Source organism: Periophthalmus magnuspinnatus, chromosome 15, assembly GCF_009829125.3.
Source record: "Periophthalmus magnuspinnatus isolate fPerMag1 chromosome 15, fPerMag1.2.pri, whole genome shotgun sequence".
Taxonomy (NCBI): Eukaryota; Metazoa; Chordata; class Actinopteri; order Gobiiformes; family Gobiidae; genus Periophthalmus; species Periophthalmus magnuspinnatus.
Window position 1 is genome coordinate 9,714,158 of NC_047140.1, and position 72,089 is coordinate 9,786,246.

General features: G+C 41.7%; 2 protein-coding genes across 2 annotated transcripts; one reads left to right on the forward strand and one right to left on the reverse strand.

The window, feature by feature from the left end:
* Nucleotides 1-2,093: 2,093 nt before the first annotated feature.
* LOC117382519 (5-hydroxytryptamine receptor 7-like) lies at nucleotides 2,094-9,797 on the reverse strand. Its single transcript, XM_033979721.2, has 2 exons — nucleotides 9,232-9,797; nucleotides 2,094-2,997 (listed from the first exon to the last, which is right to left on the reverse strand). Exons 1-2 carry the CDS (start codon nucleotides 9,795-9,797, stop codon nucleotides 2,094-2,096), a joined length of 1,470 nt encoding a protein of 489 aa, XP_033835612.1.
* A 1,624-nt stretch (nucleotides 9,798-11,421) lies between these two features.
* arfgef3 (ARFGEF family member 3) lies at nucleotides 11,422-59,687 on the forward strand. The gene is made up of 42 exons (XM_055227471.1): nucleotides 11,422-11,674; nucleotides 17,203-17,254; nucleotides 18,938-19,019; nucleotides 20,517-20,657; nucleotides 20,738-20,806; nucleotides 22,493-22,609; nucleotides 24,172-24,217; nucleotides 25,199-25,283; nucleotides 25,400-25,504; nucleotides 26,419-26,531; nucleotides 27,241-27,485; nucleotides 28,414-28,526; nucleotides 28,601-28,733; nucleotides 28,937-29,185; nucleotides 29,778-30,052; nucleotides 31,212-31,561; nucleotides 33,777-33,943; nucleotides 34,435-34,600; nucleotides 34,678-34,785; nucleotides 35,588-35,803; nucleotides 37,099-37,209; nucleotides 37,302-37,449; nucleotides 37,752-38,057; nucleotides 39,461-39,594; nucleotides 40,125-40,264; nucleotides 40,339-40,518; nucleotides 41,160-41,301; nucleotides 42,666-42,788; nucleotides 42,865-42,968; nucleotides 44,159-44,303; nucleotides 44,834-44,962; nucleotides 45,335-45,511; nucleotides 46,354-46,468; nucleotides 46,809-46,911; nucleotides 50,014-50,145; nucleotides 51,723-51,853; nucleotides 54,905-55,123; nucleotides 56,675-56,846; nucleotides 57,712-57,813; nucleotides 57,924-58,294; nucleotides 58,538-58,988; nucleotides 59,472-59,687. Exons 1-42 carry the CDS (start codon nucleotides 11,590-11,592, stop codon nucleotides 59,685-59,687), a joined length of 6,768 nt encoding a protein of 2,255 aa, XP_055083446.1. The 5' UTR covers nucleotides 11,422-11,589.
* Nucleotides 59,688-72,089: the final 12,402 nt, after the last annotated feature.

The following is a 72,089-nucleotide window of genomic DNA, read 5'->3' on the forward strand; positions in this document are numbered from 1 at the left end:
TACTGCTAGAAAAGTACAACTTCTTTAAAAGGTTACTCAAGTAAATATAAGTATGCGAGTACTACCCACCTCTGATCATTGTACCTCTTGTATCAAATTACTGTGGAAGAGTACGGGAGTATTTCGCCCACAAATCAGAAGTTCAGTGTTTCAAAACATCATCCAAACAACATAATTTTGAGCAGAGCAGAGGTGTCTTGCCTAAGGACACGTCAACAGTTATTATTTCAAGCAAGGTTTCCAGCATTTGGTTTGATGGACGAGCGCTGTGTTTCAAGGTCCTCTTTCCAATCCACTGTTTGTACCGTGTTTGATCGTTATAATTGAATGACTCAGCCTAACCTCAACCTCAAACCCACCGTTACTCTCCTGTGGAAACGTGAAATGAAAAACCCAAAACCGGACCAACACGGACTTCTGCGCATTATCGATTTCCCATTTTATCTCCTAATAACTCTGTCAGCCTCTGATTACAAAACCATTCCATCTTGTTTTTAGTGAGCTGCCTCGTATCCCAAAATCATTAGATGAATAAAAGTTTATGCAGGAGGTGAAAGGGGGAACTCTAATCTTGGCACATTCCACACAAAGTGATAAACCACAAAAAGTTATCTCCAAAAGTTAGAAAGCGGTGTCGTACACAGAAAACCCAGCTATAAATATTACACAGTATTTTACACATTTACAATGAGTCCAGTTTTTACACACTGCAAAGTACCTTGTCAACGACTTTGCAGGAAGTACATCGTTATTAGGAGTCCTTAAAAGTTGAGATCCGACAACTTTGGATTTCGACAAGGAGTTTTCCATGTTTTAAGGAATGTTCCAGAATGTTCTTTAAATTCAACAGTTTCAGAGGATTTTCATGTGCAAATCAAAATGTCACCTGTCCGTTTTGGTGGTAACAGTTCGAGTTCATGAAGCAGCTTTTGAAATTCTTGCATCAAATGTCATTCTTGGTTTCAGTCCATTAGGTCTACAGACTTCACTAACCCACAGTCGGTATTTCCTGTTTTGCGACGGACTCATACCAAAATACAATATTAATACAATTTACTTCAAGCCCAAAGATTATGTAAAGCCCCACTGCGTAATATGGCAGTTGATGAATCTACTAAAATATTTTAAGATAGTTTTGAATTGCTCTGATTTACCTTGAACAGGCATTTCTACTGTGAGCTGGCTTGCCTCTCCACAGACCTGACCTCTCTCATGACATAATACTCAAAAATGTTATTACGTTGACTGGATTTTGTTCATTATTTCTTCAGTTCTTCACACTTCTATACACATCTGCAGGTGATAAACAAAATGTGACTGTGTTGCCAGATACGACGTCAGCTTTCAGCGCTGGAAAGTAGCTACTTACAAATACTCACGTTACTGTAATTTGGTAGATCTTTGGGGTAACTGTACTTTTTTGAGTAGATTTATGGACATGAACCTGTACTTGTAATCGAGCATAATTCTAAACATGCAGGCCTAATTATAAGTAAAGTAAAAATCCAAATCCACAGCTGCCTCACCTCTTCATCTGCTCATTTCTAATCCAACAAACTCACGTAAGAGCACTGTATTGCCAGCTGAGAACATTATTAACCAGGCTATTTTCAATGCTCGTTCCACTCCAGTGAGCTTTTGAGTTGATGTAAGTTCAAACCCCATGGTGGAAGAAGGCAGAAAAAGTTACACAGTGGGACTTTATGGACTCTTCATTAGATGTTTGGCTTGAGTTTTCTGATCATGAGCAGACCTGGATCTACAGAGGTGCAAAAGGGTGCGTCGCAACCTCATCTAAAAGTGTTTACAGCCTCATTTTAGGCACATAAACTAATGGAAGTGTTTTGTTTTTGCTCCTCTTTGAAACCCTGATACTCCCTCAGTCATTTTGGTCTGCACCCAAATGGATCACGAGTGCCTTGAGTTTTAGCTTTTTGAAGGGTGAAGCTGACTTGCACCAAAAGGTAAGAAAAGCTGTTTGGGTTATTTTGGTATGGATCCTTCCTACACAATACTAGATCAAGCTTCTTTTTGAAATTTTAACCTACATTCTTCCTGTATCCCCCCCTCCACTTTTCCAGAACCCTTGGCCACTACACCTCAGACTCTGGCTTCTCCACCAGCTTGAGCGCCTCGTGCATGCCGGCTGCCGACAGCTTGCGGTTGATGTTCCGGTACCGGCACCTTAGGAGGTTACTGTAGGTGGTCCTCAGGTCACGGTTGAAGAAGGCATAGATAAAGGGGTTGATGAGTGAGTTGGCGTAGCCTAACCAGAGCAGGGTCCTCTCCAGCCACAAGGGCACGCAGCTGCACTCAACACCGCACACGAAGGGCCGCGCGGTGGATACGATGAAGAAGGGTAGCCAGCAGAACGTAAAAGCCCCCACTACGATGCCCAACGTGGCGGCCGCTTTTTGCTCGCGTTTGAAAATGGACTGGTTCTTCCTTTTGCGACGCTGGTGGTGCTCTCCGCTCTTCAGCAGACGTGACACGCGGTTGGTGCACTCTTCCTCCACTTCGCGCTGGAGTTTCAAAGCTGCCGACACACAGTCCAAGCTCTCCTCCTCTTCATTGTCTAAATCTCCTTCGTTTTCGCGACCCACCTCGGTCCCCTCCACGCTCGCGGTCTCTCCCGACTCCGCGTGCTGTGAGTCGCTGCCCGTTTTGGCACCGCGGGAGGTCGCAGAGTCGCCGTCCCTGGGGAAGCCGGTGATGGTGTGTTTGGCGGCGCTTAGCTTGGCAGCGCGGTAGATGCGGTAGTACATGATTAGCATTACGGACATGGGGATGTAGAAGGCGACCGCGGTGGAGTAGACGGTGTAGCCAAAGTCCTGACTGATGAGGCAGACGTGGCCATCGTTGACGTTCTGCGCCCAACCGAAAAGGGGCGGCAGGGTGATGGAGGCCGACAGGAGCCACACCGACAGGATCATCTTGGCCATGCAGCAGCCATTCTGACGCACTGGGTAGGTCAGGGGTTTGGTGATGCCCAGGTACCTGAGAAGAACACAGAGGAATCAGCAAGTGAGGATATTTACAATGGACTACATGTTTTTGTAAAATAGTTTTGTCTAGAGTTGATAAAGTGGGACAAAACATCAAAACTTTACCTACAACCATAGTCGAAATGAGCTTTTAAACTGGGCAATGTCGGACTAAAAGGGAAGATTGAAGGAGGAGAAGGAGTGAGGGTGGAGGAGGTGCAGGGTCTAGAAGATTAAAGGGCAGAATAAGGGTTGAGGAGGGAACTGTAGGACTAAAGGGGGATGTGGGGAGGGGAGATGGAGGACGAAAGGGAAGAATGAGGGTGGAGGAGGTGCCGGGTCTAGAGGACTAAAGAATATATTCTCAAAAATAGATCAAAATAAATTTGCCAACCAACAATGTCAACCATGTCACAAAAAAACTGGAGAAGTCTGGAGTTTTGGGTTTAATATTTATTTTATTTACTTTTCTGTTACACTTAACTGTAACTAAGACAATTTACCACATCATACCAACTTTATTTTATAAGCTCTAAAAACGATGACAGTTGGCCAACAAAATAAAAGTCACTGATAAACCTACAAGTCAGCATAGTACAGTGTAGACTACAGCAACATGAAGCTCTAGAATACAATCTCACAATGTTTAAAGTAGTGATGTGGCGTTTGTGAACAAGGCGGCTCTTTTGAACGGTTCCTTAGCATGAACGGCTGGAGCCGAATCTCAATTTTTAAAAGAATCAAATTTTTTGTCCTAATTTTGTCTATTTTTATACTGATAACACTGAACCAACGCAAGAATCAGCACAAAAGCAGATCAAGCGACATGAGTGAGAGCTTTGGGCACGAAAAATATATTTGGCATCATAATAACAGCTAGTCTTTTAATTATTATTATTGTAGTCCTACATTTTTTAGATTATGCATAATTTCAAAGAGTAAACACACTCCCACTCTCATTTTGAACCATCCATCCATGTATCCATTTTCTTCTTCTTACCCCAGGTTGGGTTACGGGGGCAGCAGTCTAAGCAGGGACTCCCAGACTTCTCCCACCCCAGACACTTCCTCCAGCTCCTCCGGTGGGACCCCAAGACATTTGCAGTTTGAACCATTTAAACAAATCTTAGCCTTGGTCGCTCTGTGATTAGTTTGTTGTTCAAATAGAGTTCTCACATTGGCTCCTGTCAGATAAATGAGTATAGTATTTTGAACAGCTCTTTGAAATGAACAGATCTGAAAGATTCAGATCCCATGAAAGACCCGAAAGCCCCATCACTAGTTAAAAGCCAGCAATAAAAGGTACGTTTTAGACAGGATTTAAAAACAGCCAGAGACTGAGCATGGCTAATCTTTAAAGGAAACTGGTTCCACAGCCGTGAGGCAGCTACAGGAAAAGGCACAGACCAGTGAAGCTTGTGGTTGTTTTTCGAGACAACAAACTGAAGCTGATCTGCTGACCTGAGGCAGATGAGGGGGGCATAATCAGGTTGGAGAGGAAGATCATGTTTCCCAGCTCCCGTTAAAAGCCGAGCAGCAGCGTTTTCGACTACCTGCAGTCTGGAAAAGACGGTCTGATTCATGCTGGAGTACAGTTCATTGTGGTTGTCCAAATGGGTGCTCACAAAGGAAAAAGATAGTATTTTCAAAGAGGTGCCTTGATAATAATAATAATACATACTTCACTCTAGACAGTTGTTACAGCTGGAAGAAACTGGATTTGACCACAGCACTTTATTAGTTTTTAAGTTTAAGGTCGGGGCATATTTTGATGCCCAGATTAGAAAGTACCAGCTTCACAAATTGAGATAATGGTCCATGAGAGGAGCCTGTGACGCAACAAAAAACAAAAAAACATCTATTCAGTTTTCTGACGACGACTGAAGGGGAGGAGGGGAGATGGAGGACTAAAGGGGAGAGTGAGGGGGCAGGAGGGAAGATGGAGGACTAAAGGTGAGAATTAGGGAGAGGAGGGGCAGAGTATGGAGGACTGAAGGGGAGAGTGAGGGGAAGGAGGGGCGGGATCTGGAGGACTAAAGGGAAGGAGAATGAAGTTTAATGACATCCAGGCTTTAATGTCATTGAGGCAGTCCAATTCTGGCACATGTCAAAGTGTTTACTGTCCATCTACGTGCACTTATGAAAACAAAAATAATAAAATGCAATAAATAATTTCAAGAGTGTGATCTGATTAACAGGATAATCTATAAAATGAGAATGTTTTGTCAATGGTTGGATCAGATGAGTAGTAAAGAGGAGCACATGTTCTCCTCTTATGGGACTGGCTTAGGTCTTTTTGTGATGCCAGATGGTTTCTACATAATTTGGTTTAAAGATGTGAGCATGTTCTTAGTGAGGGGGGGTGTCAAGGGCACAGTGGAAAATGTGAAAGGAAGACAATACAGTACAAATATAGACACACTACCTTTATTCTATTACAGGGGTGTTATGACATGGGTGTGTGGGCCTGTGATTTAAGCAGATTAATATAGATTCATTTCTAAAGTGGAAAAGCATCATAGAACAGCACTAAGCTCCACTGTGGCACCAGACACACCAAACAGGCAAATAAGGCAAAATATCAAGTGTTGTTTTCTGTATTATTTTAGTCATTTTAATAATGAAATTTACACAAAGATGTCTAACAAATATTTCAAACCATTGTTGATATTTTGTTGCAGCCCAGTCCAGAATGATGTTTCTTTTGTGTGTTTTTTATTTAAATACAGAGGGATATCAGATTGGTCACCTCTCCCTCTGTTGATTTTTGAGAGAGGCAATTGATTTACTTTACTTTTTCTTCGTAAGTGGTCATATTTGTTTTGCTATGGAAAGACCATGTGTATCCCTGATTGATTAACCCACCTGCCAATCATTTGAAAACGGGAGATTCACCGCTAACCAGACTCACATCTTTATAAAGTACTGGAGAACTGTGTATTCTGGACCCAGGCAACAGATTTTGATCTTGGGAAAAATATATTATTTTGAGATTTTTTTTTTTCCATATGAATACCACTTTTAAATATGAAAACATCAAATCTTATATTAATTATTATTATCAGGTCAAAACACATTGGGATAGACTCCTTTTACAGCAGTACCCATTTATGTGTTTTTTAAACTTTCTTTTAAATCAACAGTTTTGCAGAGACGTGCTCTTGGGATTTTAGACCATACTTTTTATATAGAAATGAATAAAAACACTTCTTTAATGGTGCACAATGTATCTTTCTGGTGGGGTACCAATAGCTTCATGTAGAATCTTGCCTTTTGATAATTCAGGTGTTTTTATTGGCTAGAAATACCTCAAAAAACATGCATTCTTACTGTGAACAGGGTCTCCTCTCCACAGATCTGACCGGTAATTTAGCCTAAGGTTGTCACCTCCTTGTCTCACGTAGATATACAAGTTTAATGCCATACTGTGGAACATTTCAGGAAAAGCAATAACATCTGTGGGTGACAGTGACTCGGCTGGCAAAGTGTTTTTCCATCCTGAATCCTGCTCTCGACAAAAAATTAATCGGTAGAGCCATCAGACCCACTGACCCACAGGTTGGCGGTGTGATTCCAGCTCCCACAGATGAATACTGTCCTTGGGCAAGACACTTCACACACCTCACCTGTGTACACTGGTGTATGAATGTGTGTGGGAATGGGGGAGTGGTTCCTTCATGTAAAGTGCTTTGAATGACTTGAAGGTAGAAAAGCGCTATATAAAAATGTGACTATTTGCTAAGCACATGCTCCTTCACTAGAAATATTACACAGTGCACCTTTAAAAAATCTTTCCACTTCTATGGGGTCAATTTATCAAGTCAGCTGTAACTGCCCTGCGTTCTTCTAGTCCTTCACAAATCTGAAGGTTTTGGTTTTAAAGAGGGAATATTATGCAAAATAGGTTTTGATAGCTTTCTACCATCTTTTAACATTGTTCCCTCATCAAAAACAACCCAGAAGAGGTTTTAGATGTATGTTTGAGTAATCTAGCAATCTCTCCCGGGCCCTATTTGAACCCCCTTTATAGTTAACTGCAAGATTCAAGGCTTAGTCATCCATGCTCCCACACAACAATTCTCCATATATATACAAAAACATGATACAAAACTGTACACAGCAACTTGACAAACCTGATGTGTTGTGCAGTAGCTTCATTAGCAGGATACACGGTGATTGTGTTGTGATAGCGCTCTGACAAGGGAGTGACTTGTGTGTGCCCGGGACCAGCCTTACATAGTGTGAATATTGTGATTCACGCTGTAAATCTCATCTCCCAGCTGGGACAATAATACACAGGCTAAACAGGCAAAATGAACCTCCCTGTGCTATGGTATAATATTGATGTGGCGAAGGTGCCCTTGAGCAAAGCGCTTCAGATTGAGGCCATATGCAGTCCCAGGTGGAGTGGGATTATGGCCAAAAGAGCACGAATGGCTTTTAAATTATGTCTTAAATACACAGCACTTCACTCCATAAATAACGTGATAGATTTTTAGGGCTTAAAAAGCTTTTAAAACAACTATGAGGGGAAAAAAGTCTGTTTTTCTTTCTACACTTACACTACACCTCTGTTTAAAAGTGAGGATTTAGGCGTAAGAGCTCCCTCTGTTGTATTTTTAAATGAACAGCATGACTCGATTTCAATTCTGTTATAATGTTGTCCCCTCATAATCCATTTACTGAAAATTGTATTTCGATTGATCCATGCATGATTACGTAATCCTGTATTGTCCTGCATTTGAGGCTTGAGTGGCCAGAAAATGCCTAATTTCACCTACCCCTTATCTCCGCCCCCCCCTGCTCTGTATTTACTTACTCAAATAAATCATACTTTGGGTCAGACATGTAGGGTAAAAAAATGTCACATAACCATTTTTTCAACAAAAATGAGAATCTACTGTTTTCTACAGTGAAGTGGCACTATGAAGAGGCGGCTAATCAATTTTAATGAGCTGTTTTAAATCAATATTATGGTTTACAATGCACAAAATGTAAATCTATGAGTGTTTTTTGTTGTTTTATTTTTTGAGCCAGGAGAGAAGCCTCTACAGCATTGGGACAGGAGCCAGACTGAAGGAGAAACGGCAATGTCATCATTCAAAACACTCATCCACATTTTCTCAAAGGAGCTGTTTGTATAATGCCTCTTGCGATGTTAAAAAAGTATTACAATCACAACTGAGCCTGTGTGTCCAGAGCCTTGATCTCCAGACAGAGACACACATAAGAGTGTCTCATTCTCAGTTTATGGACAGGCCTCGAAAGCTCAGAACCTTTAGAATTCACTCACTGAGCTGCAAAGGCTGCACTAGCACTGATTCATGACTGGCTGCAAGTGGGTTTAGGTAGTAACCATTCAGATCAGAGAGAATGCTTTTGAGTTTAAACCAAGTAGATTTCAGCATCGAAACTGGCAACCCAAATGACATGTGAGGCTCATTCTGCTTTGTGACTGCATCTTGAGAATTCAAAATCCAGATTTTCACATGGCACAATTGTAACACTTTCTGGAACATTAACATTCAAGAGAAGACTGAAATCTCAACTAAAGCAAGGGTGCCATTCACAACAGCAGAGAATGTTATAGCATCTAAAATGGCAACCTCACAATGCCCCAATCCAACTGCTTTTCAATTGAAAATGAACTATTGATGTCAGGGTATTAGTGTCAGTCTGAGGAAGTGTCAATAGAAAGTCCACACAGCTGATAGAACAGGGCTTTGAACCAAGTTTATCTGTGGTTCTTATCATCACAACTACGTCCCACTGAAATGTCCTGTTGTTTGTTAAAAAGACCGCGTATAATTCTGACGCAGCTCTTCATGGAATTAAACTTGCTTCATTAATCAGTTGAATTTATGGGGTTGACAGTTAGATACAGGCGTCACGTGTTTATGTCTTCTCCGGCCGCAGCAGAGTGCCCTCTGTCCGGCCCCTCTCCGGCCGCTGGGCAGGAGCACCGCGGGTGTCCGCGTAAAGGTCAGGAGTTGTCCAAGAACATTTGCGCTCTGAGCGCATGCCATCTCCCATGTCCACGACGCGCACATGTAACCATGAGCTAGAAAATATGCGTGTACAACAATTTAGTGTAGAACACACAGGGAATGTGTTGCACATTTCAATACACCCGCGCGTAATGACTTGTGGCACCACAAGCCGTGCGTAAAGGCGCACTGAGTGTCCTGAATAAGAGTGTACTAAATAAAAAACAGTGCGTTTGGATAAAAGGATAAAGTTGTCTGACCTGTCAATGCTGATTACGCACAGCGTCATGATGGACGCGGTGCAGCACATCACGTCCATGGCGATGAAGACATTACAGAAGAACTGTCCAAACACCCACTGTCCTCCGATCAGGTCCGTGATGGACACGAAGGGCATGACCGCGAGCGCCACGGAGAGGTCAGCCAGAGCCAGAGACACGATCAGATAGTTGGAGGGCTGGCGCAGCTTCTTGACGAAACACACGGAGATGACCACCAGCAGGTTCCCGCAGATGGTGGACAGCGTGAGCATCGTGAGGACTCCCCCAATCAGCACCTTCTCCACGCGGCCGTAGCTCAGGATCTGCTCTCCACAGCGCGTGCCGTTGCTCTCCATGACAAGCGGCGGACTGTACGTGGCCGGAGCGGTGACCGCAGCAGCCGCTTCCGCCGCGTCCTGCGCGATCTTCAGCAGCCGCGGAGCGAGCACCTCCGAGATGATCCTGTTGGAGCCCGCGTGGTCCCCGCCGCCCGCGCGCTCCTCGATCATAAACGACCTCATGTTTCCGCCACCGAACGTTCCGTTACTCGCTCCCAGGACGACCATTGTGGCGCGCGCGGAGCCTTTTTATCCATGGGCGCAGTGCGCGCTGCACAGATGCACAGATGTGCCGCTGGAGGTGTGAATGTGACTCAGTACCACCGTGACCCGCTGACACGCGCACCGTGGATCAGAGGCTCGCGCGCTCCATCCTGCTATTTACAGGCACCCCGTCATGACGCACGTGAGGCGCCGCGGGCACGCTCCCAAAATACGCGACCTATATAATACTTTTGACTCTGTTTGGCACGGGCCGTCTGTCAGCTCCACGTGCACAGACAGAGAGAGTCTGTAGCGCGCGCATTTATACCCCAAAAGTTACGCATGACGTAAAAGTCCAGTTTAGAAGAAGCCAATGGGACGCACCAGCGGAGGGCGCGGGAGCCCGTGTAGCACTGAGCTGTGGGACAGTTCCTCAGATTGTGCAGGGCGCGCCTTCCAGTAGGACTATGACATTTTCTGTGAATGCTTCACTCACACCGTTCATCCTTGTGATCTGTGCGCACTCCCTGGTTCCGTTGGAACCATACGCTTTAATGTGACACGCGCCTCTAGAGTTTTCGATCTCACTTTTCTTATGTCCTGCTTGGGAGTTTAGAGCAGCACCTCCACCCAGCGGCCGCTTACTGTCAGTGCAGCTGCTTTGTTTTGTCTTTAGATACATTTTCTCGATTTCTAAGAGGGCCTAAGAAGCACAATCTTTATAGCCTGTCATAAGTCTGCAGTACACCGTGTGCTTTATAGTAGAATGCGAAAAAGAAAAAAAAAGAAAAATAAAAAAATTACATAGGTCTGCTATAATGCGAGGCTACAAAAATATAAAGACATTTCAAATAAAACATGGAGGGGATCCAGGCCACTCACTGCCCATGACATGTTCCAGTCCTCATGTCCTCAGAGGCATGTGTCTGGTCACCATGTGGCTCATTTATCAAGGATACATAAGTGTCTCGTTCACTGGTGTATTACCCATAATGCAACAAGATGATTATAGAAAAAATAGGGACATGGATCTGGATTGCTTAAGTTTGTACTGTGATGAGGAAATAATGATCATAATAATTATAAATGAAACAATCAACCAATAAAATGAGACGTATATTTTATAAAAATCGAATGTGGTGTGAGTTCAGTGAATATTTTGTGCTTGTCTTGCTGCTGCTCGCTGCCTCATGAGCCGTGTGTTTGGGCTGAGGCAGGACACTTGCCTTGGAAGGACCTGACTTTGCAGGAACTGACTTAGGAAGCAAGGCAAGGCAGTGCAGCCCCTGTCCGTTCAGCTGTCATCTTTCACACAGAGGAAATCCTGCTGCTACTTATCCGCTCCACGGCCTGCCCCCTCTCTCCTCCCCTCCCCGTGGACACGCTGTGTAAATACTGAGTTGCCATGTTGGCGTAAATCCTCCTTTTCAACATGTCCTTTCTTTTACTGCTCCTCCTGCTCCTTGTTTCCGGTTTCCACACAACCGGATCTGGCAACCCTGAGACGCGCAGGTGTGGACTGCCCTGAGATTCAAAGGATGACAAAATACGTTTGACATCGTGATTTTTATAGCATTTTACAGTTTTACGCATTTATTTTTCGTTAATGGCACGCTTTGTCGCAAGTGTCTTCGCTTTTGGTGCGTTCGAGGCCGGTCCGACATCACATCACGGGGAATGAATCATCGCATTCTTCGTTCCACGGTGTAGGGATGATGCTGCTGTCAACGCCGCTGCTCCTTTAAGGCATCACGGATAGACCACCGCGTACCCAAAGATCCAAACGTCGCTTATATTCGTTACCGGGGCCCGAGCCATGGAGGAGATCCTACGGAAGCTGCAGAAAGAGGCGTCCGGGCACAAGCACAAAGCCCTCCGGGATGCGTGCCAGTGCGCCTGCGGTGAGTGGACAGCAGCCCCCCGGTGCTGTGGGTGGTGGGTGGGCGACGCAGGGCCAAAGACAAGGGCAGGAGCAGGGGCAGAGGGGGTAGGCTCGCTGGGGAAGGAACCAATGACATTAGTCTAATAAGTATAATTTCTAATAACGCACTGAAGTCCACATAGTCTGTGTTCACACATTTTAGCTCTGATGTGAACTTGGATTTATCCTATTTTAGGCTTTTTATAGTCCTGACCTAGTCCTTGTTTAGTGTTTAGTCCTGGTCTAGTCCTAGTCCAGTCCTAGTCTAGTCCTGGTCTAGTCCTTGTTTAGTGTTTAGACCTGCTCTAGTCCTGGTCTAGTCCATGTTAAAGTCTGGTTTAGTCCCATTTCACATGTGTTGAATGCACCCACAGTGATAACCATTTAGTCCTGATTCAGTTTTCTGTTTAAAATAAACTTTAACCCTGGTTTAGACTTGGATCATTCCTGATTCAGTACTTTCTGTCCCAGACTAGCCCACATTTAGTCTGGTTTATTGTTCTTGTTTAGTCCTGATGTTGTCCTGGTTTGAACCTAGTTTTCTATAATTCACTGGGTATTGATTTGGTCTCGGTTTAGTTCCATAGCCTCGGTTTAGTCCTGGCACAGAACCTTGTTTTGTCTTGTTTTAGTCATAGTTTAGAACTGGTTTATTACTGATGTATGGTCCCGATTTAACTTCAGATTTGGTTTAGATCTGGTTTGCTCCCATTGTAGTTTTGGTGACATCTGTGAAGGAAGTGTGTATTTTGTATGCTTTTAGTCCTGGTTTTAGTCCTGCCTTGGATCTGTGTTTAGGTCTGGTGTAGTCCTAGTCTGATTTGGCTCATGCATGATTTTAGTCCTATCTTAGATATAATTTAGTCTTGGTCTAGTCCTGGTTCAGTCTTCGATTAGGCTTGGTTTAGACCCTGTGTAATCCTGGTTTAGTCCTGATTTTTGTCCTGTTCTAGTCCTGGTTTAATCCTGTCCTGGTGCAGTCCCGGTGTAGTCCCAGTGTAGTCCTGACCTAATCCTGTCCTGGTCTAGTACTGGTTCAGTCCTGGTTCAATCCTGGTCTAGTCCTGGTCTAGTCCTGGTTTAATCCTAGTTTAAACCTGGTCTAGTCCTGGTCTGGTCCTGGTCTAGTCCTGGTCTAGTCCTGGCCTAGTCCTGGCCTAGTCCTGGCCTAGTCCTGGTCTAGTCTTGGTTTAATCCTGGTTTAATCCTGGTCTGCTCCTAGTCTAGTCCTGGTCTAGTCCTGGTTTAATCCTGGTTTAATCCTGGTTTAAACCTGGTCTAATCCTGGTCTGGTCCTGGTCTGGTCCTAGTCTAGTCCTGGTTTAATACTGGTTTAATCCTGGTGTAGTCCAAGTCTAGTCCTGGTTTAATCCTGGTCTAGTCCTGGTCTGGTCCTGGTCTAGTCCTGGTTTAATCCTGGTTTAATCCTGGTCTAGTCCTGGTCTAGTTCTGGTCTGGTTCTGGTCTAGCCCTGGTCTAGTCCTGGTCTAGTCCTGGTCTAGTCCTGGTCTAGTCCTGGTCTAGTCCTGGTCTAGTCCTGGTCTGGTCCTGGTCTAGTCCTGGTTTAATCCTGGTTTAATCCTGGTCTAGTCCTGGTCTAGTTTTGGTCTGGTTCTGGTCTAGCCCTGGTCTAGTCCTGGTCTAGTCCTGGTCTAGTCCTGGTCTAGTCCTGGTCTAGTCCTGGTCTAGTCCTGGTCTGGTCCTGGTCTAGTCCTGGTTTGATCCTGATTTGATCCTGATTTGATCCTGGTTCAGTCGTGGTGACCTTTTGAAGCTGTTGCTGTCAGTAGTCTTTTGCATGTTGAACAGATATGACCTTCTACAGAGGCTCAGTGCACCTGCCACAGCACTGTCCCAGCTGCTGTCGCCACACAAGCCCGACACATACACTCATATTGTTTCATTACACAGGAAGTAATGTATATGTCAATCAAATCAACCAAATTATAACATAAAGATCCACAGCTGTCATATGAATGGATATAGCTAATGCCTTCCTAATAGGAAGTGATCATGGGCGCGCTTCCGGCTCCATCGACTCTGGCTCCAATTTACATAACATTGGAAAATTGTCACCCATCTCCCTGTAACTGGTGCTGTCAGGCATGTCATTTTGGTCTTAAAATGTTTGTATTAACCCGCTGATCCTGGTTATTTTCCAATTATGTCAGTAAATCAAGATCTGAGCATTAATAACAGAGAAATCGGGCACCTTCTTTCCCAGAGGTCGCTCCCTATAGCGTTAGCAACAGGTTTGATTGACAGCGTTCCTAAGCACCCGCTCCCTGCTAAACCAGTGGTGTGGGCGGAAAGGGACGTTACCTTCAACAGCCTCGCTCTGGATTGACTCTTTGGTTGCTATGATACTCGTGGTCAGAACTCGGTTCCAAATTTGTATATAACAGCTCTAGCCTCGATGAGCTTCATTTGACTGGAGCCAAACGTTATGGGTGACGTCACACTCACTTAGTTCACTTCTTTATAAAGTCTATGGGTGTCATAGATTATAACTACAGAGCAGACTCAAACAGCATATGTCTGATTTAATAACTACACTTTAATAGCCTTAATAAAGTACAAAGACTTAATTCTTAATGAACAAATCATTTATTAATGAGTTTTTACCCCAAACCCTTCATGCTTCATTAAAGCTAATTAAAGTGTAGTTATTATAAAGTGATTTATTTTACAAAATCGATTTATAATAGAGTTGCAGACAAATTAAAGTGCCCATATTACACTGTTCTCTGATCTATGTTATAATGTTGTTTCATGATCACAACCAGATCTGGAGTTGTGTTTTGTTTCCTTCACACATGTTTAACACACAGACCCTGCATATTTAGGCTGTTTCACCTTGTGATGTCATATGGTAACACAGGGAGTGCTCCATTGTGTTTTTAACCCCCATACACCTTCACTAGAATCATTTGGATGAGTTTAGCCCTGGAATTTCAAATCTGGAATTTCTACTGAACAAAAGGTAAAACTTGTAAACTACCACTTCATGACATCACAAGGTGGAACAGAGCATTGTCACTTTTAAAGGTTCACCTAGTTGTCCAGCTTCTGGGTTCAGTCTTGGTCTAGTCCTTGCCATGTCTTAGTATATTGAAATGATTGCTGGATTCACACAAAATCTATATCAAAAGATGTACTGTCTTTTTTCATACACTGTTTCTTCTGAACGATTAGTTGCGGTCAGAGAGTCCCGTGGTGCAGATTGGCTGCCCCTCTTTCATCAGTCTTTGCCAGGGCAGCTGTGGCTTTAAAAGCAACGTGCCACCTTCAAGTCAGTGAATGAATAATGCTTAAAATGATATCACTTTAAGAAGCATGGTATGTAAGTTATACAAAGGCTAGATGTAACTAATTATAATCATCAGAGAACACAAGTCAGGTATTAATTACACCTCAGTTTTACCTGTGTGTTCACACTGTACAGTATATAATTATCAATTATGTGTAATTAGAATGTTCTCTGCAAAGAACAAAGTATCTGACTTTTTGTCTTGCCCCAGCACACATATATGTAAAGCGATTCATGATTTTAAGACTGCTGTATAAACATAAATCTGAGCTCAATACTTATCACAAAAATCTCTACGTTTCTCCAGTTTGAGTGTTGTTTTTGTTCTGAGCAGTCTGTGGGCGGTGAGTCAGACAGTGCCACGTCTTCTGCCCCTCTTCCTCCTCCTTTTCCCCCCTTTTCCCTGGTGGTGGCGCTCTCCTCTGAGGTCATCACGCAGTGCTAATAGGTTTAGAGTGATTCACAGACAGGAGAGTCCACACTGGCATCTGAGGTTGAAACAGAGATAATGGGGTGATAAAGACGTACACCGAGGAATAAATGAGGAGGAAGGAGTGGAAAAAGATGGAGGAGGGATGTAGAAGAGATGGAGGGATGGAAGAGGAGGAGGAGGAGGATGGACGACAGAGGAAGGAGGGATGAAGGATCAAAGGAGGGATGAAAGAAAGAAAAGGGAGGGATCCAGGAGAAGAATGAAGGAGAGATAAAGGATGAAGGAGAGAGGCAGGTGGCTGTGTTATATTGTTATGAACATTATATGAACTGTATATGTGCATAGATCCATCTCAATTTTTATTTTTATTTTTATTTTTTATGAACATCAACAATACACACTTTTAACCAGTGTTTTTTAACAAAGACTGTTCACTATTATTTTCTCATAAAAAAGCAGAAGGAACTACACAACGTTGAACACATAGTGGAACAAAAACAACCTCCTGAACATGTGGAAAAACATCTGCAAACCCATCTCTATTGACCTTTTTACCACGTTGTATTGTTGTGCCCTCATCGAAACACACCTGGAGTTGTATTTTGTTTCACAAGCTTGTTTCATTAATCCAGAGTAATCTTCTCTGAGCCTCAAAATTGCTCAATTCACATTTTGCCAGTTTTATTGCATCATAGGTAAAACTCTGGACTTCTCCTGAGCAGGTTTTAAGTCCATAATCCATCACCGAACTCATTCTGTGGTCAAAGTGTGTTCACAATGAATGCATGGCTCTTTTAGTATAGCATTCATGCGGATAAGGACTTTCTAACTGTTCATTCCTGTTGCTGACAGCAGAGGGAGATCCAACGCCTAAATACCTCATTAGAAATGGAGTTGATCTTTATCAAGTGTATTTTCCAAATTCAGACATTGTTTTAAGTTAGAAATCTCCCAAGGTGTAAGGAAGTTTAAAAGGGAATTAAAGCCACACAAATGCAATATATATGTTCTAATGTCTGTTCTTAAACACATTTTCTCCTCTTCATCTTGTGAAATCTGGCAATTATGAGACAGAATACAAACTGTACACAGTGTACAACGACTCAAAAGAACACTATAAAAGAACCAGTCAAATGCAGAGTTTGGTGCTGCTCCATGACCTGCCCCTGAAATGTGACACAGCCTGACCCTGCCTTAAGCACACACTGCTCTGTGGAGATCTGCTGATAGGACTGTGCAAAGGCAGGTACCTGAATGCACCACGGCCAGTGAATGTACCACACACAGTCATTGAATGCACCACACACAGTGCCTGAATGTACCGTGGTCAGTGATTGTAGCTTATAGCCTGAACATACCTGACCATCTGCCAACTGACAATGACCTGAAAGGCAATTTAAATAATGTGAAAGCAAAAATGTAATTGAAAAAAAAGTCCCTGTTAGTAACTGTCTTAGGGCCTGTGCTCGTATTTCATGTATTTGAGCAAAAACTCTCTTGGCCCATAAGCAGCTCTTGAGGTCAAAATAAATCCACTGTGCGCTGGCTGTGTCTAATTATAAAGCATTTTATTGTCCAAGAATCAAAAACTGACCTGTTAGCATGCTAGTTACTGTTAGCATTAGCGTCACGGCTAAACACCGCGCCGGTTTCTGAAAGTTGTGAAAAGCACTTATAAACTCATCATGGTTTTTCACCTTTTTAAGGCAGTAAAAATCAGGTACAGCGTTTTTAATATAATATGTTGTTTTTGTTTTGTCCACAGAAACCCTGGAGCTTCAGAATGGAACAGGCAAAGTTCCACCTTCCAAGCTACGGTAAGCCAGGAGAGACACTTTATACCACAGAAATGATATTACCGGTATTACAAAATGTTATACTGTATGGCTTACTGATAAAAAAAAACAAGCTTTGAACTCATTTTGTGGATTATGAAAAACTCCAGTGCTGAGTTTGCCAAAGTAGGACCCGCTGACTTTACAAGTGACTGCTACTGTGCATATTAGTCAAGGCCTCATAATGCTAAAAATGCTTCTAGCTAAAGTTGCTATTTATGCTACAACTGCTGCTCTTGAAGGCATTGGAAAGTCAAATGAATCGAGCGTAGAGAAATCTGATTTATCGAGCTGATATGTCAGTGATAATGGTGGAGGTAATGTCTTTATAAAGCAATGGGCAGGACTTGGACTGGACTTGGGCAGGACGGTCTCAGGGTCATTTTCAGTCTGATGCTAAACTGGCACCAAGCCACGTCCTCTGGAGCACAAGCCACAGCGGAGAGCAAGGTGATAATGAAGGAACTTTAAGGTCCTGTTCTGGGCTTTATGGCGGCTTAAAATATATATTTAAACATACTTATTCAGTCCAATGGTTTAAACTCAGAAGGACTCTCGGATCTGAGGCGTCACTAACTAAACTCCAGCACCTGCAGCCAATCAGCACAGAGACTTACAGTATGTATTTCTCTATCTGCAGGTTAAGACTCTGGACACACAGGTATAGATGTGATTGTTAGTCCTTTTTAACCTTGCTCAGATGACATTCCTTTCCTTTAACAGTACCAAACACGTGTGGAGGAAACAGCCTAACATCATGTAAATCTTTATTTCTGAAAAAGTGTCTGTTATAACCATTGTAAAAGCTAGATCCAGTGCAGAGGCGAAGCAGAGACAGGCCTGTAGTTATTAGCAACACAACACAGACTCCCTCATCTGCACTTAATGAGACACGACAAGGAAGAGGCTAAAGAGGTCTGACTCTGCACACTTTTACAACACAAAACACCATTTAGAGCATTTGACAAAAACAATGGATGAGAAATAGGCGGCTATTAAAATGGCAAAATACAATAACTCGTATCAACTTTATTAAAGAGCTGCTATTTTACTTCTATTTACTGCTATTTTTATGGGGTACTAACTGCTAACACATAACAAATTTGTGCTCTGAGTATCCCCTCCCTGTCCTCTATGTGCTAAATCACTCCCCCTTCATAGCTCCATCACAACACAATCAGGTTTGTCAAGTTGCTGTGTACAGTTTTCTATCATGTTTTTGTATATTTATGGAGAATTGTCGTGTGGGAGCATGGGTGACGTAGGCTTGCGGGCGGATAATTAGACAAAATCTTACTGCTACAGCTGTAAGGAGAGTTCAAATAGGGCCAGGAGACATCACTAAATTACTTAAACATGCATGGCTGACATATAAAACCTCTTCAGGTGTGTTTTTGATGAGAGGACAACGTTATAACATGGTAGAAAGCTCAAAAAAGTCGATTTAGCATAATACCCCTATTTAATCCTAAATCCTCTTGACTGACAACACTTGCGTCTTTGGACTGTGCCTTTAAATGTCAGACCTCATTTAAACTGTTGATAGGTTTGCTCTGAATATTAATAAAAATGTCACTGCAAAAATAAAATGAACACGTGATTTGTTGGCATCAGTTTGAATAGACATGAAAACCTAATCCTTTGCTGTGCTGATTTGTCCTGTAGGGAGCGCTGTCTGCTGCCTCTGCAGATGGCTCTAGAGTCCAAGAGCACCAAACTGGGACAGACCGCTCTCAACGGGATGCAGGTGATAGACACATACACACACTGTCAACACATACAAAAACTACTGTAGTACTGTCACATATTATTCCACATTTGCACCACAGGACAGGTTTGGTTGCCATGGCGTCGTGAGTTTGAGTTCCTTGCTCCAAACAACAAAATCACTGCTAATGCTCATATATGCAATGTACTTGAATGTACTTGAATGTACTTGAATGTCACAGTATCAAATTGTGAGAAAAAGTTATTTTAATCCTGGATGACCCACAGCATGAGCATAGAACCATTCACTGCTGCCAGCACTGCCCCCTGGTGGTCAGTCCCAATCTATGCAACCAGCTTCATGAAGTAATCCGTGATGGATGAAGTACTCAATTTTGTTAGCTAAGTAAAAATGCAGCTTCACGGGTAAAAAGCTACTCACATAAAAGTAAAAGTATCACATGAAAAAATCTACTCAGGTAAAAATATTTAAGTACCCGTTTAAAAATGTACTAAAGAAAAAAAAGTGAAAGTATTTCACACAAATGTTGTTAATTAAAGTGTAAATGTAGTGATATTGATTAAAAAGTACACATATTTTGGTCAACAGCAACAATACAAATTCTATTAACTTTTTTGTGTATTTATTTTTGTTTGATCAAAGCCGAAGCTTGAATGCAAAAACTTTAGTCAGGGTGTTACCACAAACATGGTAAAAATAAAATAAAAGATGAGCCCTGAATCCACATTACCAGAGATTAGATAGGCCTGTGATGATAACACATTCTGAAGAACGATATATCGCTACAGAGAAGCGATGATATTTAAACTGCTTTTTGCCAGTGATTAAGATTAAAAACATACCTGGACTTGTGTTTTGTTTCATTCACACATTTTTGAGTAATACTGCATTTTTAGTCTGTCTACATCTACAAAGCTCAAAATTCTCTGTTCCACCTTGTGATGTCATGAAGTGGTAGTTTTCAAGTTAACAGCTCCTTTTACCTTTAGTTCAGTAGAAATTGGCAATTCCAGGGCTGAAATTATCCAAATGATTCTAGTGAAAGTGTATGGAATTTAAAAACACACTGGAGCACAGACAACATTCTTTTCCTTTAACAGTACCTGTATAACCACATGACATCATAAGGTGGAACAGACTGTTAATAATTTGTGCGTTAAACTTGTGTGAATGAAACAAAACACAACTGTACCAAATATGTTTGTGATGAGGAAACAACATCATAACAGAGATCAGAAAACTGCGTAATTTGGGCCCTTTAAAATAAAGCAAGATAAACCAAGCAAACCCTTTTAAATAGACAGTCCCCATAAAAGTTGTGTATTACAACTAAAATAACAAAAATCTCCCCATTTTTGCAAAGAAACTGTACATGCGATAAATATTGAGCCCCAAAATATATTGTCCCATCTTTCTTATTTTGAACGATAAGTGGATATAGTGATTATGGTGACAGGCCTAATCAGCTCCTCTCTCGTTCCTGTTCACTTCCATGCTGTTGTGGTTGTGTTTCAGAAGCTGCTCTGTGATGATCGGCTGGTGGCAGGTCTGGGGCTGGAGGTGGAGATGTTGGAGAAGCAGCTCCTGTCTCAGATGCTGGAGGCTCTGAGGGTCACGCCCAACCTGCATGAGGACCTGCAGGTGGAGGTCATGAAGGTCAGCTCCCCCCTCACTCCACCGGTGCTCCAGCAGGTCCCTGAGAGCCTGTGTGTAACTGTGGCTGTGTCTCTGAATAGGTCCTTCTGTGCATCACCTACTCACCGAACTTTGACCTCAACGGCGACTCCATCCTCCGCATCGCTCAGGTAAGAACTCCACATAATAGCTGTTACAGTGTTCTACTGGTTTAAAACATTCCCTGGGGGTGTGATGCTAACTGTAGGCACTGCTCTGTCTGAATGGTTATTACTCAAGTTAGACTTTAATCTGAGCACAATCTGACCAGAAAGCACTGATTTAGTTGGAACTTCAACAGGTGAGCTGATTTGTGCTGTTAAACAAGTCTCTCACACATAAAATCACAGTCACAAGCTAGCTAGCATTAGCCAATAGTTTTTCTTTGAGTCACTTTCACCTTTTTGTTGAAAATCAAACTCCTCCACAGGACTTCTATTGACAGGCTCCTGAAAATGTGAGAAAAATTAGTTTTCGGACAATCTTAAAACTTTTTTGACAGTGTTTGCAAATGTCTGCACTGTGTCACCATGGTAACTGCTATACCCCGTAATAGATGTAACACTAGGTGTTTGTGTGTCCTTTACACTTTAAATGTCTCCTTAGTCATTTCTATACAAAGCGCCCACATAAGCAGCTGTGTAGTGTCCCACAGAGACACACAGACATATGGGCCGTTACCCTGACCGCCCCCGCCATGTGAGCTACAGCAGGTAAAGTGTGCTCAGGGGGGCAGAAAAGCATCTTACATGTTTTGTCCCTCCAGGCCACCGTCTGCTAAGAAGGTTATAACTCAGCTCTTTTATGATGGCACCTCATAAATAAAACCAAGGACATTGGTCCCATGTGAGAATGAGCAGGCTCACCCCTCATTGGTCCTTTAGCTCATTGGATTACATGAGAGGAGAGGTGACGGGGGCTGGATGTACTTTTATTATTGAAATACCTGTTCTATATAACATGGTTTACAATACCTCCATAAGTTTGGACAGCTTGTTAATGGAGTTGAAGAGGTGGAGGTGTGTCCTTGGGCGCTGCACTGTGGTGCTCCCATTGTAGGCTCCATTAGGCATGGTTGGGTCAAATGCAGAGGTTCAACTGACCTTATGTTTGAGCCCAGACTCCAGGGCCCTCTACATCAGTGTTTTTTAACCTTTTTAAGTGACAACACACCATCCACTGAAACATTAAAGAGGAGGTATCCCCTCATCAAAAAACACGCCTGAAGAGGCTTCAGATGTCATCCATGCATCTTTGGGCATTTTAGCGACCTCTCGCCGCTATATTCAAACCCTCCTTATGGTTAGTGTAAGATACTGTGCAATGCTCAGTGCACATGTAAAAGGGTGTAAATAGCATAGACATATTAGATGTAGTTTGTCCATGTGTGTTGCCGTAGGCCCTGTGTCTGCTTAAAATTAGGCACAACTCTGTTCTGGTTAAGGTTTGGAAAATACTTTGGACTTGCTTTTAGTGTAAAACAATGTTAATTTATTGTAATGCTACACTGAAAAAAAGCAGTCAGGAAACCGTGGTCTTTGGCGGCCTTTTGGCACGGCCACTGTTCATTTACTTTTAGGGAACTATGGATGATGTAGGTCATGTGAGGGTCCTCTGGGTGGAGGTCTGCAGCCAGATCCCTCAACATTTCTGGCATACAGGAACCTCCACCCCAGACCCCTCTCTACAGCAGACACTTCTGTAGTAGAAACATGTGTACGACTTTGGATTGGCCCTTGATCATTTTTACTTGTAATAAATAAATTGCCCATCAGAGGTAAAGTTACATGGATCGACTGACGTTCTTCTGCGTGTAGGTGTGCATGGAGACGTACGAGGCGAGCGGTCACCAGAGGAGCATTAACACAGCGGTCAGAGCCACACTCAGCCAGATCCTGGGAGACCTGGCTCTACAGCTGCGCCACAGACAAGAGGTACTGTTTCCCATTAATTTTTACCATAGACCTTTCAAAAAAATCAAATATTGAATCAGAGCTTTTAATCATGTTTTAGTTATTTCCTTCTCATTGACCCTCTGAAGTTGTATTTAGACTGTTCCAATTGTGTTTTCTTAATCGCTAACAAAAAACTGTGGTAGGTAATGTTTGTTTTCAGTCCAAAAACACTTCTAATGAATGTTTTAATATCTTGGACTGATGGCATTTATTTACTACATGACCAATTAGCCCCGAGCAAGCTTCAAACTTTTAATTAACTTTTAAGTCTATGAGAAAAATGAATGGGACATTGACTAAAGGGGGCGGTCTCTTACACACTGCTGTCTGTCCTGTTTATAGACGAAGTGAGCGATGATGAGGGACTGTTTAGGTAATAGCAGAGTATTGATCGGGAGCAGGAGTAGTTATTAAACGCTGCTCTGAGAAGACGACATGATCGATACATTCAGATGGAGAGGGAGGAAAGCCTGAAGGATTATGAAAGACTTGATTAAAAAACACAAAGGCCATTTATCAGACCGCCACAACAGCTCTGGGCAGTCTATCAGCCCAGCCTATTGTGAAGTTTAGATTTATCCCAATGTTTTTTCGCCCAGAAGATCACGTTCACGTTCTATAATGTGATGTCATTATTTCAGAGGAGATTAGGGGCCTGTGTAACTCTATGGAAGGGTCACAGTTTAGAAGGAAATATCCAAACTTCTTCTTATTTTTATTTTAATAGATTGGCTTACCTTAGCTATTGACTAAAACAAATCATCTTTTGTTTATTAAAGCCATGAAACGCATGCATCTTTGCTGTGAGTTGTTTATTTGGCTGTAATATTCCACGGTATGGCATAAAATATCTCGATCACCAATTGGAGGTTGTTCTGAAGAAGTTTTTGCTTTAACTTTCTGGGAATCATGCAGTTGATGTGCAACCTCCAGAAAGTTACACTGTGTTGCTTTAACTATCCACAGATCCCCAATATCAACCAATGCAGAGTAATAGGGTTTATTTCCTTCATATAAAACATAGTTAATTGATCAAAGTATGTTAAATCAGTCCTATTCTGCAAAATTCACTTTTCAGAGCTTTTAACCATGTTCTGGTTGTTTCTTCTCATTGAGCCCCTGAAGTTGTATTTGGAGTGATCTTTAATCTGTAATCTCTTATTTTCAAGACACTATTTTACTGATCAACTCCTGTTTTCACCTCCACCAGTACATGCCCAGTGAGATGTACTTACTTGTTTCTCAACAAAAAGATTCTTAATCGGTACTCGTAGAATTTTGCAGCATTGTGTAGTCATTTTAGTACAAAAGAAAAATACAAAAATCTGCAGCTTGCGCATGTGATTTGAAGCTATCCATAGGCGGGGGCCAACGGCATGCAACACTTTGTTGTGATGACGTTTACGATATCGTCAGCTCCCATAACACAGAATGTGGTATTAACAGAACCAGTTTAAAATTCACTCCTTTCAAACCTTGTACACACACACACGCACACACACGCACTGTTGTGAATAGGCCTGTGTTTGTCTGGTCCTCAGGGAGCAGACGGAGATGAGGTGACAGCCCCGCCACTGCAGAGGAAAGGTACGCACACATGACACTTGATGGAATTTTGGTCAACTTGAACCAAAGTTTTCAGATACATATTTTTTGACAATAAACTGAAATTTCTAGGGATGCATGAAGCCAGCTTCATTTCTGATACCAATTCCAACTTTAAGTGATTTACAGCTTAAAGTGTCTGCCAATACTTGATATCAACTGATACAGCGCAGAGACTGAACACAGAATTTATTTCCTTAAAGGCTCCATAATACTCTATTTTATCTTTATTATAATGTTGTTTCCTCATTACAAACATATCTGGAGTTGTGTTTTGTTTTATTCATACATTTAACACACAAATCCTGCATATTTAGTTCTTCTCTCAGACAGAAAACACTGATGTTGTTTGGTAATACAGGAAGTGCTCCACTCTGTTTTTAACCTCCATACACCTTCACTAGAATCATTTGGATGATTTTAGCTCTGGAGTTAATAATATCTACTCAACTAAAAGTAAAAGGTAGCTGTTAACTTGAAAACTACATCTATGCATTTTGAGTTTTGGAGTTGTAGACAGACTATTAAAAAAGTGTTACTCAAACATGTGTGAATGAAACAAAACACAACTCCTTATAAACTGGATTAAAACGCACAAGAATCTATATTGAGTAATATAGAACCTTTAATACAAACATAAAATAAGACAAAAGTGTTCTTTTCATTATGGAGCAGATATTCTGAATTATTGACACCAACAGTTTTGACGTCTCTAGAAATCCTTCACCAGAGTAATGAATAAAGTGGTTTTAATAAAAGGTGTTCATGCTTAAAGATAATATTGGCTTCAGAGATGATTAGAATTTTGTAAACAGTGGCTCACTCAAACTCTGGCTGCGTAGTACTACACAAATATGATGGAGTTTGTAAAGTACCTACAGTATCAAAGTGATAGCACTACTTACACTGATGAAACTCTTCTGTATTTAAAGTGGACCTAACACATGTGTTATTGTGTTGCAGATATTTCTCCCACGAGCCAGGCCCTGTGTGAGGACGTGGTCACTGTTCTCACTGTGTTTTGTGAGAAGCTGGAGTCAGTGGACAGGTACTGTGCACAGGGCTATGAGGCTCTCCTGTGTGTTACATGTGTGCACCTGTTTTCTACACAGTGAAATCTGAAAAAAAACAACAACAAAAAACGTGTGTTTGTTTTATCCGCAGTGATAACCCTCTGCTGCAGCTGCTCTACCTGGAGTGTATTCTGTCCATGCTCAGCAGCTGTCCTCCCACAATGCACCTGTCCAGAGGATTCACTGACCTCGTGTGGTAAGGCTGGCACCAGAACTCTGTGGTTTCATTCATCCTTTAACTTGTTACATGAGCAGGTAAACATGAGCATTTCAGGTTGGAGCTTGATTATGGAAAAAATTAGGGGTTGGACGAGATAGAACTTTCATGAAAACGAGACAAGACGAGATTTTAAAATAATTTGCAATAATTGTATCAACTCACAATTTTGAATTAGTTGAATGTTTTATATATTGTGTTGCGAAAGGGTTTTATGTGTTGACAGTTATAAAAATGACTATATTAAATCATTGTCATTTTCACGGCCATTAAACTACCTTTATGCTTTAAACACAATTCTACTGAGTAAATCTCCATATCATCACTCCTGATTATTACAATGTAGTCAATATATAATATGTTTTTTTACACTTCATTTTTATTATTGAAATTATTAGACTAAACCTGGGTCTGTTCCTCTGTTCTGTCTGTCGCTCTGGTTCCTCCCCTTTCTCCGCTCACTGCTGCTGGATGAACAAGGCTTAAATATCTCTCTGTGGATCTTTTTCTAACAATGTTTAAGTTGGTAAAACACTGCATGTTCCACGTTGTCCAACTTTAGCACTGATTATCAGTGTGGATATTGGTTCTATCACTAAACTCTGCCCCAGTTTTTATTTCGTAAAGTGTTCTCTGTCTGAATATGTGAACTGCAAGTGTCTAAATGGAGGAGTCTTTTAACTACAGCTGCTCAAAGATACGCAACTCTCCAGAGCCTGAGCGAGGCATAAATCTTTCATGCCCGTGCCAACTGTAAAGAGTCTTGAGGCAATTTAATCACTCTTTCCATCCCTAAAAAGATTATCCCAATTTGAATGTCAGTGTTTCACGCACAGCATGCAGTGCATCAGGGTGCTTAAGATTAAGAGAGTCTTTGTTTCATTTCCCTCCAGGAAGCAGCTGTGCCCATCCCTGGTGGCCATCATGGGGAATCCCGTCAATGACAAAACCATCACTTCTCACCACAGCCACACTGGGACGCTAGAGAGAGACAGACTCACTCTAGGTACCGATGAGCTATTTAAACTATTTTCCAATCACTTATTTCATTTTAAATGGTCAGGTTTGTTGTAATAGTGTCTAACAGCCTCTCCTTTTCACGATAAGGCCTGACCAGCTCCATGGGGAAGTTAGTATTTGAACAGGCGCAGTGAACAGAAAGCTCCCGATGGATCATCACTGAGAGGATGTTATAGACTTTACATACAGTGTAAATAGTTTACCAGAAGAATCATGTTTGTAAAACAAACAGATGATAAGTCTAAAAATATAATATTGATGATGATGATGATGATGATGATAATAATAAAACAATAATAACAATAATAATAATAATACATATTTTAAAATAACTATTGACTTTCCAGTAAATGTATTTAAGTCAAGCCTAAAAGTCTTGTATATGTTAACCTTTGGGACAAAAACCTATTTTTATCGGACATATCCTCCAGTACTTGGCTCTAGTGGAAACGGTTGTTGTGTCCTTGGGCAAGACGCTTCAACCATCTAGCCTGGTATTGATGTGGTGTGTCGATGGGTGTTGGTCTATGGCAAACATCTGCACTCTTGAGACAACCAGAGCTAGTCTGGTGGTGTCGTGAAAATGGCTTATAGTTGTAATTGAATACATTGTTATAGTTGTTTATTAGCATTAGCAGCATGATTAGCAGCTAAGTCAAACTGCTAACCCTGCCCCCCCTCCCTTTTTTGACCAGTGGGCCTGGAGCTGGACTCTTCTTCTGGGGGAGTGTCAGACCAGGGCAGAGGGTCAGGCTGCTCCTCTAGCGCCCCCTCCATCACGGCCCCGGTAGTGCGCACCGTGTGTTACATCGCCGCAGAGCTGGTGCGGCTGGTGAGCTGCGTGGAGTCCATGAAGCCCGTTCTCCAGTCGCTGTACCACAGGATCCTGCTGTACCCCCCTCCTCAGCACCGCACCGAGGCCATCCGTATCATGAAGGAGGTCAGGACTATTTACATAAATACACTGCAGTCTCAGAAACCTTTAAATGAATCATCAGGGTAGTAAAAAATTGCTCTTGTTATTTATAAAAAACAAACTGCTGTGCTGTTGTCAGTGCCTTTGAAGTGACCATCTATTCACACTATAACCATTCATTTATTAAGGCAAAATGCTGCGGTCAGTCCGGCGTCCAGCAAAAATAGACTCCCAATGGAATTAATTTGGAGAGCTGCAGTACCTCTGTCTCATTTATAAAGCGTGGAGCTGTATAAAAATGTTACTTTACGAGACTTTCCTTGTTAAGTTTCTGATCTATAAAAAGACATGAAACATTAAAATGATTATTCCCCAAACTATTGTAAATGTACAGTTTTATAAAAAAAAACAAATAAAAAAAAAACATGAGGTACTTTAATTAAACAGCAGAATGAAACACGTAAGTACTTACTTTGTATCAATAATGGGTCATAGAACTTATTTATTCAATTTATTCCCTCTGCAACTCAAATCTTATTATACTATAGAAAAAATAACAACAATTCCTACACTAATACCACAATAAATACTGACTCCCAAAAATATTGTTCTATCTGTCATATATTGAGTGATAACAGTAGCTGAGTTGGCAGAGTGTCTGTCCACTGATCCGAAGGTTGGTGGTTCAAATCCTGCTCTCAACATAAATATCAATGAGTGGTCACATCTCAGGTTGACAGTGTGAGTCCAGCTAAATTCTGTGGGAACCCATCTCGCCCCCAGTATCTGTGTACACTTGTGTGTGAATGGGTGAGTGGTTCCTTGATGTAAAGTTCTTTGAGTGCCTTGAAGGTGGAAAAGTGCTATAATATATTTCTAAGTCGCTTTAGTAATTATCTTGTCAGGCCTTTTGACCCTACAGCCTAGTACGTTTTTTTTCTTATCGGTGCAGATCTTGGGCAGTCCTCAGCGTCTCCTGGATCTGGCCGGTCCCTGTGTGGCCGAGCCCGAGCCCAGAAAGAGGTCATTCTCCAAGAGGAAGTCCCACCTGGACCTTCTGAAGCTGTGAGCCACTGGTACATGGTGCAGGTGTTTGCTTGTGATGCTGCGTGCCTCATGGGTTCCTCTGTGCTCCTCAGGGTGATGGACGGCATGAGCGAGGCCTGTGTGAAAGGAGGTGTGGAGGCCTGCTTCTCCTCCGTGTCCTGTGTGTGCGCCCTGCTGGGGGCGCTAGAGGAGCTGTCACAGGGACGCGGCATTCAGCCTGAGCAGGTTAGTACATTACTGAAAGTTCATGTGTACAGTAAGATAAATGAGTTTTATATTTTATAAATCAAAGATGCTTCACATATTTGAACCATGTATATATACAGTCTATGATTTGAACATAAAACAAGGACAAGACAAACAGAAAACCACGTCTCTAATCGACCAAGAGTTTCTTTAGTTGATGCCAGCCCTACTGTCATGTGTAGGCACGTGTGCTGCTGCGGCGCCTGGATGAGCTGAAGGAGGGCACAGAGTCCACGCGAGAGTCCATGGAGATCAACGAGGCGGACTTCAGGTGGCAGAGGCACGTGCTGTCTGCCCAGCCTCCACCCTGGCACCCCAGCTCTGAGCCCAGCCCCGACATCAGCATCAGCATCACCACGGAGACCGGGCACACCACACTCGACCTGGAGGAGGCGATGGAGCGCACCACACCCGAGGAGTGCGGGGAGGAGGTACACATTAGGGAGGGGAGGTGAAAGAATGCTATTCTAACAGAGCCATGCGTTCATTGAAAACACAGTTTGAGCGTAGAGTCCTGTCATGGTTTATGGACTTAAAAACTCTGCAGGAGAAGTCAGGAGCTTTACCTATGACATAATAAAACTGACAAAATGTAAACTGAGCATTTTTGAGAGCACAGACAACTTTGGACTAATAAAGCAAGTGTGAATGAAACAAAATACAACTCCATGTGTGTTTATTACTGAGAGGACAGCGGTATATATGGTGTGTGTATGTGTATATATATACACACACATATATATATATATACACACACACACACACACACACATATATATATATATATATATATATATATATATATATATATATACACATACACATACACATACACATACACATATACATATACATATACATATACATACACATACACATACACACACCATATATACCGCTTTTACTATGGATCATACCTGGGTGACTGAGGGATTACACTGATATAAACATCATTGGTTGAGTGGTTAGATCTGTTTCTTATGAGTCAAATACCTAAATTTGAAAAAACTGTTTCTCCTGTAGGTGCGCATCCCGTCTCCATCGTCCTGCATGAGTCAGGACGAGGAGCTCAGAAGGCAGCTGACCTCAAGACTGGACCAGAGTCGGGGGGGAGAGGAGGACAGGGCAGAGGGGGACAGAGACAGGCCTGCTGCTGTAGGAGGGGTGGTGCCTCCGGACGTCCTGCAGAGGAGTCACGGCCTGGTCTACCCCGACATCACCAACTTCCTTTCTGTGGAGTCGAGAGGGCGGGGCTATCACGGGACAGGATCAGCACGCTACAGCGAGAGCAACTTCAGGTACAGATGAGAAATTATATCAAATTATAGAATAAAATAACAGAACTTAACTCGTTATGAGGATTATATTGTTCATGCTAATTACCATATTGGTTATTTTTTGGGCGACAGTAGCTCTCTTGGTACAGTGTTTCTCCACTGATTCGAAAGTTAGTAGCTCGAATCCCGCTCTCAACCTAAACATTACTGATTGAGCGATCAGGTCCACTGACCCACAGGTTGGCATTGTGATTCCACCTGCCACAGATGAATGCTGTTGTTGTGTCCTTGGGCAGGACACTTTACCTCATCCCCAGTATCTGTGTACACTGGTGTATGAATGTGTGTGTGAATGGGTGAGTGGTTCCTTGATATAAAGTGCTTTAAGTGTCTTGAAGGTGGAAAAGCGCCATATAAAAATGTGACCATTGTTTTTTTATTGATAGGATCCCCATTAGCGCAGACAAGCTCCCACTATTCTTCCTGTTGTCCAGTTAAGATAATTTGTACACAAAAATATTTGCATTTCAGAAATATAAAAGTTAATTCACTAGCAAGGAGCACACCACAAGAATGGTATACAATAAAGATATTTATAAATTATATGGATAGATGTGGAGTCTGTGTCGAGACCCGGGAATGGGTCTCAGCCGATCTATGGGAGGGAGAGGTCGAGAGAGAGGGCTTCTGGGTGATTAGAGGTGTGGTTGAAGTGAGCCGTGGTTTGCTGGAGAGGAACAGGAGCTTGAGGCGTGGTCGTGCTCCTGGATCTCAGTTAAACATATTAACTCCACACAATTAACAGAACATTAGTAAATTGTGTGAACAAATCTAAAACATCTATAAATTCTCTAGAGACTGCAGATATAGTTGGTTTAATACATATTTGATGCCAAGAATTGTTTCAGTAATAAAACTATATCTACAACGCTAGCAGATACTGTTTACTGCTGCTGTATCTATGTAAATGTAAATGTAAATATAATTACTCAAACATGCACAGATCTAAAACTCTTCAGGGAAGAACATTATAAAATGTTAGAAAATTCCAAAAAGTCGATTTGTATAATAGTCCCTCATTAAGTACCCTCTTTAAATACCCTCACTTAGACTTTTGCTTATGCATGTATTGTATGGGTTGTGCTGTGGTAATGGCGTCTTGTCTCCTGTCTGTGGTCAGTATGGAGGAGCAGGACCTATCCCGCACAGAGCTGGACTCATGTGATCAGTACTCTATGGCAGCGGAGAAGGACTCTGGCCGGTCGGACGTGTCGGACATGGGCTCTGATAACGTGTCCTTGGCCGACGAGGAGCAAACCCCACGGGACTGCCCAGGTCACCGCTCCCTCCGCACGGCAGCGCTCTCTCTCAAACTGCTGCGCCACCAAGAGGCTGACCAACACAGCGCGCGCCTCTTCCTGCAGTCGCTCTCTGCTCTGCTGCCCCGACTCCTGGGGTTGTCCACGGCCACAGAGGTGGACTCCAGTCTACAGAACTTCTCCTCCACCTTCTGCTCTGGGCTGCAGGCCGGTAGGTCATGGAGTCATTCTAGTTATGCCTGTGCAATAAATAATAACTTTTTTGTTTTGTTTTAATCATATTTTAAATGTATTAACGATTTTATATATGAGGTACATCTGACAGAAATAAGAGGCACAGACCGTTCAGAAATATTCAAATTCTCTTTATATTATAAATAAATATTCTCTTTATGTACTAATGCTGTTCCTTGTGAAAAGAATATTTGGATTAGTGTGTTGTTTCATTCACATAAGAAGGCGATTGACTGAATACGCAGGTTTGCTCAACAAGTCAAAACGCTCTGTTCCACTTGCTGATGTCATAAGGTGTCACCTCATTTTTTTCTTGAACCTCATTTAGTTTCTCAAATCGCCCTCACTAAAGCATTGGCAATACCTAGCAGACATTTGTAGCCTTATTTTAACTGCTCCACTCTTGTCCTTGCGACGTCTGATGGCAATACTTGTACAGTTGTAGCATTAGCCCTTCATAGTATTATCTACCTCCCTCTTCCCTGGACACTCACACAGTACAGTGCTGCTGTAGTCACTGCATTTGTGTGGCAGAGCTCTTAATTAACAGTTCTCCCTCCGAGACATATCCCATGATGCATCAGTGCTAGTTAGCCTGTGGGAGGTTAGCATGCTCGGTGCAAAGTGGTCTAATGAATTCAACACTTCTGCTGATCCCCCAGGACACTACAGATTAACTCCCTCTAAATATCACATTTACACAATTATGCAGACTTTTAACATGTTTAAGGGTTAAGAAATATAAAAAATATAACAATTATTGATAATACAAGACTAGTTCTCTTTCACATTGTGTTAAAGGTCCCATATTACACAAAATTAACTGTTGTGAGCTTTAGACCATGTTATAATGCTTACCCTTCAAAAACATACCTGGAGTTGTGTTTTGTTTCATGCACACATGTTTGAGTGACCCTTTTTATTAGTCTGTCTGCATTTCAAATGCTCAAAACTCTCTGTTATGATGTGATGAAGCTTTAGATTTCACATACCTATTACCTTATGTTCAGTAGAGATGAGCAATTCCATGGCTGAAATCATCCAAATGATTCTAGTGAAGGTGTGTGGAGTTTAAAAACATTGGCACACTTCCTGTATTACCACATGACATCACAAGGTGGAGTGTTTTCTGTTTGAGAGAAGAACTCAGCCTAAATTTGCAGGGTTTGTGTGTTAAACATGTGTGAATGAAACAAAACACAACTCCAGGTCTGTTTGTGATGAGGAAACAACATTATAACATAGATCTGAAAACAGTGTAATATGGACATTTAAGGAAAACCAGCAGATGGTTTAAACCTAAAAGGCCTCCATCTGATCTGAATGGTCACTACTTAAACACCCGCACCTTCAGCTAATCATTAATTCATATACACTGAGAATGAGACACACTTGTATGTGTCTCTGTCTTCAGGTTTAGGCTCTGGACACACAGGGTCAGTTGTGATTGTAGTATCTGTTTTAAAACTGTAAGAGTAGTGGCTACATCTTCCTTTAAGAGTGAATACGTTTCATCGCTCATCCAAGTAGCTTTGATCAAAATGTGACTCAGGTGACAATTCACACCTGATGCCTCAGACTGCACTGGATCCAGCTGTGACTCCAGTGTGTGAGTTTTTTTTGTGCTGTGACCATAGACTGTATATAGAAGTGGACTAAGTGAGTGTTCGGCTCCAGTCAAATGCAGTTCGTCGAGGCTAGCAGTTGCAGGGGCCAATTTGGAGCTGAGTTCCTTATTTGGAACTCTGATCTCGAGTATCATAGCAACCAAAGATCCAACCAGAGCGAGGCTGTGGAAGGTAACACCCTTTCCCCGGCCACTCCTTTGGTTTAGCAGGGATCGGGCAATCAGACCTGTTGCTAATGCTAGCGGGAGCAACCTCGAGGAAAGAACATGCCTGATTTATCTGTTATGAATATTCAGAGCAGCAACAGTTACAGAGAGAGGGGCGACGGTTTTCCAATGCAAAGTGAACTGGAGCCAGACTCGATGGAGCCGGAAGTGCACTCACGAGCATTTTCTATTTGGAATTTGCCAACTAGCGTGTTGGCTATGTCCATTTATATGTACAGTCTGTGGGCATGCGTGACACTCTATTTACTCTTAAAGACTATCGTTCAGTGACAATTTCAGTTTGTTTAATGTACAAATAATAGTGATAAATATGTGTATTATTAACATTGTTCTTCAGGGGGGATCCACTCTCCAGGCCTGGAGTCTGGGGACACTCTGAGCTGCCAGTCCCTGATGAACGCCGATGGTCTGTACCTGGTGTCCTACTATGCCCTGCTGCTCAACCTCAAGCTCCTGTGTGCAGACCACTACAGGAGGAGAATACTGCCCCCTGTACTCAGCCTGGTACTTTATACTCATATACACTGCCTGGCCAAAAAAAAAGGTCGCATACTCTAATATTTCCTGATATTTCATTGGACCGCCTTTAGCTTTTACTGTGGCACGCATTCACTGTGGCATTGTTTTGATAAACTTCTGCAATGTCACAAGATTTATTTCCATCCAGTGAGCTTAAACTGTGTGTGTGGGGGGGGGGGGGGGGGTAGAGCTTGATAGCTCTATCTCTGCTTGGTATTTAATTTTTTTATCTTAAAAATGCACCATGACACAGAATCACATGTCTGGGATAGTGTCAGGCAGCTGGTTTCTCATGATTCTAAGTAACAATGTGTCTGATTGGTTGAAAAAAGGGGGCCCTGTCAGTAGTTCCAGCATTAGTGATTATCTTGGAAAATGCTATGTAAAATGAACAGATTATATTTTACACTTTCATTTTTGTAATTTTTTTCTCTCTCTCTGCTCCCCATGTGCCGCGTCCCTGTGTGCGTGTGCAGAAAGAGTTTGTGCGTCTGGTCCAGAGCAGTGGGGTGCTGGTGGTTCTGTCCCAGGCCTGGATAGAGGAGCTCTATCAGCAGCTGTTAGAACGCAACCTGCTGGCCGAGGCAGGGTACTACGGCTCTCCTGAGGACCACCGTCTGCCGCTCATCACCATGCTCATGGGTAAGGCGCTGGACACAATACTCCGGTGCACAGCTTATTAAGAATAAAACATGTTAATTTGTATGATGTGTTCATAGATATTGACGGTTTGGGCAGCAGTGCTATCGGAGGACAGCTGATCAGGAGGACATCTGTGCAATCTCCTCTCTCCTCTGATAAAAGCACCTGTGACACTGTCATGGCAGGTTTGTGTGGGAAAACGTAAGGCCTAGAGAGAGAGAGAGAAAGCATACACAAGAGCATTGAAGTTTTGATATATTTGATTTTTTTGTACTTGATTATGGGCAACAAATGAAAGGATACTACACATTAAGCTCAACACAGTAGCTCAGTTGGTCAGAGTGTTTGCCCACTGATCTGAATGCTGGTGGTTTGAATCACCATCAAATCTTCTGGTAGATCTTCAAGCATGATACTAGAGTAAACACAAGCACATTTGGACAGATTTCATGATCGGGCACTATGTTGGGATTTTGGTAATGAGCAATCAGATCAAAGTTACTCCCCCTTTAGAGCGCTAACACAACACAATCCACTAATGAAACTACTGCACATAACGTCAGGTTTGTCAAGTTGCTGTGTACAGCTTTGTATCATGTTTTTGGATATTCATGGAGAATTTTCATGTGGGAGCACAGGTGATGTAGGATTGTGGGGGGATATTGGACAGAATCTTACAGCTAACTGTAAGGATTCAGCGTTCAAAGGGTTCAAATAGGGCCTGAGAGAGATCACTAAAATACTCAGATGCATGGATGACATCTAGAACCTCTTCAGGCATGTTTTTGATGAGGGAACAGTATTATAACATGGTAGAAATCTTAAAAATATATATATTTTGCATAATACCCCCTCTTTAAACATGATTGATTGCTTTCTTTATAATAAAAGTGAACAAACCAAGGCTGGTGTCTTCCTTGATTAAGGTTGGGTTAAAAGTGTAAAATGATCTGCACCATCTGACTCTGTCTCTGTCCCTCTCCTCAGGCTCAGTGTTCGCCCGCTTTCTCCTGAGTGGTGTGTGGAAGAACCTGATGGAGGTGCTGTCCACCCCCCTGACAGGGCGCATGGCGGGCAGCTCCAGGGGCCTGTCCTTCATCCTGGGCTCCGAGGGCCGAGAGGAGCAGAGCCACAGGGAGAGAGACGCCATCTGCCTCAGCCTCGACGGGCTCCGCAAGGCCGCCGCGCTCAGCTGTGCCCTAGGTCTGACAACACACACTAATACTAACAAGAAATCTCACAATATTATGTTTTAGTTCTGGTTATTGTGAGAAGAATTTTTTTTTAAATGAAGTGATGCTAGACTTTATAAAGACGCGTGATGCGGTGAATGAAGGTCCATTTTTGAGGGAAATACAAACATGTCTGCAACTCATGGGGTTCTTTGGTGGAGAGAAAGAAAACTGATGAATTAGGTAAATAAACTATAAAGGTAATAATGTTGGATATAAATATAGATCAGACATGGACAAACTATGGCCCGTTTGCCTGGAGGCCACACACGGCCCTTTGGGCTTATTAATTCAGTCCGCCGAAAATGACCAAATTATATTAAAATAGGTAAGTGTAAATCTTGCTCAAAGTTTTTCTGCTGTGTTTATTTAACTGAAATTTAATGAATTATTAATTTAATTAATGCATTTGGAAAACAGTTTGTATAATGAGCCTTGCATATTCATGCTTTGCTACATGTTACAGGCCAAATCTCTAATGTGTATGTATATATGTATATATGTATATATGTGTATATATGTGTGTGTGTGTGTGTGTGTGTGGGGTGTGTGTGGGGGTGTGTGTGTGTGTGTGTGTGGGTGTGTGTGTGTGTGTGTGTGGGGGGTGTGTGTGTGTGTGTGTGTGTGTGTGTGTGTGTGTGGGGTGTGTGGGGGTGTGTGTGTGTGTGTGTGTATATATATATATATATATATATACATATATATATATATATATATATATATATGTATATGTATATATATATATATATATATATATATATATATATATATATATATATATATATATATGTATATATATAAAGATAGATAGATATCCATCCATCCTGACCGGCCGGGTCAGGATGGACACATACACCAAACTTAATAAAACATAAATCAAATAATATAGAAATAATTGTAACACAAGAAATTAAATTATAATGAAATTATTTATTCCTCTATTTTACTATTTCACAAACTGAAATTGTGAAATCACTTCTGTCTGGGATACAGTAAAAATCACAAATCTTGCCTTTTTCATTATTTTAGATTTGTTTTATAATTTCATATTAAATTATCTTGGAACTGGTAAGAAAAATATCATGACACAACTGACAGTTTTCATTCAAGATTATCTAGTTGTGCTTTTAATATTTTGTCATTTTAAAAAATGTGTCAATCAAACCAATCAAATATAAAGGAAATCTCTTTTACTGTAGAGAATTTGTTTGTTCTATAGTCTCACGAATGTGACGTAACAAAGTTACTCTGTGTGTGTTTGTTCAGGAGTGGCTGCTCACTGCGCCTCTGCTCTGGCTCAGATGGCTGCAGCGTCCTGTGTGCAGGAGGAGCGGGAGGACAGGGAGCAGCTGGAGATTGGGGACGCAATCACACAAGGTAGACATAAGGAGAGAATCTGTGCGGGTGTGGTCATCATTCACTGCTAAAATGATGAGCCCCTCCTGTCTATTATGTGTGTGTCTCCTCAGTGAAGCAGCGTATGGAGCAGAGGCTGGAGCAGATGCGGGGCCCCGGGGTCCGTCTGCACACGGCCCATGTGCTCTGCATGGACGCCATCCTCAACGTGGGGCTGGAGATGGGCAGCCACAACCATGACTGCTGGCCTCACATCTTTAGGCACGGTTTGACCCTCACACCCATGTTCTAAAGTGTACCTCTGATACAATGCTCTTGTCCTGTACAATGTACTCTTGTGTGGACCAAGTTTGCTTTCAGAAAGCCTTCATGGCATTCATTTGATAGCATACCGGTGGCTAAAATACTTATTTTCATGGTTCTTACACACTGCTGCCAGCAGAGGGCAACTAATGCCTTCAGTGAATCACACTTGATAGTTTGCACAAACAAGCTCAAGTGAAAAAGTACAACAGTAACTGTATAACTGTTTAATGGTTTAAACCCCATGTCCTGTGTTGCAGGGTGACGGAGTACATCGGCTCTCTGGAGCGCAGTCACTTTAGTGACAGCTCGCAGCCCTCCTCCCTCACCACCATCACACAGACCCTCCACAGCTCCAGTGTGGACCAGGGGCTGGAGCTGAGCACTGAGCCCAGCTCTGAGGCATCTGAGCTGGGCCTCAGTCAGCCTGTCATCCAGCCATTATCCATCCAGGAGCTGCTGCGGGAGGGCATCAGGGGTAAAGGGCTGGACCTCCGAGGAGGCAGTCTGCTGAGTGGGAGCAGCGTGGCTAAGGCTGTGTGCACCCTGTCCACACAGGCAGACAGGTGAGGCCCTATGCAGACAGGTGAGGCCCTATGCAGACAGGTGAGGCCCTATGCAGACAGGTGAGGCCCTGTGCAGACAGGCGAGGCCCTAATAATATGCGATAATATGTGATGTAAGACTTTAGGAGACTAGATTCAGTCAAAAGGCTGTCACAAGTGAAATCTCCTGAGCCTCTCACACACACACACACACACACACACACACACACACACTGCTGTAAATATGGAGGAGTGCTAATCTCCAGATCATCTCTTACATAAGCACTGTTTACATTCAAAGTTTGCAACAGATGGACACGACACTTTCACTAATATTTACAGTTAGAAACCTTTTCAATGCAACCATTGAAGGTATAAAATGCTGTTTTATGAAAGTTGGAGAGAAAGCAGTCCAGACCTAAACTCTCACACATCTCACATCGCCCAAAGAACATGTCTTATTTTAACTAAGTCAGAAGGTACAACTCCACAGCTATGTGCCCTATTTCCTGAATATAACCAACACGTGATGTAACATATTGTAATGATCTGATATTTCATGTTTAGTTCAGGGTGGACATCTGTTGTTCTTGTAATTGTTTATATGTTGTTAATGTAACTGCTTTTGTATGTGACACATGGTTGCTATGCCGATAAGTTGATGTGAATGTTCTGTTTGTCAATGACTGGTCTATTTTGGAGACTGGCTCTAATGAGTTGAGACCATAGACTCTATAAAGAAGTGGACTAGCGTCCCGCTCCAGTCAAATGAAACTCGAGGCTAGCAGTTACGGGGAGAATTGGAGTTGAGTTCCGCCCACGAGTATCATAGCAAACAAAGAGCCAATCCAGAGCCAGGCTGTTGAAGGTAACGCCCCTTCTCGCCCACACCACTAGTTTAGCAGGGAGCAAGCACTTAAGAACGCTGTCAATCAAACCTGTTGCTAATGCTAGCGGAAGTGACGTTGAGGGAAAGAAGACACCTGATTTGTCTGTTATTAATGTTCATATCTTGATTTACGGACACGATAGGGAAATAAAAATACAATATTATGTAGAGCAGGTTACTACAAAGAAGACTAAAATAATGAGTCTCACTGCAGCAGTAACAGAGAGAGGGGTGACAATTTTACAATGGAAAGTGAATTGGAGCCATAGTCGATGGAGCCGGAAGTGCGCCTGTGATCACTTTCTATTTGGTACACGGCAGTTAGTGTTATGTTTATGTATACAGTCTATGGTGGAGCTGTTGTTTTGCTCTTGTTTTGGTGTGGGTTATGGTCTAAAGTAGCCCTTGTATTCAGAAAATAAACACCCAGAAGAAATTTGGCATGTTTCCCTACACCAGAACGCTACAATATTGGCTAAATGTGCAGGACTAATAATGAGCCATGCGTTCTGTGTGTTTCCCCTGTGTTCCTCAGGCTGTTTGAGGAGGCCTCCACACAGCTCAACCTGGTGGCTCTGGTGGGCTTCCTGCAGCAGCTGCGCAGAGCATCTCAGTCCCAGCTCTTCTCCTCTGTCACGGACACTGGGGACTACTCCCTGGCCATGCCCGGTACTTCCCAATACACAGTTAGAATTGTGACATTGTGCCTGCATAACTGTTGTGAAATTAGGTATTAAATCACACCAGATTAGTCTAGCTGTGCACACTTAATGATACATGTATCTGCCCTATATCAATAACAATACTTATGCAATCTTCCAGGTAAGGTGACTAAACTTTACAATTTTGTACTTGATGGATCATACTGGATTCTGTTTCTATTCTATTTTACTTACTTTTACTTACTTATTTTGTTTAGGCTGTATTTTACTTCTATGGGGTATTGGCTGCTAACACAAAACATTTAGATCACCATGTTACCTCGTTTTGTTTTGAAAATGCTAAATCTGCCAAAAATATCACATTACAAACTTGCATTCCACTAATGAAACTGCCCATTTTTGAGACTTATATCTGCTTACTCCTTTTTTTTTTAGTTTTTCTTGTCAGAGTCCAACTAGTGATGTAATCCTCCACTGGATGAGCAGCCTTAGCATCTGACTCACAAGAACATCTCATAATTTCTCATCTGTTTTCAGGAGAGGCCAAGTCCACTCAGGACCGGGCTCTCCATCTGTTCCGTCTGGGGGAGTCCATGCTGAGGATTGTCAGGAACAAGAGGCGCCCTCTGCTGCACATGATGAGAGCCTGGAGCGTGGTAGCACCCCACCTGGTGGAGGTCAGAACTGCCTGCAGTATATGTACTTGTATGTTCTTCTATAATGTAGCTGAGTTAGCAGTGCTGTGTTCTAGGCGGCGTGTCACTCGGAGCGGCATGTATCCCAGAAGGCCGTGTCCTTCCTCCATGACGTGCTCACAGAGGTTCTGAGCAGCTGGGCTGAGCTCCCCCACTTCCACTTCAACGAGGCTTTGTTCAGGCCATTTGAACACATCATGCAACTGGAGCTGTGCGACGACGATGTGCAGGACCAGGTGAGACACGTGGAAAGGCACCAGGGACAGACAGATGCATACAGATCATAAACTGTATATATAAATGGACATAGCTAACCTGCTAGCCGCTGCATTCCATATAGGAAGTGATCATGGACACACTTCTGGCTCCATCAACTCTGGGTCTAGTTCACTTTACATTAGAAAACTGTTGCCCCTCTCTCCATAAATGCTGCTGTCAGGCTCGTCATTTTGGTTTTAAAATGTTCGTATAGGCTCATTCTATGTGATCCTGGTACTTTCATTTCAGTCAGGCCCCTTCTTTCCTCGAGGTCGCTCCCACTAGCATTAGCGACAGGTTTTATTGACAGCCTTGCTAAATGCCCGCCCCTTGCGTTACCTTCGGCTCTTAGGTTGCTATGATACTCGCGGTCAGAATTCCAAAAATGGAGCCCTGTAACCACTAACCTCGATGAGATTCATTTGACTGGACCCAAACGCTGTAGGTGATGTCACTCTCACTTAGTCCACTTAATTATACAGCCTATGGTATAGACAGGTGCAAAGAGATGTGCAGGACCAGTTGAGACTCAGGCCTCATTCCAGGGTCAGATAGTTCATGCAGACAGGTGCGCGCAGACAGGTGGTAGACTGTAGGTGACAGGTGTGTTGTGGTGCAGGTGGTGACCTCCATCGGGGAGCTGGTGGAGATGTGTTCTCCTCAGATCCTGTCGGGCTGGAGACCTCTGTTCAGTGCTCTGAGGACGGTCCACAGCAGCAAGAGCGACACTAAGGAGTACCTGCTGGGGGAGTACTCCATGGGTGAGACCCTCATACTGTACTGGACCTACACCTGTGATAGCGCCTTCCAAAAGTGATGTGTTTAGCATGGTTACGCTGACAGACGGATCATGATATAAATGTTCTGTTCCATTCTTTTTATTGAGGCAGTAAAATAAAAATTGTAATTTTTTTTACACAAAAACAAATGTTTATTGTTTTTATGTTTATCATACACTGCCTGGCCAAAAAATGTCACCACTTGGATTTAACTAAGCAAATATGTTGGTGTTGCTGCAGTTGGTCAGGTCTAGGTTCAGCAACAATCTGTGCTCAAAGAATGAGGTCAGCTGACACCTGAATATACTGAATGACCAGGTTATTTCATCAATGGATTTTTTCTTCCCCGATGGCACGGGCATTTTCCACGATGACAATGCCAGGATTCATCGGTCTCAAATTGTGAAAGAGTTGTTTAGGAGCATGAGACATCATTTTCACACATGGATTGTCCACCACAGAGTCCAGACCTTAACCCCATTGAGAATCTGGGATATGCCTGGGAAGGCTTTGTGCAGCGGTCACTCGACCATCATCAATGCAACATCTTGGTGAAACATTAATGCAACACTGGATGGAAATAAATCAATGCCACAGCGAATGTGTGCCCTTATCAAAGCTAAAGGCAATTCAACAAAATATTTGTGTGTGTGACCTTTTTTTTTTTGGCCAAGCAGTGTATTTGCCAACATGTAATACACATCCACATCAGATTACATGCTCCACTTTCTAAAGTTGACTGATTCCAGTAGGGTTTGTGGCATTTGATGAAACAAAGCAACTATTTAATTCATAAACTATTCTCTACTGCTCTGTCTGAAGCTCTGTTACTCAAGTTAGACTCTGTTACTCAAGTTAGACTTTACTTTAATACAATCTGAGCATAAAGAACTGACTTAGGTGAACTGATTTGTGCCGTTAAACAAGTCTCTCTCACATAACATTACAGTCAAAAGCTAGCTAGCATTAGTTTACAGTTCTTTTTTTTTTTTTTTTTTTTGCTGTGTTTGCTATTCAATTTCAATTCATTTTATTTTTCACAATGGTCAACATTATGTAAGGCACATACGCATGCACATCTATACACTTAGTGCTTAACATACTACATACAGAAGTGTATAGTATCATATGCATGCCAGTATATAAATGACACAGTGAAAAACATCGAACCCCAAGAAGCTGTGCAAGCTTATGAAATGGGGTTGAGTGTGCATTGGGTTGGGTCACCGCTGAGCATTCCATCATATACATGCAAATAACCCCCCAGCGTGATCAGCAAAGTATCAATTGCCACCCTCCACCCACCACCCTCACATACATCTCCTCCTCTCATTGTCCTCTCCCAGGTAAATCCCAGGCTCCAGTGTTCGATGTGTTTGAGGCCTTCATAAACACAGACAACATCCAGGTGTTCGCCAACGCCGCCACGGACTACATCATGTGTCTGATGAAGTTTGTCAAAGGACTAGGTGGGACGCTCTCCTTTTACACTGGCACACCTCACCCTTTAGATGAGTATGTGTAACGTGTGTGTGCTGTGTGTAGGAGAAGTCGACTACAAGGAGATTGGAGACTGTGTGAATGCGTCCGGGCACAGCTCCACAGACCTCTGCCTGCCTGCTCTGGATTACCTGCACAAATGCTCGCAGGTACAGGCCAAACAGTGTTCAATGAAAGATCCTATACCCATCTTTTTCCATGTATTTGAGCAAAAAGTGTCTTACCCAGTACAGATATATTGTATAAGCAGCTTGTGAGGTCAAAATAAGTCCACTGTGTACTGTGTTTGTCTGTCTCCAATTATAAAGTGTTTTATTGTTAACTAATCAGGGAGTGCATGCTGCTAGTACATGCTAGTTGCTGTTAGCATCACTGTTACACCTAAACTCTGCTCTTATCTCTGATAGTTGTGAAAAGTGCTTATAAACTCATTGCGGTGAATAATTATGATGCTCAGAATACATAAGGTAAAGGAGGAATAAGTTTGGACCACTGCAACCTTTTTAAAATGAACTAGCTCAGTTTTTTTTTACGTTTTTAAAGACACTAAAAATCAGGTACAGCACCTTTTAAGGACATGATATTTGTTTTTGGGCAGCAATGGCACACATGAATTCAAAAACCTGTTCCAAATGCTGTGTACTCACCTCCTGTGCTTGTGTAGACATTGGTGTATGAGAGTGTGTTTGTGAATCTAAACAGAACAGCAAATGGAAAGGAGTTCTGTATAGTCCCATAATGTGCACCATGTAACTTTACTGGTCTAAAGACATGTGACATGATGTGTTACACAAGAGATCTGTGGATAGCTAAGCCTTCACACAGATAGGTTTAAAGCAGACTTATTATACACAATTTACTTTTTAGAGCTTTTAGCCATGTTATAGTTGTTTCCCCTCACCATTTACTCTCTTGAAGTTGTATTTGGAGTGATTTGTGTATGTTTGGGCAGACTTTAATCACTTATTATCAAGACACCATATTGTGGATCAATCCAAGTTTTCACCACCACCTGTGCCCACTGTAATGGACCTACTTATGAGAAAAAATCCACTGCTCACTAGCGTGATCTGCAGCTATCTATAGGAGGGGCAGACTCTTTCTTTCGATGACTTCAGCTCCCATTGGATACTGCAGTTTTCTAACGCTGAAGCCAGCGGACTTGTTTATTTTATTAAGTCGTTTTAGATTAATTTAAAATGTCCAAATTATAGCATAATGATCCACGGGTGTCAGATTATAGCTATATAGCAGACACAAGCACAATAGGTCTTCTTTACCACACTCCCCACATGAAAACCAAATATAAATATAATATGTATCCTGTTTGTGTGAACAGCTGTTGTCAAAGATCTACAAGATGCCCTCTAAGCCGGTGTTTCTGGGTGCGCGTCTGGCCAGTCTGCCCATGAGGGGGCAGGAGCGCTCGGTCAGCAGTGAGGATGGAGTGGACTGCGTGCTGCAGGAGTTTGATGATGACACTGGTATCTGCTGACTTTGTTCATCTTTTTTATCTTCAAATCAAATCAAAATCACTTTATTTGCCCCTGGGGGGCAGTTTAAGCACACAGTAAAGTACAATAATAGAGCTCTGAGTTCTCGAGACAAAGGAAAGCCTCACTCCTCCGCTCTGTTGTTTCGGTCGGTGATGAGACGACCCATTTCCTCTGGATTGTCTTCTGCCATATTTGGTGTAGGACGTCTGTTGCATTGTTGTACAAGGTCTGTAGCATTTCATGGATATAGGAAACACAAACTGTTCAAATCACACAATCCAATAGTCCTTAACTTCTGTTCTTTGAACTGCACAAGCTGCACTTCTTAGTTGGTCAAAATCACCAAATATTCAGTTAAAAGTATAATGTAAAAAAAAAAAATACAATTACTCAGTGGGCCAGCCAACCAGCCAAAAGAGCAGCCAACCACAACCATGGCCATCAAGGACTCTCTGATAGTGTATAATTTGCACTTTTTTGCCTGTCTGTCAAACATGGGACTCTCCTGTGTCCCTCAGGCCTGATCCAGGTGTGGATCCTCCTGCTCGAGCAGCTGACGGCGGCTGTGTCGACCTGCCCTCGCCAGCACCAGCCCCCCACCCTGGAGCTGCTTTTCACCCTGCTCCGAGAGCTCACCCATGTGCCAGGTAACAGAGAGTATCCAAGTAAAAGTACTGTTACTTCAAAATGATGTTAATCATCAAAGGCAAATAGTGGTTCAAGAAATAATAAAACAAATTGCCCAAGTACTGCCCAAGTAAGAGTAATTGTAAGAGCTGTCTGATGTATTGTGTTAGTTATAATGTACTGTTAATTAAATTAGAAGGACGAAACATTGAATAAAATGGTTTCAAAGGATAGACACAGAAAATGAGATGCTCAGAATGTTCAAATCATTTTCACATTGTAAGCACAAACCTTTCAACTCTTGTAGACACCTTTGCTTAGTGGACTATGGCTACACGTCTGATTAGTGTGTAGTGTTTTTACCTTACATCTTTCCTTCCTCTTGTCCTCAGGCCCAGGGTTCGCCATCTTCTCTGTCATCCAGCTGCTGCTTCCTGTCATGTCACTATGGTTACAGCGTAGCCACGGGGACCACGCCTACTGGGACATGGCGGCGGCAAACTTCAAACACGCCATTGGGCTGTGCTGTGAGCTGGTGGTGGAGCACGTGCACAGCTTCATTCACTCTGGTGGGTCTTTCATGTGTTTGTGTACTGTTTGTGTGTTAGTTTATATGGGTTGCTTAAAGGGGCATTAAGTTGTTGTTTTTTTTGTTTGCTGCTTGCTTGTCTCCATGGTAATGCATGCTGTCATAATTTCACATGGGAGGCAGGGGCTTTTATACATGTATTAGAGATTGACTGTTTTTGAAAGAGATAACCAAACTGAAAAGCTTATCCTTACCATGTTTGTCTGGCACCAATTTAAACACGTGGATTAAAATCATTTCAACTGATACAAAGGGGCTCCACTTTGGCAATGGTGGAGTCACTAAATCTGATCTGTGCCGACATGTGGGTAGTATAGATTATATTATTATGTCATGTGAATCTCTCAACTCTCGCTGGTGTGACTGGCTGATCACCAGTGGTTCAGATCAATCACAAAGTGGTATTGTCATTTGGGCGGAATCAAAGGAGAAGCATCCAAATGAAACAAAACAAACATGACAGTGTAGAAGGACATACTTCAGACAGTTTTAGAGAAAATACAAACTTTGCTTTGTTAGTGAAAAAAAAGCAGAGTGAAGCACTTTGTGGAGGGAAAAAAGCTTGTGGATTTCTCTTAACTTTTAGCTAAAGTTAGATTTTCCATCTTATTCCACTGTTGTGACGCTTTGACCAATCAGATTCAATTTGTCATGACATTCCGCCTTTTCCCAATCACTTACTGATAAATGTGTCAAACTCAATTCAGAGTGCTGCACAAATCAATCTGGTGAACTCACATTACCTAACATTTAATGTGACTTCTCTGCAGATATAGTTGATGAGTGTTATGTGTGTGTTTATTGTGTGTTTATTGTGTGCAGATGTGGGCTATGAGTCACTGATAAACCTGATGCTGAAGGAGCTGTTCAAACTGCTGGTGTCGTGTGTGTCTGAGCCTGCAGAGCCCATCTCCAGAGTGGGCTGCTCCTGCATCAGGTACTGCACATACACACATATGTACATGCACACACCAACACATACACACATGCATACTAGTACCTGCACACACTAACATATACGCACTAGTACATGCTGACACTAACAAATACACACGCATACATATTAGTACACGCACACACTAACATATACACACATGTACACACTCACATACACATTCTTAATTCCTTCCATTTTAACTAATTTTCCCAATGTTTTTGTGTAACTGTAGCAGGGCTGCAGCTTTGAAGTTTATTGAACAGTCTTAAGTATTAGCTTTTTGTCGGATGCTTAAACTAAATCATGTTATCATACAATCAGTATTGTATGTGTGCTGCAGGTACGTGCTGGTGACCGTGGGCCCTGTGTTCACTGAGGAGATGTGGCGTTTGGCGTGCTGTGCTCTACAGGATGCCTTCTCGGCCACACTCGAGCCGGTCAAGGTAATCAGAAGCTGTGTCCGAATGTCCACAATATTCTCTACTAACAGGGGCAATGCTCCCTCATAGCTCCCTCAAAGATTTTTCCCTCACTTTCATAGCACATCCAATCTCGACTCAATATGCTCAAATAGCACCCACGGAGTGTTCAAAATGAGACTACAATTTTAAAAAAGACTTCCATATTAGCTTTTTATAAATCACTACCTTGGCTAACTACCGGTACATTTAAATTTACTTAAAACAGCGACTCAGACATGGTAGGAGGTAGAGGTGCTCTGGCATCCACACTGACCTTATTCCGCCCCGCTCACTTTTTTCATAAATATGACTAAACTGAGCTTTCTATGTGGTGGTTGCTGTGTAAATCTGCTAGCGCTAGCATCTTACCTTAGCTTGAGCTGTTAAAAGAGTGATAATTTCCACATCTCAGACAAAAAGATGAATCCAGTCTGTTAACATGAGATCCAGCTCAACAGAAACATCTATGGTTATAATTAGTCCCCAAATAAAAGTGAAGTTTGATTATTATTCATTGCAAAGATCCATTTTTATCTGAGTTTAGCTGACCCCCTCCCACAAAACAAATTCATTATCTTATGTCTCTGTACAATTTGGCACAATGTCTCTTGTCTCAGTCAAAATCTAGGGGCTTTTATTTTATGTGCTAATGTCCTACTTCCTGTCTGACTACCACCATCACACACACTAATGTGTCTGAAGTCTATTCCCGAGGACACAATGACAGAGTACATTGAGGGAAAGTTCAAACTAGTAGCTCTCTCGTTGGGGGGTGCCTGCTTAGCCCCTGCGCCACCTTGGGTCCTGGCTTTAAAAGGCCTCTAGAGCACCCACACCAGTCCAAATGCACATAAACAGTGTGATAAGTCCTGTGTGGTGTAGTGTGTGCAGAGATGCAACACACGCCTAATCCTGTCCCATGAGAGCAGGCAGCGTGTGGGACAGATGTCCAGTCAAAGCCCTTTAATATGGTCAACATGCTAATGCTAACGCCGTTGTAAGCCCCCGTCCCAGATCAGAGCTGCAGTGGAGTATTAGGGCCAGAGCAAAGGCTTTTTGAATGGGCAAAATCTCACTCTCATTGTTAAAATGGGGATCAAATGGAATCAGTTTAAAGGTGTACTACATAACTTTTCTGCTGGAGACAGGAAGAGGGGTCAGACAAGGCAACATGAAAATGAAAATGAGTGATCCAGTTCAAAACCTCTGAACCTTTATAGTTAAAAAAGACCTATTGTGTTTTTGTCTGCTATACCGTATAGTCATAATCTATGACACCTGTGAATCATTATGGTATAATTTGCGCCAAAAACTTAAGTGAAACATTATAAAACATTTTAATACCTTGTTTTGGGTGACTATAGCATTTCCAGAACAACAAAAGGCATACTTTGATAAGTACCGGTATGTCATGTGTTAGCAGTTAATACCCCATACAAATAAAATACCCCCTCTTTAAAGTGCAGAGGCTAAACTAACACATTTTCAGTGGAAGGATTGATAACTTTGACAAAGTTTTGGCAGAGACATGATTAAACAAAATAATAAAAATGAATACAATTACTAGGCAGTGTGCTGTAGCTGTTGTTGCATAGCATTTGAAAAAGTGTTGAATGCATACTTGAGGTGTGTCACATTATGTTCTTGTCCTCAGAATACATTAGTTTATAGCCACATAATTATCTTTATTTAGCACAAGAATGTTTTAAACTAGTCTGAGCCTGTTACATGTGCTACCTTTACACAAATGTGACCACAGCGCTCAGAGCATTAACACAGGGACTCACACTAAAGCTGGTTTAGGTTCTATATCTAGGCCGTAATGCATGTTTTAATCCACTGGTGGAGTTAAGTAATGCTTTTTGTACGATGTAAAAAGTACACATTAAAGATGCACTAAGTATTTTTTCTGGTGGGGAAGGGGTCTGTCACCTGCTTGTCTCCATGGAGTTGTCATAGTTTTTCCTGGAAGTTCCACTGTATGGCATTAACCTCATTATCCTGTTAATAATATTCATGATATTAATCCATCAGAAGCAGGATTATCCTCCAATCCCTCAAGGTACAATATTGGAAAACATTTCCAGACCAAGGTTTAGTTTGTTTTCATACCTGACAGTTTGGACTGCTCACTAGCGCCTCACAGTGGTCACGTGATGCTGCTGTGACGTGTCCGGTCAGCTGATTTAAACGCTGACGCTGTCTTATTACTGGTGGAGGCAGTCAAAACTTTCAGCTATGAAAACAAAGTAAACTTTGGTCTGAACAAAGAATCTATTAATTGAAAGACCAGATGAGCCTCATTGGACTAGTTCAGTAGTTAGTTTGTATCTGTAATGTGCACTCTACAGTTTATCTTATGGTAGTACTGACAAAAGTGAACCTTTAGTACATAGAAAAATTACTTACGATAAATACTGACCCTTAAAATGATTTATTCAGCCATAGTTTGTGTAATCCCTCAGTCGCCCAGGTATGATCCATATTAAAATTAAGATTCAATTCTGTCAACTGGACAAAAAAAGTCTGTCCAGTCCGCCGTCCATCTCCATCTCAAAGCCACTAACCATTCCTTTGAAGATAGTGAGGTACAGATCTGAGCCAGAGAAAAGAAATGGTTTGAGAGGGGAGATAAAGAAGCAATTTTTGTTAGGGAAGACAACCCTTTGAGCAGCAATGGGGGCCTCAGACATCCTCTATCCCCTATCTTCCATCCTCAGACCTATATCTAAACAAAGAAAACAATAGTGCTAGCCAGTATGCTAACAGGTGTGAGAGCATCCATTATGGGCCTGAATGTTCATGCAAAATATGATTCTGGCTCAGTTCACACTTAGTGTAGCTCATTAGACCTAGCCTACAGACAGAAACTGTAAAACAACAGGTGTGTTAGTTTCAATTTAGCTCGCTCCTCCCTTCAGATAATTATAAGGTAGTGTGAACTGAAGAAGCAGCTTGGATAGATTCAGCCATAGATCGATGTAGTGCCCTGATCTAACAGACACTCACCTGCTTCTCTTGTGTTGTGTTGTACTTACTGATGGTGTATGCTATGATCTTCTGATCTTGTGTATTGTGCCGTAGAACCTGCTGGCGTGCTTCCACAGCAGTGCAGACAGCTCCAGTGCAGACGCCTGTGAGGTGAAGGTGGCTGCTCCCTCTCACTCTCCCTCCGCTGAGGCCGAGTACTGGAGGATCAAGGCTATGGCTCAGCAGGTCAGACACAGCCGACACACTACTGCATCCAGATGATTATTTGTTTATTTGATTTACTCTCAGTGGCCAACTACACCACTATAACAACTAAGGAAGGTATGTTATTATAGTGGTGTAGTTGACCACTGTTAACAACACCACTATAACAACAACTGTTTAAATGTGTTTTCTCACATTTAAACAGTGATAGAAGAAGTACTCAATTCTCTTACTTAAGAAACTTTAAAAACACAGTGGAACACTTTCTGTATTACCACATGACATCACAAGGTGGAACAGAATGTTTTCAGTTTGAGAGAACTCTAAATATGCAGGGTTTGTGCATTAAACGCATGAATGAAACAAAACACAACTCCAGGTCTGTTTGTGATGAGGAAAGATTAGAACAGAGATCAGAAAATACCCTAATATTAGCCCTTTAAATAAAAGTACAGATACTGGAGCAAAAATACTCAAGTAAAAGTATCACATGAAAAGTCTACTTAAGGAAAAGTAATAAAGTACCTGTTTAAAAATGTACTTTAAGTGTAAAAAGTAAAAGTATTTCATCCAGATTTTGAGATCTTATGAACCTTCAAATGTGATGATTTTGATAAAAATGTGTTTTGTTCAAAAGAAACCATTGGATCAGTCATTTTTTGTAGATGTTTTTGTCTGTATATTTTTGCCCTCAGCCTTTTCTGCAGCTCTCAAACAATAATAAAAACTACTTTTACTTTACTAGTGGAGTAGAAAGTACAGATAAGTACTCTCCAAGGTACTGAAGTAAAAGTAAAAAGTATCCACTGTAAATACCTAAAATGACAGTACTTTACTACTTTTAAATGCAGTCGTGGAACATAAGGAAGTAAAAGGTATTTCTCAAAGTAACCTTACAACCCAACAAATGTGGAAACAGAGAAGGCTCTCACAACTAGCATGCTAACAGCAGTCCAGTGATTCTTTTGGGTACGCAACTAGATACAGACTAGATACTAGATTAGATACAGACACAATGGGCTGATTTTGAACCTAAGAGCTGCTTTTACAATGGATTTGTATTTGGACATAACATATTTTACTTTTACAGTACACGGTACTGTGACTTTAAGTATTTAAATGGAGTGATAATCTATGACTTTAGAGGTCACAGCTGCCCTGAGATAGGCCGCTACCAAACTGCCACAAACGAGGCATTCAAAACCAACCACAGCAACTTCTCAACAAGAACAGGGTTGTCAAAAGTATTGAAAATCAGAACAAGTATAAAACACATAGACTAGTACACACCCATGGACCACTATGGAACCTACATGGACGACTGAGGGATTACACAGATATAAAACCACATGGGAATATAAAAGAAAGTACTACCATTTAATGTGGAAAATCACAGTATATTGTCTAAAGAATTTTATTTTTTTTTATTCTCGTGACCTTATCAGAATCAGTATTGAGTATCAAATCTATTCCTTAGTATCGAAATCGAGTTTGATATTTTAGCATCTTGACAACACTAAGAATGTTCCAAACGATCCTTAGTTCTTTTTGTTCATGTCCTTTATAGATCTGCCCCTCTTATGTCTCTTGTCCCACAGGTCTTCATGTTGGACACTCAGTGCTCTCCAAAGACGCCCAACAACAAGGACGGCTTTGAGCACGCTCAGTCCTGTGTCCTCATCATCGAGATACCCGGGGACCAGCAGGCAAACGGGCACACGCACAAGAGGTACTGCAGAAACTGTGGTTCAAATACTATAGGAACTGCATTCTGGGTATGAAACTAAACTAATGTAGATCTAACATCTTCACAATAGGATTTAAATTTACACTTTTATTTGCCTCGACGGAATGATTCATTTTGATTACTGGGTTTTCGCAAGATTCTATAGGCCAATAATATTCAATACAGATAGGGAACTGCCATTGGAGCTGAATTCCATATTTGGAATTCCGACCATGACTGTCATAGCAACCAAAAAGCCAATCAGGAGCTAGGGCGCTGAAGATAACACCCCACTGCTTACTCTGTGTAAAAGATGCTAACCCTGTAGTTTAGACCTCTACAAATATGTTCTGAAATGTCCCCGTATGTCAGATAACCTCCTTGTGTCTTATTCTGTCTAAGAGCTGCTAATCCAAAGTTTTAATGACATCTTAAATATAATTTCAAATTTTGGTTAAATAAATGAATATATATTGTAAAAATATATATTAATTTATTTAACCAAAATAGCTCAACCCACAGATTAGATTAGATAACACTATTGGCAGATCATAAACCCAAAATTTGTTCTGTCCACTCATAAATGCAGCACATACAGTAAAAACTATTGAGTTATAAAAGTCACTTATGTTACGGTTGTGAATATCCAATCAAACTAAATCTAACTGTCGCCATGTGTTTTCTCCTGCTGCTTTGCAAACAGGAAAATAGGGTAAGAACGTTATTCAAAGTGTTGCCAAAAGCATCCCTCATAAGCTTTATTTATTTATCATTGTCTTGTTCTCATATCTAAGATTAAAGAAGGGGTATTATGCAAAATTGATTATTTTAAGCTTTCTACAATGTTATAACGTCATTCTCTCATCAAAAACATACCTGATGAGGTTTTGCATGTCTCGGCAATCTCTCCCAGGCCCTATTCAAACCCTCCTTATGGTTAGCTGTAAGATTCTGTCCAAAGCTCCACCCCCAAGCTTACGTCACCCATGCTCCCACACGACAATTCTCCATAAATATGCAAAAAACATGATACAAAACTGTACACAGCAACTTGACAAATCTGATGTGACGTGCAGTAGTTTCATTAGTGGGATGCACACTGATTGTGTTGTGATAGTGCTCTGAAGGGGGAGTGACTTAGCACTGAGAGCAAAAGGAAGGCGGACTCAGAGTGTCAAAAATGAAACTTATAAACATGTTAATACAATGTTTTAGGTGAATATAGCATTTTCAAAACAATAAAAGGTACCATGATGAGTTAAATATGTTATGTGTTAGCAGTTAATACCCCATAGAAATAAAATGCTCCCTCTTTAAGTTACAATAATCACAAATGACCCATATTATGACCAGGTTCTTACACTGAGTAATATCTTGACTTTATTCTGTTTATTCCATTTCTTTGCTTATTCTTTGAGTCCTGACTTAAACTTTCTATTGTAAAATCCTTCAATAACTCCTGAAGGATTTGAGAGATTACAGATTATGGTAAATCTGCAGAAATAGTATTTTTATGTACGTAAATCTAGTGGGATTTGTGCCTGGATGCAATTTAGAATGTCCAATACATTTGCTCTGTGTCCTAGACCCACTTTCAGAATATATTTTGAACCAGAGCTCTGATCTTGAGCCATGACAGAGAAACATACTATATGTCAGAGGTAGTTTCAGGCAGATTCTTTATGGTTTTCATCCATTAAATTGTCTTTGTAGATATAGATGTTTAGGCAATTCATTCAGTCTCACTTTTGTCCTTAAATAGTTGCTTGTACATTATTGTTCGAAAAGCCATATTAAGAACAATAAGAACAAGGGTCTCCAGTTTAAAGAGGGGGTATTATGAAATAACTATTTTTTTAGCTTTCATGTTATAACGTTTTCTCATCAAAACATGTCTGAAGAAGTTTTAGATATCCATGCATGTTTGAGGTATCTAGCGATCTCTCCCTGGCCCTATCCGAACCCTCTTTACGGTTAACTGTAAGATTCTGTCCAAAGCTCCACCCACAAGCCTACGTCACCCATGCTCCCACGACACGACAATTCTCCATAAATATACAAAAACATGATACAAAACTGTACACACAAACTTGACAAACCTGATGATGCCTGATGCAAGTAGTGCAGTAGTTTGATTGGTGAGATGCGGCTGATTGTGTTGTGATAGTGCTCTCAAGGGGGAGTGACTTAGCATGGGGAGCAAATGGAGGGGAGACTCCATGCGTGCAGTTAATACATTGTCCAAACAGTAAAAGGTAACATGGTGATCTAAATATGTTATGTGCTGGCAGTTAATACCCCATAGACGTAACCATCAGTTTCTATGACCATGTCTGTAGAATCCTGAAAATAAATATATTTTTACAGTGGATCAATATTGTTCTTTCTTTGTTTCCCAGCTGAGCTGCATGGTGCATGGCTTAGAGGGCATATAAGAAGGAATTTTGCTTCAGTAATTGTGAACTACTTTTTAAAATTAATTCAACCAGGAGAACCAAGAGATGTGTACAGTATTTTAAAATGACAGTAAGCTTTTCCAAGTAAAGTTCTATATTTATTTTAGCAGCTATTATTTAAGAATACATAATTGGTTTGTTAGTGTAGATCTGTGGAGCTCAGCAGTGACCACCCATTGTTCTGGATGAATATTTTTCATCTTTTTTTTCCCACAGACTTTCCAAAAAACTTGTTTGATGCTAGTTGGCTATGAGATAATGGCCACAAGAACTGTAATTGTATTTTATTTCAAATCTGTTTCTGAAACTTTTAAATCGTTAAAGGTCCATATTGCACCATTTTCTAATCCATGTTATAATGGGGGGGGGGGGAGTAATTGAGGTACAAAGTTATGATTAATTATGGTTTTCCTGGTTGAATTAGTGCTAATGCTTTAGTTTCATTTAAAGGAGGAATGTGGAGTTCTGCTTTTCGCTGACATCAAATCACATCCTTCCTGCATAAAGCATGAGCATCTATGGTGGCCCAGTAGGGACACGCACCATAGACTGAGCAAACCTAATGTACTGTATGTGTGGACTTGTCCCTCTGGACCAGGATCCCGTTCAGGAACATCGTGGTGTCGCTCCTGTCGCACCAGGTGCTCCTGCAGAACCTGTCGGACATCCTCCTGCAGGAGTTTGTGAAGCAGCCCGAAGGTCAGGAGCGCGTGACCCCCGTGACCTCTGATCCTAGTCGACCTCCCGCCGGCTTCCTGCGCTACATCTCCATCACCAACCTTAACATCATCCTGGACCTGCTGCTCGACTCCTACAGGTGACTGCACTGGGCAGTGTTGACAAGACATTTTTATTATTTTGTTATTATTTTTACCATTAACTGTATGTAAAAGTGGACTAAGGGAGTGCCACCCATAGTGTTGCAACAAAAGGAAGCCAACTGAGGCAAGTAGTTATAGCTGATAATCCAAACAGGGACCATATTTGGACATTTGGATATACAATTACAGAGCTAATCAGGAGCGAGGTTGTTGTTTGTATTCATCTTCTGCCAAATCACCAGTACAGGCACTTAACAGCAGGTTTGTTGACAGCTATTACAGGTTATTGCTAACGCTAGTGGAGTCAATCAGAAGGAAGGTACCTGATTGGCCTGTTTTTAATGTTCATATCTTGAAATAGGAACAAAATAGTGAAATAAAAATCCCAGGATCATATAGAGCAGATTAATACGAACATTTTAAGATCAGAATGACGAGCCTGGCAGCAGCAGTTACCGAGAGAGGGGTGACTGCTTTTCAACAGAAAGTGAATTGGAGCCAGAGTCAATGGGGCTGGAAGAGCACCCATGCTCACTTCCTATTTGGAGCAGGTAGCGGGTTAGCTATGTCCATTTATATATACAGTCTATGCTTTTAACTGTATTTCTCGGCTTTTTGAGTAAAGATTGCAGCTCTCCCTTGACGGTCCTATTATGACAGAGTTACATAGTGCACCATTAAGGATCATGGGAGTTACAGATGGATTATAACATGTTAAAATCCTTATGTGCAATTTATATTAAATTTAGCTCAGAGATCTATAGGGGAGCAGCATTAGTATTAGTGTTTTAGATTGTCTTTGTTGTTGTCCCAGTTTGGTCTAGGGATGTTCTGATCCAGTTCTTTTACAGTTCCAATACTGATACAGATGCTTTGATATTAAGCGATGCCAGTGTAGGGACTAAAAATGGGACTTATTTCCTTTAAACACAGTTGAATTATTACACAAGAGATACAATAGTGTTATGTAACTGTTACTTATCCTTCACATTAGGACTGAACAGCTTTTTAGGAAGAAAAGTTATTATTATTAACATTATGGGATGTTCTAGGCCAAAATCAGCCTGTAAATTGTCACATTGCATCCAATCAAAGGCCAACAGGTTTCAGGATATTGACTGAACCGATATCATGGAACCGATACCAGATCCTGTGAATTTTTCAGTAACGGCACTGATATTCATACCATTATTGATATTGGTGCAAGTTTGGTCCTGGTCTTGACCTGATTTAGTTCCAGATTTAGTCTCAGATTTTATGTGGTGCATGTTCAAGTATGAACCCACCTTGAATTGAGATTGAGTAACGCAAAAATTGATTTACTTTAGCTTTTGTAGATAAACTGACAAAGAAACATGGTTTAGATATATAAAACGCAAACATAATAAAATAGTATACCGGTAACTCTATTTGCTTTGCTTCATGGAACTCCTACCACCAAGGATGAGTTGTTCATTGAATGCTTGTATCTGGTCTAGTATTGGGCTAACTAAAATGACGCTTGCTGAAACATCTATCTCTGTATCTCTTGCGGGTACTTTCTGCAGGACGGCCCGGGACTTTGACACACGCCCGGGGCTCAAGTACCTCCTGATGAAGGTATCTGGAGTATGTGGAGCTGCTAACCTGTACCGCCAGTCTGCCATGAGCTTCAACCTGTACCTGCAGGCTCTGCTGGGGGCCATCCTGAGCCAGAGTGACTGCATCAGTGCGCTACAGGTAACGCCAAAGTTTTGTTACTGTAAAGAATACTACCTTTAATAGCCTGTAGTGTTTAAAGGCACTGTACCTGAATTTTACTGTCTTAAAATTTGGAAAACAGAACTAGTTCATTTTAAAAGGTTTGCAGTGGTCGAAAGTTATTCCTCACTTACCTCATGCATTCTGAGCATCCTAATTAGTCACCGTGATGAGTTTATAAGCGCTTTTCACAACTTGCAGAGGCCAGAGGGTAGTTTTGGCATCAATAATTAGCATGCTAATAGTGCACTTCCTGATTGTCAGACAATAAATAGATTTCTAATCAGATGTAGACAGCACACAGCAGACTTACACTGACTGCAAGAGCTGCTTATACAATATTTGTACTGGGGCAAGACATATAATGCTCAAATACTTGTGACCAATCAGATACAGGGCCTTTAATATGGTTAAATGAATGAACATAAAGATGCACTATAGAACTTTTCTGGTTACATGGTCCAGTACTCTATCAACTTGTCTCTATAGAGATGTTATAACTTTGCCTGGAATGTTCCTTTGTATGGCAATATTTATATCTATCTGGCATTTATTTAATTGCAGGTGTTTGTTATTGCTCAAAAATACTTTGAAAAACATGCATTCTTACTGGGTCGCCTCTCAACAGATCTAACCTGTAATTTTGCCTCATGATGCACCTGCTTGTCTCCATGGATAGATAGGTTTCTCGCCATACTGTGAAACATTCCAGGCAGATTACCTACTAGAAAAGTTACCCAGTGCACCTTCAATATGACTCTCATTGACCACCTTTAATATCTGTGCAATTATAAACCCCTTAAGAGCTATACATTTGAACCCTTTAATGACTGTGTGTTTCCAGGTGAAGAAGATCCTGTATGAGGAAGAGGAGGGCAGCTCTGACTCCTCCCACCCAAACTCCGCCTCCTCTGAGGACGAGGACATCTTTGAGGAGACGGCTCAGGTGACAGTAAAAACATAATCTATTTCACAAGTTGACTCGTTGAGTTAGGATGACAAAATACGGTATATATAAACATAAATAATGACAAACGTGTCCCCTGTGCTGTCCAGGTGAGCCCCCCTCGTGGGCGGGACAAGCGTGCCCCATGGCGTGCCCCAGTGCCCTCCCTGAGCGTGCAGCCGGTGGGCGGGGCTGACTGGGCGTGGCTGGTGAAGCGGCTGTACAAACTGTGCATGGACCTGTGCAGCAGCTACATCCAGATGCATCTCGACCTGGACTCTGCCCTGGAGGAGCGAGCGGGGCTAGGAACCGAGCACCTCTTCTTCCTGCCAATGTTCCACTCGGAGACTTCTACACCCACCTCTGTCGGGGGGTACTCTGCACGCGGTACTCCCTCTGAGGACTATGGGTACAAGGGTCATACTACGGACACCAGCACCGCCTCACCTGGAGACACGCCCACACCCAGCCCAGGGTTCAGGTCAGTTAGCTTTTATTCTATTTGATCCCTGGCGGTCAGTAAGGATTCATAGAACTATAGTTACATTTGCAACTTTCAGTTTTTTTCCAGTTTTTTAGCCATAGAATGTGGCAACCCAAAAGTAAATTCTTTGATCTGATAAGCCAAAGAACAGAAGTATTTATATAACGTAAAAGGTTTTCCAAATTGGGAATATTATAATTGCTAAATAGCTATCCTGTGTGTGTATGTGTGTATGTGCAGTTGTAGCGGGAGCCTGCCTCATCACTTCCGCACAGGCAGTGACAGCCGGGAGCCCGGGCTGAGCTCAGGGCCCGGCCTGAGCGCAGGCCCCGGCCGGAGGAAGGAGTGGTGGGAGAGCGCAGGAAACAAACTGTACTCCATGGCAACGGACCGCACCCTAACCAAACTGATGCTGGAATACAAGAGGAGGAAGCAGCAGCAGCAGACGCCCCAGCAGAGCCACCTCAACCTCTTCATGAAGGAGCAGGGGAGGAACACAGAGAAGAGGGGTCCTGTGGAGCCCCAAAGGCCCCTGCAGAGACCACAGAACCTCTTAGACCAGCAAGGGCCCGCCCTGAGGCACTCTGTGAGCGCAGGGCCTGAGGTGCTACGCCAGGACAAGAGGCCCCGCTCCGGCTCTACTGTCAGCTCTCACACCATCTCCCTGAGGGACGCAGAGGCACAGATACAGGTATGGGCTGTGGGGCAGGTTGTGGTCAGGAGCATGTGTCCAGTTTTCTATATTTTACAGTTTTCTGTATTAGATAATCGATAAGTAAACCAATAAATTAAAATAAACCACTTTTACATCATGTAAATGTTTTTGTTTTTGAATTAACCACATTACAATTTTTTTCAATGGAATCTGCACTTAATCTAAGGACACAAATAATCTAAATCCTTTATATGATTGAAGTCATACTGTTCCAGATAAATGTATGGATTGGAGTATTGGTGTAGTAAAATGTAATGTGATTTTACATATTCCTTGAATATGAAAGTATGACCTGAGTTTGAAATAAAATTGAAAAAAAACAAAACAATTTCATAGCAGACTTCACAGATTCTCAAAATTGGGTTTCTCAAATAGGGTTTTCAATACAAGGATCTTTTCTCCAGATTTCCATCCACGGTCCCCTAATCCTATATCTCCTCTCACTGTCCCCTGTCCCAGGCCTGGACCAACATGGTACTGACCCTGTTGGACCACATTCTGCTTCTGTCCACCGCATCCTTCCTGGCCCTTCAGCCGGTCCTGTACCCGTGTCTGAGTCAGCTGACCTGTCATGTGACCGACCCCCGCGTGCGCCAAGCTGTAAGAGAGTGGCTGGAGAGAGTGGGACGCCTGTACCAGATTACCGCCGAACGCTGCCCCGAAAGCATCAAGTAACATTATAACAGGCCAACGCACCAAGGACATGCGAACTGAGTGACCGGGCTGTGATTGGTCGGCCGGTCAGGGGGCGGGCACTTTGCTGATGCACAAGATTTGATTGGCTTGGAGAGTTAAGTGAGATTTTGTTTACAGTTTGATTAGTAAAAGCTGAATGTTGAAATAGATGGGTCTATTTATGTTCTGGTTTCTGTTTCATTTTAGTTTCTTTAAGTGTTTAACTTGCAGCACCTTGTATGCCATCTTGGTGAAAGTACTCCATACTTTTACTCGAGTATTAGTACAGAATCAGATACTGTTACTAAAAAGGTACTCAAGTAAGTGTATCAAATGGAAATTAGAAGTAAAAGTATTACAGTACTGACTTTCAAATGCACTTGAAGCAGGGGTGTTTCTAGGGAGTGGCCAGGTGGGGCACAGGCCACCTTTGAAATCTGATTGGCTGAGAGAGCTGAGGCAGTATTTTGGGGCTACATATAATTTTTTGTTCAATTCCACTGATAATATTGCACTACATTTTAACCAAAAAAAGAAGATTAAACAGACAATTGATTATAATTCTCATTATTTAGAATGTAGTCGCAAAACATATGAAGCTGAAGAGTTAAATTCAAAATGATCGCCTTAAAGACCTGGTGCCACCTTTGTACCCCAGTGAAAAAAGTGATGTCCCTGACTTGAAGTAAAAAGGTATTTCACACAGATTTTGTATGACTGAAAGTAAAATTTTAAGCTAATTTAAAATTTAACTTGATTCGATGAAGAATTGTCTCAAACCACAATCACAGTTGAGCCTAGATATTTTGAGTTGAAAATGTAGTGGAGTAGAAAAAATACTTGAGTACATAGACTGTATATATAAATGGACATGAGTAACCCAGATAGAAAGTTAGCGTGATTCAGCTCCAATTCACTTTACATTGGAAAACTGTGGCCCCTCTCTCTGTAACTGCTGCTGTCAGGCTCATCATTTTGGTCTTAAAATGTTTGTATTAACCCGCCCTACATGAGCCTGGGGTTTTTATTTCACTATTGTATCTGTAACTCAAGATATGAACATTAATAACAGAAAAATCAGGTACCTTCTTTTCCAGAAGTCGCTCCCGCCAGTGTTAGCAACAGATTTGATTGACAGTGTTACTAAGTACCTGCTTCACCAGTGGTGTGGGTGAGAAGGGACATTACCTTCAACAGCCTCCCTCTGGATTGGCTCTTTGGTTGCTATGACAATTGCGGTCAGAATTCCTAATATGGAACCTACCTCCAAATCCGCCCCTGCAGCTGCTAGCCTCAGTGACCTTCATTTGACTGGAGCCAAATGCTATGGGTGACGTCATACTCACTTAGTCCACTTCTTTATGCAGTCTATACTTGAGTACTGTAAATGGCAGCACAGTGAGGTTGCCATCGACTCTCACCAAGAGGGCTGTGGGTTCTATTCATTGCACTGTGAATATAAGGTACTACTAGTTCACCTGTTTGCTCTGTATTAGTTGAAGTTAAAATTGTTGGACTGCAATCACACAACCTTTCAAAAACATTCTTCTATGCCATATGAATCCATAATGTGACCATATGTTTGAAATATGCATGTCCCCATCAGCAGCATATGACAATCACCGTTATATCTCTGCACCATAACTCTGAAAAGTCAAATGCACAAAAGCCAAAGATGTCACCAAACTCAACCTGAACGCTTTACGACAACATAACTAATTTATTTTGATTTGCACCAACAACCTGTCATTTTTTAAAGCAGTTGTTCTATTCTCATTCTTATTGACCTGTATACTGATGCCTTTAACATGTGAAACTACACGTGTTTGCCTATTGTGTACGCTTATGTATGTATTGTAAGAGTTATTATTTATATCATAATGTGCAATTTGTCTTTAACTGCCTTTGTATTTTGCAGTTTTGTTTTGTTTTTTTTTCCACATATGCAGAAAGTACCTGTTAGACTGGAATCTGGGACGTTGGATGGGGAGGGTAAAGAGTACTGTTTCCCCAGAGCCCAGTGCAGTAAAGGGGCCCCTCACAATATGTGCAATATGTATTTTTCATTAGACAACATGCATTGCAGGCCCACCAAGATTATTTTACCCAGGACCCAGAATTTTGTGCTACACCCCTGACAGGAATCATTCAAGCTAACTCAGATTGTACAGGGTTGGATCTGTTAGCACATTATTCTGTCATAAACACTTAAACAATGTGGGCTCTAAATTTAACATAATAATAAAAAAAATATTATTCTCAATTCACAAGATATTATATTTAGGATTTGAGCGAACGGCTAGCTTGCTGTTAGCATCACAACTTGTCCAATTATAGCTCGATGGGGTTTTGCTGAGCTGCGCAAAAAAACGAAGAAATACTTAAAGATCTCAAAGCGGGCAGGGAGTTGTCGCTGGATCAGTGACAACTTTATGAATGAGGAAATCACACTTCTGCAATTATAAAGGTGTGTGTGGATGTGTTTCAATGCTAATGCTAAAGCTAAGCTTGAGGAATAACAATATTATATATATTATTGCCATAATCTGAAGTAATCTACACATAAAAAGGAAACGGGTCTTTTAATTAAATTTCAAATGGTTGTTTGTTTTACGAATTACGTTTTAAAACATTAGCATTACCTTTGAGTCACAGTGAGCTAGCTAGCGCACTGCTGTGCAAAGAGCCTATAAAATTCAGGATTGCGACATCACATCTCATAGAAGTGTCTGTGAGGCAAATATTAAATCAATGGAGATTTTAAAATGCTGAAAACAAAATTTTGCATTCAAACATATTCTAACATTATAGTGTTACAGAAGTAGTAGTGACCCAGTAGTTTACTGGGTTGTTCCAGGGGAGGCAAAGTTCTGTTGTTCTCGGGCCCTGAGGTTTTTGGGGCCCAGTACTGGACCTTCATCTTATTCATTTATATTGTAGGGGGCTCATGTGTGGCTTCTTGCCTCAGGCCCCCAAATTTCTGTCAACGAGCCTGAGAATATCTCTGAGAGTTTTGCACTACTGCCACAAATATGGCAGATCTCCATGGTAATGGACGTTTTTTGATGTGATGTGATTCCTTCCCGAACTCTATTGACTAGTTGAATTTCCATATTTGGACTGGAGTAATAGGTTGTGTTTATGTTTAGGAGCAGCTTTTATAACCTAATGGGATTTTCAACATTCCAAACACAAAATCCACAAATGTTGAACCATGTTACTATTTGTTATTTGATCTATGTCCCTTTTACCTAATGACTCTGTCCCCTGTCCCGTCCTGCCTGTCCCGTCCTGCCTGTCCCGTCCTGCCTGTCCCAGTCACCGTCCCTGTCCCTGTTCTTGTCCCCGTTCCTGTCCCCGTCCATGTCCCCATCCCTTCTGCCTGTCCCAGTCCCTATCCCTGTCCCAGTCCCTGTCCCTCCTGCCCTTGTTGGGACACATGTGGACAGATGTTGTGTCCATCAGAGTGATCAGCAGCTGCACACAGAGAGGATTTAGTTAAGTCCAAGTGGTCTATAAAAAGCCCTGTGCTAATGTGTCAGGGCAACGGCTCGCACTGAGCAGTGTCGCTGTCATATGTTACAGCATTTTTATCACGCAGAGCTCTATCATTACAGAGGCAACAATCCTCGTTATTTTACATTCATCTAAAATGATAAAAATTGAAAAATAAATCAAATGCAGATTCTTATTATCTTATGATCTTATTCTTTATCTAGTATTCTAAAGAATTAAGTAATAAATAAGGAAATAAAAATAAGAATTTTATTGAAATCTTAAATCAGAACTATTAAAAACATTCTGGTCTAAATAGAACTCTAAATAAAATTATAGGACCAAAAATAACACAAATCTTTGTTATTTTTTATTTATTTATTTTTTTAATCATGCTTTAAAATCAAAACCATTGGCTTAAAAAATAGAATTCAAATATTTAAATATCAATATCATATTTTAAAACAGAAAAATTGTACAATCTGAAATATTAAGAAACATTATAAAAGTATAAAATTCCCAAACCCTATACATTCCCAAGTGGAATCTTTTCTATCATGTAAAAATTCAACAAAATGAATTAAAGTACTTGAATACTGACTATTTGAATACTTTTCCCAGACTTATTGTTTTGTCCGTTGAAGTGTCCAGTGGCGTGTGCTGGGTGGATGACCTGGTTAACACACAGAGCATGGAGCTGGAGCAGTGACAAAGCCTAGAACGCAACTGTTTTTAGGGCAGATCTAGTGTTGACCGTCTGATTGGTCAAAGCCGATTTACCCAAATACGAACCAGACTCATGACACAAATTTTCAAGTTTCTTCTGATCCAGTCCTGTGTATTCTGGCATATATTTCCCCAACAATCCAAAACTCATTTAAGACTGACAGTTTTGTTTTAATTGAAACCAGAAAGTGCCCCTATGTGTTGGTGTATCTGCTAGCTAGCATCATGTTAGCAATAGCCATGTTACTCATTAGTTTTTTCGAAAAACTTAATACAAGCATGCTTGATAAAATTTAAACTTAACAATGTTAGAATACATTTTTCATGCAAGCGTACACATTTGTATACGTTTGAGACATAAAAAACAAATCAATGAAATGTGTTTAGATGAGAAGAACTCATCTCATATGGAATTGCCTTATTTTTTGAGTTTAGATCTGGTCAACTGTAGCCTTGCACAGCAAGATGTATTCTCACAATTTTTGTTCACAAACTCACGAGAATCCTTCTTGACATGGACCTGCTGGTGCGATAGGGCCCGGCCATTGGTGAACCAGACACTGGACCAATCACAGCGCAGCATTCTGGTTTGGGCCTAGGCAAGGGCCAAGCTCTCGAGCAAACCAAAACAAACATGGCCACGCTGACAGACGTACTTCTGCCTATTTTAACATAAATCCAGACTATTTAGTTTGTGATGAACGTGCAGAGGGAAGCGCTTTATGCATTTGTGGAGAAAAAGATGTTTGTGCTTTTCTCTCAACTGGATTTAACCAAAGATTTTTTTGGCTTGTTCCACTATTGTGACACTTTGACCAATCAGCTTGGAATATTTGTTTGAACATCCTGATAGGTCCCAACCACTTTCAGTGAGAGCCATCCCAGACTGATAATGTATAAAACTCAATTCTTAGTGCTGCACACTTCACTCGGGTTGTTTACAGTCACATCAAAACTTACAAAAACAACATCACTTTGTGTATTTCTTGTCAGTTCTACTCATTAACACACAACTTATTTTAAACCGTCTGAGGTCAGAGGAGGACTTTTGATACTTACAATTCAAGCAGCACAACACAAGAGGAACACTTCTAGAAGAAAAGTGAGTTGATCCAAATGCCCAAATGAGATAGTTGTTGATATTTGCAGCCTTTCCTGAGTGTGAGCGCCCCCTGGAGGTGGCCTGATGTTGTGACTGTGATTTCTTATAATAACCATGTAATATTGGAGCTTTTGATATGGGGGGTACAGCACCTACATGTGACCGTTGTGTATCTGGCCCTGCTCTGCCCTTTCTCCTTTGCATCTGCTTTTCAGTGACTTGCCCACTGTATGTGTAATAAAATGTGTCTCTCATGCAAGTGGCCTCATGTTTTTATTGAGTGTATATATTTATGATTTAAATAATTTACATTTAACAAATCTAATGGAATATTATTGGCGAATATATATATATAAGGGTCCAAAGATGGATCCTTGATGAACACCATCTCAGCTAAACAGGTTGTTATATATGCTGTTTGCAATATTCTATACAGTATAATTATTATTTTTTATTTTTTTATTTTTTTTATGGAGGGCAATAGATTGCAACTATGGGATTATGAAAAACTTTGGATTCCCTTCATGTATGTAATGTTCAAGAATGTGAGGGTGCAAAACAACTTTCTTCAGTTAAACTCAGACAAGACTCAGGCAGTCTCTCTCTCTAAAACCTTCAACTCAGGTTAGAAATCTAGGGGTAATAATGGACTCAGACTTGAACTTTAGCAGCCACATCAAATCAATAACATCTGCAGCTTTTTACCATCTAAAAACATTGCAAAAATCAAAGGTTTACTGTCAAAACCAGACTTAGAGAGACTTATACATGCATTTGTCTCCAGTAGGTTAGACTACTGTAATGTTCTGCTCACTGGCCTCTCACAAGCATTAAGGCAGAACAGTACATCCAGAACACTGCTGCTCGGGTCCTGACTAGAACCAGGAAGTACTTCACTCATGTGTCCTGTGCTCAGGTCTCTGGCTCCTGTGGCTCAGAGAATAGACTTTAAAACAGCTCTGCTTGTGAAAGAGTCTCTCCATGGACCAACACCAAAGAACATCTCCCACATGTTAGTGCCACATGAACCATCTCACACTCTGAGGACTTCAGGGACCGGCCTCCTGCTGGTGCCCAGAGTCAGGACTAAACATGGAGAGTCAGGGTTTTATGCAGCAAAAACCTGGAACAGTCTTCCTGAAGATGTGAGACAGGCCTCGACTTTGACAATGTTTATCCAGGCTCAAAACAGTTCTGTTTAGCTGTGCATATGATATTTTTTTTTATTCTACACTCTTCTTTAATATTAATTTGATTGATTATTTATCTTTATCTATGTTGTATTGCGATGTTCATGTCTCTTATTTTGTAAATACTTGGATTTACTTTGTGTACCAATTGTGCTACACAAATAAACTTCCCTTGCTTTGCTATTTTCCAATAATATAATCAACCTGAAGAAGGTCAGAGCGACCGAAACGTTGTATGGAATAAAATTGCATTAAGAGTGAGACAGTGTGCGGGAGTTTTTCTTTAATTTTTAGACAAGTGCTTCACCTCCTACGCACCTGTCGCCCAGTCGGGTGTGCGGAGTTCACACAGAAACCAATAATATAATCACACAAATGTAAATCTACTGTTTGCTACTAACCCTAACCCAATGCAAATAATCAAATAATCAATAATCAAAGAGTTTACCCATAACTGAACAGCCCTTGTGCTTTGGCCTTGAATAGAGACAGAAATAATGGATTGGCAAAAAGTTGAAACAGTTTTTGTCTCCATCTGTTGTAAATATCACATGAGAACATTAGAACATTAGTCCTGTTTGTGCCGCACTTTTCTCATGATCCTGCTGATCTGCCCTTGCCCCTGTGACGTCTGTGGACCCTGTCTGCTGCCCTCATTTTACTATCTCTCCCCATCTTCTCTTACTCTCTCTTATCGCTCCATCCATCTCTCTGTCTCTCTTCGTCTCTCTCCCCCCTCCCTTCTGTGTTTTTACCCTCCGCTCATCCTCACATCTCATCAGTCTCTCCATCTCCCTCAGATCGCACACTGGACTCGTTCTGCTCTGCTCTCGTTCTTCTTGCTGTGGTGTGTCTGGAGAGTTGAGGTGGTGTCTTGTGAGGCCCCTGGCTGTGTGGGGCCCCTCTCCTCTCGCTCTCCTCTCTCAGGGCGGCCTCTCTGTGGACCACCATGCGTGCTCTTCTGGACAGCAGCTGGCAGTTTGGTCCGGCCGGGAGGGATTCTCTGGACTGGACGCCCCCCTCAGCTTTGCCCTCCACCGACAAACAGCTAGCAGTGAGTACACATTAAATTTATCTTTATTTCATTTTGCTTCAAATCTATTTATGTCTTATTGTCTGTTTTCTTTGTATTTGTTTTTATATTTGTTTTAAATTAGATTTTTTTATATTTCTCATGAGCACGAGCCTGAAACACACACTTTTTACACAGAACATTTAGGCATAAAATCAATAAAAAATTAATGTTATTTATTTATCATTATTATTTTTTATGATTTCTTACTCAATACCAACAAACTGATAGAACTCTATTTTAGCTTATACTTTCAAAAATAAGAATTAATTTTTTCACAAAAATAAAATAAATGTAATTAAATGAGGTGGTGTTCTGGGCATGTCCCACCCAGAGGAGGCCCCAGGGAAGACCCAGGACACGCCATGTCTCTTGGCTGGCCTAGGAACGCTCTGGGAGTACCTGCTTAGACTGTTGGATAGATGGAAATGAAATGGAATTAAAGTACTTTTGTAAGGTATATTTGCACTAAAGTACACTGGTTTGTCTGTGTGCAGTGTGCAGTGTGTGAGTGACAAACACATGTTCCACTTGTCACTGTGCTGATGTCATTATTGGGTCAAATCCAGCAATGATCCAATGAACTGAACTCACATCTAATCTGCTTCAAACATGTGGTTTGACTTTGACTGTGAGCGCCGTCTGATGGAGAGAATTATATTTCTGATTAGTTATTAGTTAGGCACTATTAGTTCAGCATCATTGTGTATTATGGGACCTTTCCACTTCCCTGGAATGTTTCAAAGTATCTCACATGTATTAATTTATTTTTATAGCTCAGAAATACTATGTCATACTGTGGAACATACACAGTATACTCTAGTGCCCATTTAAACAAAACTTTTAAACCAGAAATACAAAACAAAACATGACAAAAATAAAATAAAAACTATAATTATACCATGGTACTGGTCAGATCTGTTGAGAGGTGAGAATGCATTTTTGAAGTCTTTTTGAGGCAGCTGGTGGGAAAAATTACTGATACTTTGCTGTGACATTACGCTGGGGGTGTTATCATGGTGGGGGAGTTACCCCCAAAAAGGTGAGAGTGACTAATTGAAGAACTGTTGGCTAATGCTAGCTAACGCCTAATGTTATTTGAGAGGGACTTATTTAACAGCACAGCTCATCTCACCTGTTGTACCCCCAACTAAGTCAGTTTATGGTTTTATGGTCAGATTGTACTAAAATAAAGCTCATATTAAAATCTAGCAAAGCCCTAGACAGAGCATGCTTACAGTTAGCACCCCCAGGGAATGTTGATGAAATCAACTTCAACGTATCAATACAGTGCACTACATTTAAGATGTTAGTGCTTATACTAATTTCAAAATAACCAAAATCACCTTTTTTATGGAAAAAAACAAAATGATGTACCACAGTGCAGTCACCCACTGTCTCTATATACTATAGACATACTGTGTCTAAATATAACTCAATATAAGGTTTTTCTATGTGATATTTTTGTCTTCCTTCACAGGGCCAGCAGAGCTCCGGCGACGCCCTTAGCCCCCGCTCTGTGTCCTCCATTGCTGCAGGCTGCCTCTCCCTCCTCCTGCTCCTCTCGCTCCTCCTCTTCCTGCTGTGGCGGAGGAGGCGGGGCTTGCATCTGGACGGGAAGTTGGGATTGGCCGGTGTGATCGCCCTGGAGGACCTGCAGGACCCCGAGCGTAACTGCGAGCTGCTGTCATCTCTGCGGCGGGAGCACAGCCTGAGGCGGAGTCAGAGGCGGAGTCAGAGGAGGAGCCAGAGAGGGAGCCAGCAGCTGTCCTCTTCCACCTCGGAACAGGACCTGAACGACGGAGTCTTCCTCATGGTCTACCTGCCCTCCCCCTACGAGCAGACACTCACCCGTATCGCCCGGGCAGCGAGCATGAGCTCCAGGGATGGGGAAGCTCCGCCCCTGAGTCCTGGCTTAGACCAACCCCCAAGTCCTGATTTAGACCCTCCCCCGAGTCCTGGTTTGGGCCCGCCCCTGAGTCCTGGTTTGGGCCCGCCCCTGAGTCCTGGTTTGGGCCCGCCCCCGAGTCCTGGTGTAGACCCGTCCCCGACTCCTGGTCCAGACCCGCCCCCAAGTCCTGGTCCTCTCCTGATCCTTAGTCCGGGCCCAGAGACAAGCAGCCAGGAGACGGAGGGAATAACTGTCCTAGAGGAGGGACTGGACTGAGAAGAGGTGGTGGTCAAAGTGTACAGTACATATTTTCAGTGAACAGCTATGGAAGCCCAGCGAGGACACACCATTGACTACTATTTACCTACAATATTTATGTTCAAGTTCCCACCTTATGAGGAATGGACTACAGAGCTTTGAACATGTTTTGAAGGAGCTTGTGCTTTTAACTCATCAAAAACATACTTGGAGTTGTATTTTACTTCATTAATACTTTCATTAATCCTGTTTGTCTGAGCCTCCGAAATCAGTCTGTTTCAACTTCCAAGGATTGTTGCATCATAGGTAGAAATTCTGCTCTGTTTAAAGTCCTTAAATCATCGACAGACTGAAATTACATTTGTTACAACTGCATACTTAAATTGGCATGCCTGTACCTGATTTTTCCCCATGTATTAGACAAAAATGTGTCTTCCCCCAGTACAGATATATTGTATAAGCAGCTCAGAAGGTCAAAATAAGTTCACTATGTTCTGTCTACTGCATCTTTATTAATTATAAAGCTTTTAGTATATGATAATCCGGAAGAACACTGTTAGCATACTAGTTGTTGTTAGCTTCACCGTGACAGTAAACTCCACTCCCTCCTCTGAAAGTTGTAAGAAGTGCTTATAATCTCATCGTGGTGAATAACTAGGATGTTCACACTGCATAAGGTAAGTGAGGAATAACTTTGGACCACTGCAAACAATTTAAATGAACTAGTTCTGTTTCTCATGTTTTCATACAGTGTTTTTGTTCACACGTTATATAATCCAGTGTGCTGTGGTCCGTCCTCTCCAGATCTGAACATGCTCCGTTCCACCACATGACCTCATCAGGTGGAAAAACAGAAAGGGCTCTTCTGTGGTTTTTTTTATGTCCATTCACCTTCTATCTTATCATATTGTTAAAATGATTTTGGAGATTCTGTAGAGAGGGGCAGAATGGGCAAAGGAGAGGGTCAGATTGAGCAGATGGAGCAGAGAAGACAAAAGTGAAAGTCAAAATGCAAAAATCATATTGGCATAATTCCTGTTTCTAGTGAATAACCCACAGGATTACGCATCATATCACTTTTTATTCATAACAGAAGATCTGTGTACATCACAGTCAACTTGATAAAAACTATTGTAAAAGGACATTTGTGAAACCATGTTCTTATTTCTCATTACCTGTATATCTCTATAATGTTTATTGTTGGGTTGAGTCATAATAAATTTGTATTTTCTGCTATTTTACTTGTTCTCTTTTGGTTATTTACCAAAGTCCGGGTTCATTCATTCAGTTCAGTTTAACTTTATTTCTATAACACATTTAAAACAACTTGAGCTGATCAAAGTGCTTCACATAAAAGTCAACAAAAAACAAATATACAGATAACACGATACATAGGAAAAGAACAATAAAACACCAAGATATCCTGTCTAGTATTAAATGCCATGGAGAAGAGGTGGATTTTTAGTCGTCTTAAACTGTGTTAAAGACTGAGAGAATCTGACAGGCAGAGGGCGCTGTTCCATAGTCTGGGCGGTGCCACAGAAAAGGCTCTGTCTCCTCTAGTCTTTAGCCTGGCTTTGGGCACAGCAGCAGGAGCTGGTCAGCTGACCTCGGGGCTCTGGGTGGAGTGTAGGGCTGCAGTTACTCCCTTAAATAAAGAGGACCCATAGAGTGCACACATTTAAACACTATAATATTTTGAATTTACCTGACATGAAACAGTAGCCAGTGCAGGCTGCACAGCACAGGTCTGATGTGTCTCGTCTCTTTTGTCACAGACGAGCTACAGCATTCTGGACATTTTGTAAGCGCTACAGGGAGCCCTGGACCAGCCCCACATACAAAGAATTACAATAATACAGACATCGTCTTACAAATGTTTGGATTGTTTTGTTCAAAATTTGTCTGTAGAAGATAGAGCTTTACTTTAGCCAAGGGGCCTCAACTGAAAGAAGCTAGACTTTACGACAGAGCTTATCTGCTTGTCCAGTTTGAACACAGAGCTCTAGATCCCTCACTGCAGGGCAACAATAAGAGGAGCTCACACTGTAAGGCCCAAGCAGTGGGTTAGTTTGCCCAAACACCACAGTCTCATTTTGATTTTGATTTAAGTTCAGTTTTTGCTCAGGTCTGCACATCCCTGAGACAGTCCTGCAGAGCTCTGACTGTGGTCTGATTGTCATTGACATCACTGGCAGATATGTTTGAATGTCATCTGCAAAATAATTAAATGTCACATTGTGCTTTCTAAAAACATCACCCAAGGGAAGCATCTACAAGTGAAGAGGACCGGCCCTAATGTAGAACCCTAGGGCACATCTTATTCTAAGAGTAAAACTTGTGTCTTGAGGATAGGATCTAAGCCAACAGAGTGCAATACCCTTAATGCCCATATGTGTGATCCACCGTGATGAAGGCAGTTTGAAGGCAGCTGAACTCTAAAAGAAAAACAACTGTGGAATTCCCAGAGTCAACAGTTAAAAGCAGGTCATTAAAAACCTTTACAAGTTTCAATATTGTACTGGGATTTAAAATTTGAATTTTTCACCCATTTTGTTAAGATTGAGGTAAGCCTGCAGTTGGTCATATGCAACTTTCTCTACAACCTAGACAAGTCATTAGCACGCTAGCATGTTACACTATCTTTGTTTGTTCCCTTAAAGAAAGA

Excerpts from the sequence above, each read along its gene's own strand:
- LOC117382519 (XM_033979721.2), bottom strand. The coding sequence starts at position 9,797 with ATGGTCGTCCTGGGAGCGAGTAACGGAACGTTCGGTGGCGGAAACATG. Across the intron at positions 2,998-9,231 it reads TGCGTAATCAGCATTGACAG|GTACCTGGGCATCACCAAAC; the intron begins GTCAGACAACTT and ends TGTTCTTCTCAG.
- arfgef3 (XM_055227471.1), top strand. The coding sequence starts at position 11,590 with ATGGAGGAGATCCTACGGAAGCTGCAGAAAGAGGCGTCCGGGCACAAG. Across the intron at positions 20,807-22,492 it reads CCATCCTCCGCATCGCTCAG|GTGTGCATGGAGACGTACGA; the intron begins GTAAGAACTCCA and ends TTCTGCGTGTAG. Across the intron at positions 40,519-41,159 it reads ACGACGATGTGCAGGACCAG|GTGGTGACCTCCATCGGGGA; the intron begins GTGAGACACGTG and ends GTTGTGGTGCAG.